The sequence below is a fragment of the Quercus robur genome, chromosome 11, assembly GCF_932294415.1.
Source record: "Quercus robur chromosome 11, dhQueRobu3.1, whole genome shotgun sequence".
Classification (NCBI taxonomy): domain Eukaryota; kingdom Viridiplantae; phylum Streptophyta; class Magnoliopsida; order Fagales; family Fagaceae; genus Quercus; species Quercus robur.
Genome location: NC_065544.1, coordinates 45,418,833 through 45,490,719, shown reverse-complemented (window position 1 = coordinate 45,490,719; position 71,887 = coordinate 45,418,833). Strand labels below are relative to the sequence as shown.

Below are 71,887 nucleotides of genomic sequence, written 5' to 3'. Positions count from 1 at the left end.
AATTTTCTAGCCCGAGTTGGGTAGGAATGGAATTTGGGACAAAATTTTTTTTCTCCCTTTCCCGACCTATCTCAGCCCAATTTGTATAGAAATATTGGCGGAATGATGTTTTTTAATTTTTTGAATTTTTTGCTTTTTTTTTTTTTTGGAATTTTCTAGCCCGGGTCGGGTAGGAACAAAATTCAGGACGAAAATAAGAATAATTCAGGAACCACCTACATTTTTTTAATCTTTTGAGACGACCTTTTAGATGTACTTAGTTTATTTCTTGCTAGTTGATACTTGGTACGACCTTTTAGATGTACTTAGTTTATTTTTTGCTAGTTGATACTTGTCACAGCTCTTGCCCAACCTCAACTCATTTCTTCTCTTCCACAAAGCCCACACCACCATAGCAAACAGCCCAACCTTAAATAAACTTATAGTACTTTATCTTTATATTAATCATGTAGACCGCAAAATTTATTTTCTACCCAAGATACAACTTATTGAACCCCTTAGAACTTCTTCTTTTTTGGGTGCAAATTGTAAGCTTAAGAAGCATGAATCATGGCACCTAAATCATGAAAAAATATAATTCAGATTTATTAGATTGACTTTTGGAATCGAAGACTACTAAAGAATAATTCAGGAACCACCTACATTTTTTAAATCTTTTGAGACGACCTTTTAGATGTACTTAGTTTATTTCTTGCTAGTTGATACTTGGTACAGCACTAGAAAAGTCTTTTTTTTTTTTCTTTTTTTTCTTTTTTGAGAGCAAAAGCACTAGAGAAGACTTAGGTGAAGAAATCAAGAAAATAAGTTTTCTTTTGCTTAATTTTACCGTATTCCACCGCAATTTACGTCTCTTACCTATACAATATACAAATCTTTCTTCCCACTTCTTGTATTTTACCTTATACTCCACAAATTACAACTTTTCAAATATTTTTTTTTTAAATGAATATTCCAAAAATACTCAAAAATATATTTTTTTTTTTAAAGATTGGGGTGTGAGAACAAACATTTTAAATGAATATTCTATACAACAAAGTTATAACTTGCAAAACTAGCTATATTTTAACATCAAATATTTCATATAAAAATATCATTATATTGTGAGCCATCATAATATACTAACACCATCATATAAACAATTTCCTAGACTTTTCTCGTGATCAACGTTTATGCCTCGTTGACAGGATTGCGTTGTTCCCTTTTTGGGACTGGAACCCCCTTTTCGGGACTGGAAACCCCTTTTCATCCCCTTTCTTAAGGATGGCTCTTGTGGAACCTAAAGATGCACTTCCTTACTAAGGAGCTCCCTTTTCGGATCCTTAATGGTATATTCCCTTGCTAAGGAGCTACCAATTGTGCACTGTCCCCCTTTTCTGAGACTGTCCCTTACTAAAAACTAGCTACAATGTGATTGCCCTTGTTAAAGACTAATACAACACTGAGCTTTTAAACACGATTTGCCATAGGATTCAAAGAAAATTTAAGATGCTCACAACAAATAACCCAGTCATAATACTCAAAAATACAAAAATTTATCCACACACATACAAGTTTAAATAAGTTTAGGTTGCCCCATAAGTTTTTCATATAACAAATAGTCAACGTTTTCATACAATGTGCACATCAAACATTTATAGGATATCAATATATTTATAGAATTCAACATATTTCTTTGTTATAAGAATAGTTTGATAATCAAAACTGTTTTGGGAAAACCCCCAAATTAGTAAATACCACTTTCCTCTTATTTGCAAAAATGAAATCAACCACCCTTGAGTCACAATAAATTAGTAGAATTAGGACCTAGCAACACAAAAAATAGGTCCATCAATACACAAATTTCCCACTAAAATCTGTTTAAATACTTAAACAATATAATCTTGGACAACACTGATATTTCCAAAATTTTCCATTTGGTTACTTAACTATCCAGTTCACTTTCAACTTCGATCCAATTGTTCTGTTTCACATATTTTCACTATCTATTAATTGGCATGATAGTACTACAACTCTATAGAACTCTAGTATTTCATTACATGTCTAGCCATCATATAGACTACTACAATTCTTAGAACTCTAGTATTTCACTATCTATTAATTGCTAAGGAGCTCCCTTTTCGGATCCTTAATAGTATACTCCCTTGCTAAGGAGCTACCAATTGTGCATTGTCCCCTTTTTTTAGGATCGTCCCTTGGTAAGGACTAGTTACAATGTGATTGTCCTTACCAAGGACTAAATACAACACAAAGCTTTTAAACACGATTTGCCATAGGATTCAAAGCAAATTCAAGATGCTCACAACAAATAATCCAGTCATAATACTCAAAAATACAAAGATTTATCCACACATACAAGTCTAAATAAGTTTAGGCTATCCCACAAGTTTTTCATATAACAAATAGTCAACGTTTCCATACAATGTGCACATCAAACATTTATAGAATATCAATATATTTATAGAATTTCAACATATTTATTTGTTATAAGAATAGTTTGATAATCAAAACTGTTTTGGTAAAACCCCCCAAATTAGTAAATACCACTTGCCTCTTATTTGCAAAAATGAAATCAATCACCCTTGAGTCACAATAAATAAGTAGAATTAAAACCTAGCAACACAAAAAATAGGTCCATCAATACACAAATTTCCCACTAAAATTTATATTCATACTTAAACAATATAATCCTAGACAACACCGATATTTCCAAAATTTTCCATTTGGTTACTTAACTGTCCAGTTCACTTTCAGCTTTGATCCAATTGTTCTGTTTCACATATTTTCACTATCTATTAATTGGCATGATAGTACTACAACTCTTTAGAACTCTAGTATTTCATTACTTGTCTAGCCATCATATAGACTACTACAATTCTTAGAAGCCACATATTATAATCTTAATTGATCAATCCAATAGCCCATTAAAAACATAATGATAAAGATGGACAAGTTTTTGAACAATGGCAGGTGCATGGATGACAAATTGTGAACTTAGATAGTATACAATTTCTTATTCCTGCAATACAGTGGCTAAAAAGATATTGTAGGGACACGTCGTGCAACCTAAGCCCAAGGTGTATGGGATCTTGGACCAGTGAGCCCAGTACAATAAATTTGTAGAGAGTGGGTCAAAGAGCTAGGCTTTAGTGCATGGATAACAGTTAATATGGTGTTCATGACAATCAAACAGAGATGAACTGAGTTTACCAAAGAAAGTTTGTTCTTGGCCCAATCCGAGGAGTTTTGTTCTAGTAAATATTGAATGAGAATGGTTCCAGGAGTTCTTGAGATTGCTACAGTGCTTTCTCTTCTCCTTTCTCCCTCTTCATCTCTAGGGTCTCTACTCTTATTTATACTACATATTTTCCTTCATCTCTACCCTACACATGGATAGATGATGGTTTCTCCCGATACTTGTCCCGTCAGCCCCCTCTAGAAGTCTTCTGGGGTGGTTGTAAGGCTGCAATAATACTGTGTAGTGGTCACTTCCTCATTAATGCGGCCAAGGAGCTAGCTGGGGTGCATTCAATGCGGTGACAGCAGCTTTTCCCAAGATATTTTGGGATTCTTCTCTGTCTTTTGTTCCTACAAGGCTTATCCATATTTCTAGAATTTCATGGATCGCACCTCTAGATGGCAGGCATCCTTTACGGACCTCGGCCTTGACTAGCCGAGGACAAATTCATCCTCGGCACAAACTCCTAGGCCATTATATTCAATATTGTCTTCCTTATCCACTAGCATGGGTTTCCTTGACTATACTTACCCATCCTCAGACGGCCCCTTATCCTCGGCTAGGACCCTTGGCCCAAAGCCCAATTGTATGATCTGGGCCCACGACCCCACAGATATTATTGGCTTGAAAAGCATTGCTGCCTACCACAATGAATTAGAGATGAATACAGATGTCACTAGAAAGATGATGAGGAAGATACATATCAACCATAAAGCAAACTTTTTCCCATTTGCATGGTGACAAACTTAAATTGAGAAAGTCCAAGCCTATTACTCTATCAGGTACTATTTTTATCCAATCAATCTTAAAGCCTATGGAGGGCCATACGGCTAAGTACCATGCCTATTTTAATATTGTAACAATCATTGGTCAGCTTTTACATTAATATGGTGATAGGTTTAGATTCATAAAACCCAACGCCAATTATTCTACTAAGTACCAAAATAATAGATGCACAGACCCATGTTTTCCTATAAGCATGGGGTTCTAATATTACAACAAAACAAAACCATACCTGAAATTCTCATGCATAGCGGTAGAGAAGAAAAGAAAAGGCTCAATTGTGTGTTGTGGTTAAAACAAAAGGAAACCTCTTATATATAAATATATATATATATATATATATATATGTATGTATGTATGTATGTATAGCTTAAGAGGTAAAAGGCTAGGGTTTTTAAAAATTATCAAACCCCATATATTTACTTATGCCATCTCACTTGGGCCTTTTATACCATAATAATTACTGATATTAATATCTTAGGCCCAAATCAATTAAATACATTTATTTGTGGGCCTCCTCTTTAATTTATATATATGAAATAAATTAGTAATAAAGTTATGGGTGTTACAAAAAGTGGGACAAAAAAATTATAAAAAGGACGCAATATGAAACATATCCATGATTAATTATATATTGATCTCTTATCCCTTCCCATGCAAAATAGAAATCTGCTATCATACTTTTTGCATATCCTTTAGTGCATTGGATTGAACATTGAAGTCTTGCCCTTTTTTTGTTAGGATGAGGGGGTTTAGGAGTTCTTTTGTCTAAGATTTTCTGTTGAACTATTGAATTATAAAAAGATCTTCTTTTTTTTTTTTTTTTTTTGATAGGAATCTTTTGTTGAATTTTAATGAAGTTAATTATATTATATTATATTATTATTTTATATATATATATATATATGTGTGTTTTAATTAACTCAATTGATAAATTAAGTTTCTAATTGTTAAATAAGAAATTTGGATTCTAATATCATCATATTACGGATGCCATACATTCAAATCCTATTATATGATTCATATCTATTGAAAATTTATATTATGTGCATATTAATGAAATTAATTTTATTATAAAAGTATATTTAAGGCACATCACCCATATTTGTTAAAAGATTATGGACTTGTTTGGTATTACAATAGAAAGTAGAATTGAGAAAGACAAAACTATGCCAAGATCTGCAACCACTTTGCAGAAAGGGAAAAAGACGGGCTTGAATTGAGAATATATATTTTAAATTTGAATTTATTAAAAAATATAGATGACAAAATGTAATAATATTATTTTTAATTGCTTAATTTAATGATTTGTAGTATTATCTTTCTTTATGCAATTTTTTTCCCCTTAGCTGATATTAGTATTTTAGTCTTTAAATGAATTGCAGAAGTTTAAGTGAACTACGAAAATAGAAAATAAAATAAGTGATACAACTAGGGAGATTGACTTAAAACAGAACCCAAGGTGGCATGCATGGACTAAAGTGTGGCAGAATATAATGTGCAAAGTTATTGATCGAATTGAAAATATGGGTTAAATTAATAAATTAAAAAAAATGTTCGAAGGTTAATTAATTGATTAAACTGAAAATTTAAGGGTGATGTTATCAAATTTTGGGCCACACATTCAGAGAAGCGAATAGATGTGCGGATGCCTTGACGAGAAGAGGGCAGGAAGATTTTGTAATTTTTGATTTTCCGCCATCTGTAGAAATTGAATCCTATGTAACTGCAGATGCTAATGGCATGTATTATGGTAGACTTACTACCGCTACTCTGGCCACTGTGGCTTCTTAGTTCTTATTAATGCATTTTCCTTTTAACCAAAAAAAAAAAAATTTTGGGCCACACTCTCAGTCTTCTAAATGCAATCGTTCTCTAACTGCGTACTCTGGGATGGGCCTACCAATGGATTATTGGGCTTACCATGATTTCTATTCTCTAATCAGGTGTCACCAAGAATGGGCTTTTGTTGGAGTCCAGACCGTCGTGAGGGTATTCTTGTAATTATGGTAGATCATCATGGCTATATGTATATACAACAGAAAGCAAACCTAATCCTAACCATCGCCTCCCTTTTCGGGTTTTTTTTTTTTTTTTTTTTTTAAATAACAATAATAATCTAGCTCTTAGCATTTTGAAACACATTTAACATAACTTTTGATAAAATTTATGTAAATAAGCTATTGAAAAAATATTTGGTTTTTATGGATTTCAGTTAGCTTAAATATATATTGAAATACTATTGTATTTGTATCTAAAATAAAAAAAAATAAAAAGAGCTACAAAGTACAGACAATAAGCAATTTGCTACAAAAAAAATAAAATAAAACGCATAGCTATATATATATCAAAAATATATATAAAAGTTTAAGCGTAATCACTTCTTTTAAGTCACATCAGTGTAGAATTTCGGTTTATTTGGTCCATTTTGGTACACTTTAGTCCATTTGGTCCAATTTGATCAATTTTGGTTCATTTCTATGTTCTATCCAATTCAATCTATTCAGTCAAATTTAGTCCTATTCAGTCCACTTTGGTCAAATTGGACCGAAAGGACTGAAGTGTACCAAAATGGACCAAATAAACCGAAAATTTGGTCCGTTTTGGTCATTTTGGTTCATTTTGGACTAATTGGATCTTAAAATTATTTTTAAAATTTTTTTGGGAAATATAATTATATGAGTAAGATATTTCCTAAAATATATCTTTTGTTTTATTATAACTAGTCGCAGACCCGCACATTGCGCGGGATAATTTTCTAGGGTAATCTCATTAAATATATTTGGGGTAATAAGAAATAACACTCTCCCCTTTTGTTTATATTAATAACATAATATTTTAAATTTGTTTGTAAATATTTAACCATGGTTAGTAAAAACATTACTCATAAATTTAGAATTAAAATATAAAATTTATAAAGTACCAAAACATTTGAAACGACAAATCTCTACATAACTCATTGGAAAAAGAAACGGGAAAAAAAAAAAAAAAGCAAAAGTCACTACTTAATATTTTGAAATACACTTTAATTTAAAATTTTAAAATAAGAGATTTTAATTCTAAAATTGAGGATAATTTTGGAAACTTACACTTAAGCACAGGTTAGTACATAATATTTTAATATTAATTTAACAAAGTTTGGTCAAACAAATGTAAATGGTGAAATTTTTATTTCCCTTTAAATTTGGGGTGAAGTGTTATTTCTTCAAATCTTAAAGAAGAGGAATGTAATTACCCCTATTATTATTATTATTATTATTTGATTTTTCATTTTATTTTAAGTTAATAAAAACCTTATATATAACTTTTTATTTATTTATAGAATATACATTTTTTTTAAACATTTACATATACATTTTTTTAATGTGAATCTTTACATAACCTTAAATAAACACTATATATTTCACTTCTTTAGATGTGTAAAATCATAGACTTCATAATGATAGTAGCTAATTAGTTTTATCACCTTTTTTTTTTTTTTTTATAATCTCATTTGTAACGTTTCTTACTATCATCATATATTTACTGGTTGATATATTGCATAACAGTAGTGTTAAATGAGATGTAGCATCATTCATTAGATTTTTAATAGTAATTGTGTATGAAGATTATATATATATATATATATATATAAGGTTAAATGAAATTTTAAAAAAGGAATTTTAAAATTTTCTAACTTTATTTTTTATGTAATGTATGAGATGTAGCATCATTCATTAGATTTTTAATAGTAATTGTGTATGAAGATTATATATATATATATATAAGGTTAAATGAAATTTTAAAAAAGGAATTTTAAAATTTTCTAACTTTATTTTTTATGTAATGTATATTATTACAGGAGAAGATCTCCTTTTAGTTATGAATGGAAATATGGTTTTCATGATTAGAGTTTGATTAGTTTTAAGTTTAAATGTATTACTAATTTACTATGATTATGTTTAATTATTGATTAGTGATTTAATATTTTAAGTGAATGTAACGGTTGATTTTATTGCACTGTAAAGTTTTTAATGTTATCTGTATGGTCATATTTATTTTATTTCTTTACTTCTCCTTACAACCTCTTTGTTTTCCAATTAACAGTTACTAATTGACATTTGATTTTTTTTTTCCATTATCTACTCTTTATTACTTTGATTATTTTTTTCTTTACCATCCATCTCTCTCTCTCTCTCCATTGGCAACCTATTGTTTTCCAAAATTTGATATTTATTTTATTGCATTAAATATGCATTGTAGATTTTTTTTTTTTTTTTTTTACATTTAATTTTGCTACCCTTAAGTTTTTTTTTTTTTTTTAAGAACCTTGCTACCCTTAAGTTAGTATACCCATAACTATTAGTTTCTTTGTGTTATATTTGGTTTGATATCCTCATTATTATTATTTTAATTTAGTGGTTCCCAATTGGCATTTGTTTTGTATTACAATTTTCCCTTGATGTATTGGATTTGAGAATGAGTGTATCCCTAGCATTAGTCCACTTTATGTGGACACTTTTATTTATTAAATTTAAGTAAAATTTTTAATTTTTAATTTTTTAAAATAAAAATGAGAGAAAATATAAATAATTTAATGATGTGGAAGATGCGGGGATATGAAGAGTGATATTAAGGTAGAAGGTAGGCGGGAGATGAAAAGATAAAAGGAATGATAAAGGTTGGACAAAGTGTAAATGTAAAAAAAAAATATATATATATATATATATATAATTTTTAAGGATAATTTTATTTATTTGAATTTAAATAAAATATTCCATGTTTAATTTTTTAAAATAAAAAAGGAGAGAAAATATAAATAATTTAATGATGTGGGAGATGTGACTAAATTTAAATATTGAATAACATAAGATGATAAGGAAAAAAAAATTTTAAAAAAAATATAACAATAACTACCAATAAAGAGAACAATTACACATAAAAGATTTTTGTTCTTTCTTATAACTCTAATAAAGGTGTATGATTTTTTTTTAATATATGTGTAGGGACACGATTCTCAAACGGCCCAACAATGACGTTGGGCTCGCACGTGAAGGATCCTCACAATAAGATTTGTAGAGAGTGGGCTTGAAAAGCTAGCGTTTGGTCACGGGGCGTTGGTCCAAACCGGACTTTAGGGAAACTCAGATAAGAAAAGGCTTCAGCCTGGATATCCAAGCCCTACAGCTTTGTGACTTGAGGAATTGGACTCCTCGGATCATGTCCGAGGAGCACTAATGTCTTTCTCCGGTTACCCGGCGGTGGGTTTTTCGTGGTGGTGTACATATATTGTCCGGGCATTCTCATCCCTGGAGTCTTTTCCAGGAAGTGAGATGGGGACCTCCACTTCGTTACCTTATGTTTCCTTTTATATTATCCTGTGTTTGCTGTCCTTCGTCCACGTGTAGGGTTAACTTTTCTAGGACTGACATTTGTCCCGTCAGTCTAATCCCAGAATTGGTGGGGATGGTAGATAAAGCCTAAGAATCCAGTTCTGTTAGGTGTATAGTTTTATCTGGGAAGGGTAATAAGGGTAACTTTCCCAAGATATTTTAGATCTTCTTACGGATTTGTTCTTATAGCTCTCTTTTACCCCTTTTGTCAAGGGAGCTTTAAGCTTACCGAGGACTAAACCGTCCTCGGCTGCATATCTGAGCCATCCTAGGCCTTATACTTTTAAGCTTGGGCCATAACTTTTTTCAGTTTGGGCCTGCGGGCTCCCCATGAGCAAGTGGGCCTGGCCCATAAACTATTGGGCCCCACAATAGCCCCTCAAAACCCTGCTGTCCAACATCTTGGTTGGAAAGGTGGGTTTTGGTGATACCGAGCCTTATTATGGTTCATTTATTTCAGCCCTTGAATGACGTTGGCGACCCTTCAACAACGTAGAGAATGTACCAGTCTATGAGCCGTTCCCCTAAATTTGCGCACGTTGCCCTTATGCCGTTTGGGTATCCGAGGCGCGTCTTTAATATCTTCCCTTTACGAAACCTCCCAGATCTAACGGCTATTGATGGCGTGGGAGAACGAAACGGCGTATTCTTAATTGTAGATTTCCCTGGGGATCCGAACGTGTTATGTACCCTTGTCTTCTTCCCCTATATAAAGAGAGAAGACAAAAACTGATTTTATCATACTTGAATCCTTCATATTCCTCCCAGAGTCCACTCCTTCCCTCTGGTTGTGCCTTATTTGATAAAAGGTTCACCACAGTAATCAGCCATGAATAAACCCTTTCATTCCCAAAAACACCATGTCCTAATAAAACTCGAGATGGCTCGGTCAGGGCAAGGATGGCGGAGACTCAAGATTTGTCTCCCCTTCCTTTTAGCCAAAATCCGAAGCAGGGACTCGTCACATCTCACTTTCGGCGTGACCAAGTCAAAGACATCCATTATCACCACCATCCGCTCTGTCATGAGCATATCTAACATGGCGCCAACGTGTTAGGAGTCAGGACTAGGGCAGGGACTAAGTGCCCCTGCTTCTTCCTCTCTTCGTTCACTGGCGCCCCCCTTTGCCTCTCTTTCTTCTTCTATCCACCACCAGATCCATCCTGGTGCTTTTCCTTCTCCCTCTTTTGCTCATTTCTCTTTCTTTTCATCTCTTCTCTCTTCTTCTCCTCCTTCCTACTCATGTCCTCCATCTTCTTCATTCATCTCCTCCATCTTCTTCTTCCTTTGCGCTCCTTGATGACAAGAGCTTGCTGAAGTGCTTCCATGTGTTCCAATTCTTCTTCCTTCTCCTTTATCTTTTTCTAAAGAAGGTTCTTCTCCTGATATGAGCAGTACTGAGGCAGAGATTGGAGAGACTTTGAAGGCGAGTTTAAAAGACATCTGACTGTTTACTTATCTGTATTGCGGATGCTATTGTCGCTTTGGCAATTCATTTTTGTATAGGCTTGTTTAAGCCCTTCTTTGTACGTTATAGTAATTTTTCATATTAATAAAAGTTATTGTTATTCTACTTCGCATGTTCTGTTTATATGTTTTAATAAATTTGCGAGCACTGCTCGGCACAATAGTATAGCATTTGAATCAATGACAACTAAGGCCAAAATACTTGCTAATAAAAAGATGCCACCATAACTTTAATAAAATTATTCGACATGGCAATGCCGACCAGTGAGGAACGAGACTCACCTTAAAATTAGCCGAGATAAGGACTGAGTGTTTGATACGGTGTAAGAAGTAACCATCCGAGGACATGTCGCCCGCAAAATGATCAGTTTCCTTAGGCTAATGAACATTGGGTCGTTTCGCCATCTTCTTAACACATTGGCCTTAACCTTTTGCAGTATTTTGAGCTAAGAACCTTCCCCATCCGAGTAGTTGGTTTCCCCAAAAGGCTTAAGTCCGAGGACTTCGCAACGCCTGGGTTCTGTCTAAAACTTGTGTTTTTTCTTTTGCGTACTTGGTTTCCCCATAGGTTTGAGTCCGAGGACCATGCAAGTCCTAGGTTCTATCCAAAACTTTTTTGAGTTCAGATTCTCCCCTTCCTCAGGTATTTCACGAGGCGCCGAGTAGGGGTTGTTCTCGGCAATGGCTATTTCTTGGCGTGGACCATAGTTCCTGGGTCCTCATGCAGAACGGGCCTGAGCCGCGAATTCACTAGGCCCACGAATTAAGAGGTATCTCTGCAGCCTTTGACCACGCGGTACTCTCTGACGTCCCAATGATTGAGGTGCGCCTTTACGAGGCTTCTTTAATCTTGGGGTTGCAGTTGACGTTGGAAGTTGAGCCAGAACTATTTTGTCTGTAGCGTCCCTTGGGATGCTGCATGAATTAACTGTCACCACCTTATTCCCTTAAATAAATGGGAGAGATAGTTACTTTCCCTACACACAACTCCTTCAGCTTTCTCCCAAATCACAGCTCCTATACTCAGTGCTGTCCTCCCTTAGCATAACATGTTTGAGGCGAGGGTTGGGGAGAAGGAACTCTCTCCGCCACAGAATCGTCGTGTTCTCCTGAGACTCAAAATAGTGAGGTACAGGCACAGGAAGCATAAGTTCAAGAGAATACTCCATTTCGACCGAGGGGAGAGGGTGTCTCTCCCCCTTTTAGTCAAAATCCGAAGCAGGTTCTGTTCATGCCAGAGTTTTGGTGTGTCAGAAGAAAGATTCTCCGCCGTCAGCGCCTCTGCCTTGTGGCGGGAAAATATTTAGAGAAAGCCCCTCAACTTCCAACTCCCTGCACCTTTCCTTCAGCGGTGTCAGGCTCAAGTTGGGTTTCTTTTGCTGCCTGAGTCATGGGCATGTAAAAGCATTGAGGAAGAACAAGGTCTTGGAGCAGTAGCCAACCTCTCCTCTGACCCACCTCATCGACTTTCTCTTATTCTCTCGTATCTTTCTTTTTGGTTATGTGGTTAGTTTTAGTAGCCAACCTCTCGTCTGTACTGCTCCTCGGCTTTGTTTTATTCTCTGCATCTTCCTACTCAATTATGTAGTGAGCTCTGACATAAGCTGATTCCAGCTTTTCATTGTACGCTGTACTATTTCTTTGTTTTAGTAAAAATAGAAATTTATTTACATGTTTTGAGTACTGATCCTTTGGGCATCATTACTTTGTGAATGGATGTGCTCCATGTGTGTGTTGCTTCAAGAATATTTAGAGCAAGATATCTTGAAACATAATCTAACTAATTCTAATTTACCAGTACTACCAGACATTATATCGATAATTCATAGTAAATCAAATTTAGGAAACTAACCGGGGTAACAGTTGAATATTCTGTGATAAACGCGCGAATACCGTCCAAGACTGATAATCCCTAAATAATCCATCTGAGCGGTCGACTGGGAAGTAGGGAGCTCCGACTGTGCTTTTGCGTACTTGGTTTCCCTCATAGGCTTGAGTCCGAGGACCATGCAAGGCCTTGGTTCTGTCCAAAACTTATGTTTTTTCTTTTGTGTACTTGGTTTCCCCATAGGCTTGAGTCCGAGGACCATGCAAGGCCTTGGTTTTGTCCAAAACTTATGTTTTTTCTTTTGTGTACTTGGTTTCCCCATAGGCTTGAGTCCGAGGACCATGCAAGGTCTTGGTTCTGTCCAAAACTTATGGTTTTTCTTTTGTGTACTTGGTTTCCCCATAGGCTTGAGTCCGAGGACCATGCAAGGCCTTGGTTCTGTCCAAAACTTATGGTTTTTTCTTTTGTGTACTTGGTTTCCCCATAGGCTTGAGTCCGAGGACCATGCAAGGCCTTGGTTCTGTCCAAAACTTATGGTTTTTCTTTTGTGTACTTGGTTTCCCCATAGGTTTGAGTCCGAGGACCATGCAAGGCCTTGGTTCTGTCCAAAACTTATGGTTTTTCTTTTGTGTACTTGGTTTGCCCATAGGCTTGAGTCCGAGGACCATGCAAGGCCTTGGTTCTGTCCAAAATTTCTGGTTTTTCTTTTGTGTACTTGGTTTCCCCATAGGCTTGAGTTCGAGGACCATGCAAGGCCTTGGTTCTGTCCAAAACTTATGGTTTTTCTTTTGTGTACTTGGTTTCCCCATAGGCTTGAGTCCGAGAACCATGCAAGGCCTTGGTTCTGTTCAAAACTTATGGTTTTTCTTTTGTGTACTTGGTTTCCCCATAGGCTTGAGTCCGAGGACCATGCAAGGCCTTGGTTCTGTCCAAAACTTCTGGTTTTTCTTTTGTGTACTTGGTTTCCCCATAGGCTTGAGTCCGAGGACCATGCAAGGCCTTGGTTCTGTCCAAAACTTATGGTTTTTTCGCAGGTCAACCCCTTGACCCTGACGGGGAGGGCTGATTTGGGGTCGGAAGCCCCTAGAGATGCCCGTGCCGTTGGCGCTACAGGATGTAAGCCCTGGTGCAAGTTTATATCAGAGCAACAACTTCAGATCACCGGAGATGGGGAAAAATTCGCGAATCTCCGCTTGCTAGAAGGTTGACTCATGCGCCACCTGCGCCAACGCGCAAGCCTTCCCACAGACTGTGCCAATTGTAGGGACACGATTCTCAAACGGCCCAACAATGACGTTGGGCTCGCATGTGAAGGATCCCTCACAATAAGATTTGTAGAGAGTGGGCTTGAAAGGCTAGCGTTTGGTCACGGGGCGTTGGTCCAAACCGGACTTTAGGGAAACTCAGATAAGAAAAGGCTTCAGCCTGGATATCCAAGCCCTACAGCTTTGTGACTTGAAGAATTGGACTCCTCGGATCATGTCCGAGGAGCACTAATGTGTCTTTCTCCGGTTACCCGGCGGTGGGTTTTTCGTGGTGGTGTACATATATTGTCCGGGCATTCTCATCCCTGGAGTCTTTTCCAGGAAGTGAGATGGGGACCTCCACTTCGTTACCTTATGTTTCCTTTTATATTATCCTGCGTTTGCTGTCCTTCGTCCACGTGTAGGGTTAACTTTTCTAGGATTGACATTTGTCCCATCAGTCTAATCCCAGAATTGGTGGAGATGGTAGATAAAGTCTAAGAATCCGATTCTGTTAGGTGTATAGTTTTATCTGGGAAGGGTAATAAGGGTAACTTTCCCAAGATATTTTAGATCTTCTTACGGATTTGTTCTTATAGCTCTCTTTTACCCCTTTTGTCAAGGGAGCTTTAGGCTTGCCGAGGACTAAACCGTCCTCGGCTGCATATCTGGGCCATCCTCGGCCTTATACTTTTAAGCTTGGGCCATAACTTTTTTCAGCTTGGGCCTGCGGGCTCCCCATGAGCAAGTGGGCCTGGCCCATAAACTATTGGGCCCCACAATATGTTTTAGTATTTTTTTTTTTTAATTTCCCATTAGAAAGTCTTCTTTTTCCCTTTTATAGTTTTGATTGAATTCTAATTTGGATTAATACTTTGTTGTTTTTGGAAATAGGAATTTGAATATGCCTACCAATTGTTTTATTAATAAATTATTATAAAATCTATTTTTTTTTCTTTAGTTTTATTTTAATTTTGGTTAAGATAACATTGTAATTTTGTAATATTTTTTTATTATTATGATAATTTCCTTATTCATTAAGAAATGAGTTGTATATTAAGCAAATGTAACACACTTCAACAAAGTTAGAAGAATATGATTCACTTTAAAAAATATTAATCAAACACATAAAAAATAATAAAATGATATATTTGTAGAGATAAAAAGATTAAAAAAATACGTGTAAATTTTTTTTTTTAAAAAGACAATACTTGAAGTAATTGTTACTTTTTATATATTACACTTCATTACATAATATTTATATTCCTACGCATCGCATGAGTCTGCGACTAGTTTCCTGTAAAAACTAAATGATTCTACAAGTCTTCTATTGTGGAATAAATTCTAATCTTATGTTGCTAAATGCAAATGTAGTAGAAACATGGTGAGAGAGAATAATGGTTTGTGCTCATGGTTAGTGTAATAAGCATGTAATGTGATTGTGGGCTTCCTATATAATAGGATCTTTTGTGACTCTTAGAGCAAACAAAATTTCGCCCTTGTCCCCGCCCAAAAAAATTTCCTTTTTAATTATTGTAGATTTAAATTAGCTCAATTGGAAAAAAACAATCATCATGAATCGGTCCTTATAAGTTGAAATTCAATAATATTTATTAAAAAAATAAAATTTTATAACTTTTCATTTAGTTGTACATATAAAGCAAACATTCAGCCACTGCAAAATGCAGATTAATACAACTCTAGAGCTTATCAGTACAAGAATCTCCTCGGAGTTGTTCCTAGAGTTCAACTGGACCCTAATGTTATCATATCCTCTCAACTTCTCCAAACATTTATTTAAAAATTAAAATTCATCTAACATTTCGATATCTACATGATAAAACTAAAAAAGTGATAAAGCCCTTTTCTCACTATTGACATTATGTTGAAAATTCACTGCCTAACTGTTTTTTTTTTTTTTTTGTGCTCTTTTTTATATGATTTTTTTTATTAATTTTTTTTTTATAGAGATTTCATTTGCTCCACCAAGTATTCATTCCCACGAAAATAATAATAATATAATTGACACAAAAACAAATACATAATTGATGATGGTGAAAGTGTAACCGGATGGAGACTTACGATGAATATCAAAGGATATGCTCCTTTAATATCTTGTCTCTAATCCAATAAACAAAGGCTCTTGTCCCCTTTTGGTACAAGTCTATACAGAATTCAATTGTTTTCAATCTTTTCTTTTCTATGTAAGAAAAAACCATCAACCTTAATTAACCCAAAAAAATAACCATCAACATTAATTAGAGTTATAAGAAAGAACAACAATAGGATAACATTTAACAATTAAAGAGAGAAAAAAAATTAAAAACAAATCTAAATGGCATTAACCAAAGTAGAGTTTTAAAGAACACAAAATTTTATCAATCTAAAGCAAAGATGCAAGATAAATAAATAAAACTCACCAAAAAATATTGAGAGAGAGAGAGAGCCTTTTTTGTGAGAGAAAACCATGCATAGATGAAAGAGATAGTTATAAATTTATAGTAAGATGGTGTGAATAAGAAAAGACAAAATAAAGGAAGATGAAGAGGAAAATGAAGAATGATATTAATGTAGAGGGTAGTGGAGAGATGAAAATGTAAGGAATGGAGAAAGGTTGAAAAAAACGTAAATATTAAAATAAAATAAAAAGTAAATGTTAAAAATAATTATAGGAAAATTGAAAAGAAAAATGATAAAAATGTGAACGCTGATGTGGCTCAATTGGAGCGTAGTAATAATAAATATTACGCTTCAGCTTTTAGATATACTAGTCGTAGACTCGCGCGTTGCGCGTGATAATATTATTGTTTTAGTTATTATTGGTTAATAGTTTTTTTTTTTTTTTTTTGAGAAAGATTATTGGTTAATAGTTGGTTTTTCATTTTCTTTCAAGTTAATATATTGGCTTTAAAAAAATATACAATCTAATATATTAATTCAACAACAATAATAATAATTGTAGGAGCTCGATTTTAGTTGACCCGATTCTTGTTAGTCAAATCTTGGCCCAAAAAGTCCCACACAATGAATTTCTGTAGAGAATGGACTAAAGAACTTGATTCCAGCTGGCTTAAGCGGTTTGTTGCATGGACTCAGGAGACACAGAAACAAGAACAAAATGAGGTAACAGTGAAAAGAGATCCTTCTCAGATGATATGGTCTCCAACTTGATTAACGGGCACAGATTCATGCAAATAAAACCTCTACCATGTTCTGTCCTCCCTCTCTCTCTGTTTTTCTCGTCTCCCTCTCTTGGGGGACTTTTACATATTATATAGACCATTTTCTATCATCTGAGCTTTACACTTGTTGATCATCCAAACCCCTACTTGAGCACATGTCCCATCAGACACCCTTATTAGTTCTTTGTGAGTTGCAGTGACCAAGGTGGCAATGTTCAGGGGTCTTCTCTTCATTAATGCGGCCAGGAGAGTAGCTGTGGTGCATTTAATGTGATGGTGGCAGCCTTTGCTGAGATATTTTAGGTTTCCTTTCTTTTTACGTGCTTGGAAGGGAGACTACAGTAGTTGGAATGCACCTTTGATCCGGACTTTGGAACGTCCGAGGAGGAATTACTCCTCGGACGTGTTCTCTTTGCCCATGTGGGCCTGGATAGGAATTCTGGGCCACGACATCTCCTCGGACAGACGGGTCCTCGGACGGGCCCAAGGCCCAGCCAATCTATTATTCTAGGCCGGTCCCCATACTAATACTGTTGAATAAATAATATGAGAATAAAAAAAGTAAAAATAAAATATATAACAATAAACACCAAATTAATTATCTCTAAATAAATACCAAATTATTTAAATCATATTATGTAATATTATAATATAACATTCTTATATACTATCTTTAATTCTTTACAATGCAATATGATAAAATTTAACAACCAAAGTTAAAAAAAAAAAAAAAAAAAAAACAACAACAACACAATTAAATTGCATCAAACTTAAAGTAGAGTTCTAAAAAACACAAAAATTTCTCAACCTAAAGGAAAGATGCAAAATATATATATCACCAAAAATTGAGAGAGAGAGATAAATTTTTTTGTGAAGAAAAATTATGCATATAATGGAAAAGAGAATGCCAAAATTATACTAAAAAGATAACAATAAGAAGAAACAAAATAAAGGGAAAAATGAAGAGTGATATTAAGAGAGAGGGTAGTGGGGAGATGAAAATGTAAAGAGAAAGAGAAAGGTTGGAGAAAGTGTAAATGTTAAAAAAAGTGAGTAGAATTTAATTTATTTAAATTTAAATAAAATATTATATGTTTAATTAAAAAAAAAAGAAAATATAAATAATTTAATTATATGGAGGATGTGATTGAGTTTAAATATTGAATAAAATAAGATGAAAAGATTAAAAAAGTAAAAATATAATATATATATATATATATATATATTTATATATAACAATAAACACCAAATTATCCAAATCATATTTTGTAATAGAATAATATATCAACTTAAATTGTACCAACCCAACGTAGAGTTGTAACAAACACAAAAATTTATCAACTTAAGCAGAGATGCAGGAAAAAGTGTAATTATTAAAAAAAAGTAAATGTTAAAAAATAATTATAGGAAAATTGGAAAGAAAAATGATAATAACGTGGATGCTGATGTGGTTCAACGTGATTACAGTAACATTAAACGCTACGCTACGCTTCAACTTTTAGCAATATATAGATATAAATATAGATATTACAACTTATAACCAAACTTATGAATAAGTCTAGTTACCGTTATAATTCAAATACAATATATCAAACGTACCTTTAATTTTATGTGTCTCTCCATATTTATCGTCTTTTCTCTTTTTATTTTTCAAATTCTACAAAAACAAATCCAATCATGCACCTCTATTCCCTAATTCCCACTAGCTACAAAAAAAGGCAATCGCTCAAAACGTACGAACATACCATTTGTTCTTAAAAATTTTCATTATATTGCTTTCTTTATCCCTTTGTCTGTCTCTCTTTCTCTAATTGCTCCACACTAGTATAATAATAAAATACTACTCTACAAATAAGCAATAAACCAATTAAACGTCCACGCGCGTGCTAGAGTATTGGTAGTTTTAGTGGCCTCAACTAGGAAATAAAATCAATTGATATTTTTAGTACTGTTGACTTCAGCTGACAGCTGAGTTTGATCTAAAAACAGTGTTTTTCTCCTTCTTCTGCTTCAAGACTTTACAGAGACAATTACAGCAACTGGAGAATGGATGAAATGGAAGAGATAGAGATTGTCATAGTTGGTGGTGGCATTTGTGGTCTTGCTACTGCTCTTGCTCTTCATAGGTACTGTCTATTCACTTCTTTTCTTGACTTCTTTCTTATACCATGTTCAGTAACTTATAACTTCTGAGACATAAAAACCAAACAAAGTGAAATATGGAAATGTGTATAGGAAGGGTATCAAAAGTGTAGTATTGGAAAAATCAGAGACACTGCGTGCAACAGGAGCAGGTATCACTATTAGGGCAAATGGTTGGTGTGCTCTTCATCAACTTGGTGTTGCCTCAAACCTCAGACTAACTTCCCTCACTGTGCAAGGGTAGGTCCTTTTTATTATTTGATAGATGTGTCATATATCAAATTCATAGCTTGACACTAAGAAAAAAGATTAGTGAAGTAGTTGTTCAAATTTAAGTCTATATGTGTGTGCTGTGTGGAATTGTATATTTTTCTTATATTAATGTATTCTACTCAACACAGGGGGAAAAATATAAGTGTTGCTAGTGGAAAGCAACAAGAAAGACCATTTGAGTAAGTTCCTCTGCTTCTAAATTAGCCATCTTTACTGTGTGTGCAGAGGCCAAATCTGAAAATTATGTGAACTTCAACTCAGTAATCTTCAAACCAAATGATATGACAATAATAATGCCTTGAGTTCCAACTAGTTGCTTCAAATTTTGTTCTTTTTTTATCTATGTCTAAGACCATATTCTTCAAATATTTTGCATAAATGAGCTACTTAAAAAAATAAAATAAAATAAAAAGCATTGTTTCTTACTCAAGACAGATAGAGAATAAATATTATGATATGTTGAATATGTTTCATCACTTGATTGCTTTCAAAATGAAAACAACTACTTTTTAAGTTACAAAGATTCGTGAAGGGTATGACAAGAGAGTTGATTGAAGACTCAAAGCCTATCCTACTTAACTATGTAATATACACAAGAAGTCCTTTAAAAGGGGGAATAAAAGTCCTTAATAAGGATTAAGGAACCCTATAACCAATTTTTCGAGATGTCTACAGGAAGGGGGAAATTCGATGCTTGAGGCGAAGTGAGCTTATTAAAGGCCTAGCAGAAAACTTGCCTCCTGGCACAATACACCTTGGATGCCAAGTACTCTCCATTACACTAGACCCACTTTCTTCCCATTCAATTATTCAACTCCAAAATGGATGTGCCATCAAGGCTACGGTATTCTTTCATTAATTTTGTTTAGACAGATGGATTTATATCATTTTGCTCAATCAAATTGGATGACATACCCTGTGTAGTTATTGTGAGCATCACTTTATAAATCTTATTATCATCAATTTTGAGGGGGCTTTGGAATCATTTTTTGGGGCCAATTGGGTCTACAACTCAACTAAAATTACTTTGGAGTTCTCATAGGTTCAATCAAAATATATGAGAAATTCTCTCAATGAAAATGCCATATTGAAATTTCCTGAATTTGTAATTTATAGAAAACAAATCTTAGCATTTCCAAAAACTAGTACTAGCTTTCTCCAGGAATGTACATAAACATTGCTGAGGCAACTCAAATCCTAAGTTGTGTTAATCAATTGCTTCAAGCAGTGGAAGACTCTTTTGAGACTGCTGATCAAATGCTGGAAAATATATTAGCAAGAATAATTTATAGCCACCACTTTTTGACATATTACTTCTGAATTCAGACACCCATCTAAAGCATTCAAGGTCAAGGTGGCTATACTGCTACAGACCTAAAGTAATAACGAATATACGATGAAAATAATACACTTAAAAATTTTAATCTCTCCTTAGTATTGCTAACAATTGAAGAGAGTTTAATCGCTTCTTTTTTTTAATAAGAAATTATTTTTAACCTTTTACCGATCATATCACAGGTTTTGATTGGATGTGATGGAGCCAACTCAGTTGTTGCAGGTTTTCTTGGGCTAAAACCAGTGAAATTTTTATCATTATCACAGGTTAGAGGTTTCACTAAATATCCAAGTGGTCATGATTTCAAAAATGAAATTGTCCAAGTCATAGGAGGCCATAGTAAGATTGGGAGGATCCCAATTGACAATAAGTTGGTCTATTGGTTTGCAACTCTCAAAATGAATCCAAAAGGTACACTCCAAGATGACAAAATTTATCTTCAACTGTTGCTTCTTTATGCATGTCACAACCTAAGGAAAGCATCATGTTGATATCTACATCAGTGCCATACCTCAAAAGAACTAGTAAGTAACAATTAGGTTTCATCAATCTAGTTCAAATCCAATATAGGACACACACTTACACTGATACAATCTAATGATTCTAATCTTGTCTATCCCTAATGTCCTTGTCAGGTTGTGCCCCCAAGCCATATGACATTAACACATCTACGCCAGACCTTAAAAAGACTAGTCAAGTTATAGTTGCAATTCCCTGTAATCGTTTATAGAGCCCAAATCAGCCTAGTATACATCTGATATTGGACCCAGTACACGTTCATGCAACACACACTCATCCAAATCAATCCACATAATCAAGGGAATTGTAATGTATGTTCGAAAAAATTATTGTTAGAGATAGTAACTTATAATTTAAATTGGAAGTAACATTGATCTATAGTGTAGGTATGTAAGGATACATTGGGAAATTTCAATATACCAGGCTAGGGTTGGAAGTACTACAAAGTATTTGGAATTGCAAGTGAAGATTTTGATTGCTCGCTCCCATGAATATAGGCATACTGTCGAACCACATAAATCTCCATGTTGATATTTTCTCTTTTAAACTAAATCTTCAACAATTTTCCATTTGAAATTTGTTTAGTTTAAAAGGGTAAAAACTACATTGCACACCCATGGAATTTCGCATGAGCTTGGTGGTGTCAACCATGCCAGTCAAAGGGCATTGGCCTATCAGTACCTAACAAGATATAAAGTGTACCTATCCTCATTTTGAAATAATTCAATAGCAAGAAAAGTTCTCTGATAAGACTATCTAAGATCAAGTAATAATTTGGCAGCAACCCCACACCCTGCTATACATCTGCAGTAGAGGAATGGAAGTAGCTTGTTGATTTGTAGTTTTGAGCCAAACCTGCAGTTTGTTCCCAAATGCTCCAGCTGTTGACAGTCCAGGACCAATTGTCAAGACGATCACAATCCAAAATAATCTGTGATTAAGGATATAAGTGTTCCCATATAATCTCAAAGTAATATGCAAATTATTAGAAATTAAATTTAATGATATTTCCCCTGCAGTGCCAATATGTTACTTGCTTTCCAGTAATTGTGTTGTTACTGTGGCAGCAGGCTCAAATTTTCACGGAAGTGTTTATTTATTATATGAACAGATGTGGTTGCGAAGGATCCAGAGCTCCTTCAACAAATGACTCTTGAATCAATTAAAGGCTTCCCTACAAAAATGTTAGACATGGTAAAACACAGTGACCGAGACTCTCTCTCTATCTCACGCATGAAATATCAAGCACCATGGGACATACTACTAGGAAGTTTTAGAAAAGGAACAGTGACAGTGGCTGGAGATGCCATGCATGTCATGGGTCCGTTCTTGGGACAGGGTGGCTCAGTAGCTTTAGAAGACGCAATCATCTTAGCAAGGTGCTTGGCACAAAAGAGGCATGAAATTGATATTAAGACCAATGGAAACCAGGTGATAGCGTACAAAGTTGGAGAAGCATTGGATCAATATGTGAAAGAACGGAGGATGAGATTGGTGCGGTTGTCAACACAAACTTATCTCACTGGTATACTAATAAAAAATCCACCATTGCTAGTGAGATTTGTATGTAACATCCTAATGAAGGTTCTCTTCAGTGACTCCGCTGCTCATTCTCAATATGACTGTGGCCGCCTCTAAGATATGGCGTTTTAAGTTGAATTGTAGAATCTATAGGGAATTTTAACTTTGTTTAATTAGGATAAAAAAAATTGCTGTTTAAAACAGATACTCGTTGGGTGTGAACCCTTGTGCAGTGGTCTCAATAATGCTTAAAAATAATTTTATTGCCATTGTTTTATAAATTTTATTCTGTTCATCTTGTATTATAATCTATTTGAGTCATCTTTCTATGTTTTACTAGGACTGAACCATTGCTGCATCTCCAGATGTGTAGGATTTGGTTTGTCTGATCTTTGAAGAGGCAGTTTTCTGTTCCTCTAAAACAGCACATAAGGGAGGCCTGCTATCAAGAGTGGCATTTTTAAATTTTAAGTAACTATATGCAAATTGATCTTCAGTTAACAAGGATTGTTGTGCATCATTGCAGAGAGAAGATTTACCAGTCCAATTTCAAGTATTTTAACTCCCATGAGATGATAATTTCTTGTTACTATAGTTTCACATTGTGTATGTCTAAATGCTAGTAAAGTGTGAGAACATGGTCCCCAATTGGACAGCTTTAATGAATACTCCTACATTAATAGCCTTTATAAGATGGTAGGAGGGTGATTTCAAAATCAAATGACAATGATATTATATAACTTTATAGAGTGCAATGGCGGAACTTTGGTTCAAATTCTGGCAAAAGATTAAAAAGATGGAAAACAAAAGCCCTACGGAAAGTCCATTATATCTACCCAAAACCGTGTACCTCATGAAGATCTTTATTAAGGTGCCAAAGGTCATTCATTTCTAGGCAGCAAGAGTGCAAAACTCTCTCTCTCTCTCATGTTCACCCCACACAATATGTCAATGGTGAATGGTACTAACACAAGAAAAACTACTAATGGAAGTTCTCTATGGCAATTTGGTACTGAATTCCAATTCCATCAAGTAGTAGCCACTGCAGATGATTACCACAGATGGATCTCAGCTGCATCAAGGCTTGCATTTGACAATGAATTGAGAATGACAGAAAGATATGAAAACATAGATGGTGATGGTCACTGTAGAAAGAGTAATATTTTAGATCTATCACTGAAGCCTGATAAGTGGTATAAGACTCTGCCCTCCGATGAAATGCTGCTAGGAATGAGGTCTTGGGAAGCTTCATTTTTGTATGTAACAATGTGACAATGCAAGAGGATCTCTGCCGCCAACTTTTCAGTAATTTCTCTAATCTTCTTGTCATTGTTCTGTTAGATATTTCAGAGTTAGAATGAGTCATCAAATCCTTAAACTTCATGAGATGTTTCTCACATCACTTATGGGTTTGGTTCAAAGTTCAACCAAAATATATATATATAGGTATATATTTAGTTACCATGTCGTCCAAAAGTTACTATCTCAATTGAACTCAACCTACACAAATTTGTCCAATTAAAATTTGAAACTTATTAGTAGTATTGCTTCGTATTAAGCTATGAAAATATAGCAAATTAGAATTAATGTGTCATTACTTTCTTTCCAATTACTAATCCAATTCTGTTTGCCGGCTTACCTCAGAGATATAAGGACTCTGTTAGGGCAATAACCCCTGGCATACCCCTTTTTCTTTATAACTACAATTCTCACCAGCTGCATGGAGTATTCCAGGTATGAATGGTAAAAACCTTCCTTAAGGGGGCCTCTACTCTCAACAATTTGACTCAGCCTAGAAAATATTTAAAAAGCTAAATTAAGTCACAATTATATACACTTTTTCTTTCTACTTTTGAGTTACTTTTATTTACTTTGAAATGAAAAAAGGCAGTGAATTTTGGAGGAACATAGACCCAACAGCATGGGAAGACAAGAAGTTCAAAGGAGAATCAAGATTTCCAGCACAGGTAAAAAAGACTGGTGATGTGATCAATACATTCTCTTTTAACTTCTCTTTGTGAATTAGAACTTCAAAGGATTGACATTGTTAATACCTGACTTCATTTCAGGTTAGAATTCAAGTCAAGAAGAAATGCAAACCACTAGAAGAAGATGAATTTAGGCCAATATTGCACCACAATGATGGCCCAAATTTTTGATTGAAGCTCTCTGTGCCTGAGGTAAGCCTCTATGTCTTGCCTATATACTTGGTGTCAAAATTGTTACATGCCTGAATTAGTACATTCTTTAAAAAATAAAAATAAAAAAATAATAATAATAAATATTTAAATAAAAGGAGATTGATACATGCCTTAATCATTTCCACTAGGCACATATTGAGTTTCAAATTGAATTTATGGCAGACACTTGCATTGTTAGACTTCTTTAAAGAGAAGGATACCATGGCAACCACTTTTCTGAGTCCTGCTGCTTCTCTAATATCATACTGCATTATAAGGAAGCTGCAAACGAAAAGAGAGACTACACACAGAAGCGCACGCACATAATGCAATGGGATTTAATCAGATGAAATACCTATAACTTTCAAGTTTCAAAAAAAAAATTCTTCTTTTAAAATCAAAAGGCATCCTTTCTTGTCTTCAGTATAATGGATTCCAGCCTCATTATATGGAAACAGAAAATGGGGTTCTAGGATTTTAGCAACAAGGCCAGTTTCCTTGGAGAGTGATTGTATTAGCATTTTTATGAACTCCTACTTGAGAGGCTTTCAAACCCTGCACACCACATTTGATCAGAAAACCAGAAGAGGACAAACACAACGGTATTTTTTGGTGCAAAAAGAGAAGCAGCACACCACATTCATTGCTATGAAAAAAAAAAAAGAGGCTGTGCTGACTTCTGATAGGGTACATTTTTTTTACACCTAATTTTATTTAAGTACCACCTATTTATTTTCAAACACCACTAATAAGTTATTAAGCTTTCCCAAATATTTTTTACCCTATTATTGTGTTAACCACAAATATTTCATATCTTATTATCTAAATTAGGTCATGATATAAAATATCACAAAAAATCCAAAAAATTCATATCTTATCTAATTTTATTATCATTATTTAGCGGAGCTCAAAACTGGCCCTACGAGCCCAATTCACACACCACATTCTTTTTTAAAGCCTAAGACTACTTATACTTTGCAATATTTCAAAAGCCCAATTTTCATTAGTAATATCAAAAGGCTAATTTACGTTAGCATTATTAAAAGCCCAAGCTAGTAAAAAGCCCAAAATTATCAATACTTGACAAAATGCTATATCATAAGTATTTCACTTAAAATCCAATAATTAACAATGTTTTAAGTTTTTAAACCTATTACTATAATACTAAAAGCCTATGAAATCTATTTTATAAAACCCATGGTAACCATTTATGTTATGTGATACTATTCATTTTTCCAAAACCCATGGCAAACATATATCAAGCCTATGGAGAATTATGAATTTGTGTTACTAATATAAAAGCCCATGGAAAGTTATGATTTATCTTAAACCCATAATATTTATTTATTTCATATCATATTATAAACCCATGGTAACTATTTATATTACATAACACTATTCATTTTTCCAAAACTCATGACAAACATATATCAAACCCATGGAGAATTATGAATTTGTGTTACTAGTATAAAAGCCCATGAAATTTTTTTTTTTTTTTTGAGAGTTAGCCCATGGAAAGTTATAATTATTTATTTTAGACTTATGACATTTATTTATTTCAACCATATTATAAATCCATGGAATTTATATAATAAGAACCCATGGTCACTATTTATATCACAACATTCATAATATTTATTTACAAAACTCATGGTGATTATTCACCTTACAAGCCCATTATGATTATCTATAGAAAAACCTATGAGAATGTCACATTATTCCACTATAGTGGCTGTTACTATATTTTATTTGAAACCCATGGATATTGCCTCTGTTTAAAACCCATGGTAAATATTATTCTCAAGAAATATTAGAGGTTATTATTTAAAAGCCCCAAAGAAAATATCATTTACAAAATAATCTATGGCAAAAATTATGAGAAACTATTCAAACTGTTATTTAAAGCTCATGGAAAATAATACCCAAAACCTATCATAAATATTTATTAAATCTTATAAATACATTTCATTTTTACAAACAACTAAAGCCCATGTGGAATAAAGTCCATGGCAACATATGGTAGCTTTGTCCATTTTGTATGGCTCACAATGGGAAAGCAAAAGGATAGGCCCAAGTGGAAAGGACCACCAAGTCAAAGGCCCATCAAAATACTCAGTCCTCATGGCCAAGCCCAACATGAAGTCTCAACTAAAACAGCACATGTGTGCAAACTGAGCCAACTGGAGAACTCCATTCAATTCTGCCTTCTACTAGAGGTCACCTCAAGAAGCAACCAAGCTCCCAAACCAAATTAGGAGCTGGTCACTTGTCCCACTACCAACTCTGACGTGAACAATACCAGAGGCTGACACCTCAAGGCTAATGGGCAATAAATACCCTTCTTCTCCAAGTTTTGGTCACAACTCAAGGAAGTCATAATCAAGACCTCCAAACTCATGAAATTTTCAACTAAATAGTGTATTTTATTACTAAAAATGTATGTAATTAATTCATGAACCAAACTCATGAATCCTAAAGGAGAAAATTTGGGAACATGTGGTTTGGAGGGCATAAAGGGATCTCCAGCATGGGATTTAATAAGATGAAATACCTATAGCTTTCAAGTTTCAAAAAAAAAAAAAAATATATATATATATATATATTCTTTTAAAATCAAAAGGCATCCTTTCTTGTCTTCAGTATAATGGATTCCAGCCTCATTATGTGGAAACAGAAAAATGGGGTTCTAGGATTTTAGCAACAAGGCCAATTTCCCCGCAAAGTGATTGTATTAGCATTTTTATGAACTCCTTGAGAGGCTTTCAAACCCTGCACACCACATTTGATCAGAAAACCAGAAGAGGACAAACACAACGGTATTTTTTGGTGCAAAAAAAGAAGTAGCACACCACATTCATTGCTATGAAAAAAAAAGAGGCTGTGCTGACTTCATACCTAGATTCATACACCAAAGCTAAACTTAAATGCAGTCCAAGTAACATTATCATAAATTAAGGCTTTGCTGACTTCCTATAAAAAAAAAAGGTTTTGCTGACTTCATTTGAGTGTCGAATCAAATGGACTGAAGTGAACCGAATAGACTGAGATGGACTGAACTAAACTGAAGTGGACCAAGTATAACAAAGTAGATTCTGATAGACAGATTAAATAAATTGAAACTTTTATCAGAAATAGCCAAAAGAAAACCCTACCAAACCTAAAAAATAACACGTACCCAGCAACAAGAATTGAAAACCCAGATCAAAATTAACCAAAACAATAATAACAGAGACCCATTAACCAAAATTGACACCCAAATTAGAATCAACAAAGAAAAAACTCAAACAACTGTCATTTAACAAACACTTAAAAACCCCAAAGAAATTGTAAGGACACGATTCTCAAGCGGTCCAACGATGACGATGGGCTCGCACGTGATGGATCCCTCACAATAAATTTTGTAGAGAGTGGGCTTGAAAGGCTGGAGTTGGGTCACGGGACGTTAGTACAGGCCGGACATTAGATAAACCTAGACTGAAAAAGGCTTTAGTCCGGTTATCTAAGCCCATTAACTTTATGAATTGAGGGATTGGACTCCTCGGATCATGTCCGAGGAGCACTAATGTATCCTCCGGTTACCCGTCGATGGGTTATCCTTGGTGGAGCGTATATACTTTCCGGGCATTCTCATTCCTGGAGTCTTTCTTAGGCAGTGAGATGGATTCCCCTCTCTTTTTGTTACCTTGTGTTTTCTTTTATACTAGCCTACGTTCATTATCCCCCGTCCACGTGTAGGGTCGACTTTTCCAGGACAGAGATTTGTCCCATCAGTCTCATCCCGAAATTGTGGGAGATGGTCCATAAAGCCTAAGAATCCGGCTCTGTTAGGTGTGGTGTCATGTCAATGAAGGGTATTAAGGACTATTTTCCTGAGATATTTTCTGATCTTTTAAGTTTGCTTATACTCCACTTTCGTCAATGGGATTCTGGGTCTTCCGAGGACTGAGCGGTCCTCGGACGTATCTTTGAGCCATATCGGGCTCACTATTTTTGGGCTTGGGCCCTGGCCTCCTTTAGTTTGGGGCCTATGAACTCCCTATAAGCGAGCGAGCCGGGCCCATAAACTATTGGGCCCCACAATAGCCCCTCAAAACCCTGCTGTCCAACGTCTTGGTTGGAAATGTGGGTTTTGGTAATACCGAGCCTTAACTGCGGCTCATTTAATTCGGCCCTTGATCAACGTTGGCGACTCTTCACCTCCACGAGGAATGCGTCGGTCTACAAGATATTCCCTTCGATTTACGCGTGATGCGCTTATTCCGTTCGGTTATCCGTAGCACGCCTTTAATATCTTCCTTTTACGAGACCTCCCCAACCTAACGGTTACTGATAACGTGAGGGAATGAAACGGATGCACATTTATTCGCAGATTTCCTTGGGGATCAGAACGTGTTACGCACCCTCGTCTTACTCCCCTATATAAAGAGAGGACAAAAGGTGATTCTCCATATCTGAATCCCTCAAGCCCTTCTCATAGTTCATTTCTTCCGTCTGGTTATTCCTTATCCAATAATACATCCTCCATAATAGTCAACCATGAATAAATCCTTCCTTTCTCAGAAACGCCCTATCCTAACAAAACTTGAGATGGCTCGGTCAGGGCAAGGATGGCGGAGACTCAAGATTTGCCTCCCCATTCTTTTAGCCAAAATCCGAAGCAGGGACCCGTCACACCTCACTTCCGGTGTGACTGAGTCGAAAGCCTCCCTTGTCATCTCCATCCGCTCTCTCATGAGCATACCTAATATGGCTCCCCTTCTCCCTCTTTTGCTCCTTTTACTTTCTTTTCATTACTTCCCTCTTCTTCTCCTCCTTCCTACTCATGTCCTCCATCTTCTTTTTCCCTTGCTTTCTTCAGCGACAAGAGTCTGCTGAAGTGCTTCCATGTGTTCCAATTCTTCTTCCTTCTCCTTCTCCTCGGTAAAAGGTTCTTATCCTGATATGAGCAGTACTGAGGCAAAGATTTCAGAGAGACTTTGAAGGCGCTTTCAGAAGACTCATGGCGGTTTACTTATCTGTATTACAGATGTTATTACTGCTTCGGCAGTTCATTTTTGTATAGGCTTGTGTAAGCCCTTCCTTGTACGTTGTAATAATAATTTTTCATATTAATAAAAGTTACTGTTATTCTATTTCGCATGTTCTGTTTATATGTTTTAATAATTTTGCAAGTTCTGCTCGGCACAGTAGTATAGCATTTGAACCAATGATAACTAAGGCCAAAATACTTGCTAATAAAAAGACGCCACAATAACTTTAACAAAATTATTATTTGACATAACAGTCCGACCAGTGAGGAACGAGACTTACCTTAACATTAGTCGCGATGGGGACTAAGTGCTTGATAAGGTGCAAGAAGTAATTATCCGAGGACATGTCACCCTTTCAATGAGCAATTTCCTTAGGCTAACGATCATCGGTTCGCTACGCCATATTCTTAGCACGCTGGCCTTAACCTTTTCCAGTATTTAAGCCGAGAAACTTCTCCATCCGAGTAGTTGATTTCTCAAATGGCCCGAGTCCGAGGACTTCGCACAGCCAGGGTTTTGTTTAGAACGTATACTTTTTCCTTTAGGTGCTCGGTTTCCCCATAGGCTTGAGTCCGAGGGCTATGCAAGTCCTAGGTTCTGTCCAAGACTTATAAGATATCTTTTTTATGTTCTTGGTTTCCCTCTAGGCTTGAGTCCGAGGACCATGCAAGTCCTAGGTTCTGTCCAAGACTTATAAGATATCTTTTTCGTACTTGGTTTTCCCATAGGCTTGAGTCCGAGGACCATGCAAGTCCTAGGTTCTGTCCAAGACTCTATGAGTTCAGATTCTCCCTTTCATAAGGCATTTCCCAAGGAGCCGAACAGGGGTTGTCCTCGGTCACGGCCATTGCTCGGCGTGGGCCACAGTACCTGGGCCCTCACGCAAAGCGGGCCCGGGGCCACGAATCCACTTGGCCCATGAATTAAGAGATATTTCTGCAACTTCTGGCCACGTGGTACTCTCTGATGTCACAGTGACCGATGTGCGCCTTTACGAGGCTCTTTAATCTTGTGGTTGCAGTTGATGTTGGAAGTTGAGCCAGGACTGTTTTGTCTGTAGCGTTCCTTGGGACGCCGCGTGAGTTGACTGCTATCACCTTGTCTTTTCAAATAAATGGGAGGGAGAGAAAGTTGCTTTATATACGCACAAATCCTTCAGATTTTCTCCCACATCACAGCTTCCATATCCGGAGCTCTCCTCCCTTAACATAACATGTTTAAGGCGAGGGTTGGGAAGAAAGAACTTTCTCCGCCGCAGATGCACCCTGCCTTCATGAGACTCAGAATAGTACGGTATGGGCACAGGAAGCTTAAGTTCAGGAGAACACTTCATTTCGACCGAGGGGGAAGGGAATCTTTCCCTCTTTTAGTCAAAATCCGAAGCAGGTTCTGTCCATGCCAGAATTTTGGTGTGGCAAAAGAAAGATTTTCCGCCATCAGCGCCTCTGCTTTGCGGCAGGTGTATATTTAGAGAAAGGGCCTCAACCTCCAACTCCCTGCACCTTTCCTTCAACGGTGTCAGGTTCAAGTTGGGTCTCTTTTGCTGTTTGAGTTGTGGGCATGTGAAAGCATTGAGGAAGAACAAGGTCTTGGAGCTGTAGCCAACCTCTCCTCTGATCTACCTCCTCAGCTTCAGTTTTTTCTCTTGTATTTTCCTTCCTTCTTGGTTATGTAGTGAGCTTCGACACAAACTGATTCCTGCTTTTTCATTGTACGTTGTACTATTTCTTTGTTTTAGTAAGAATGGAAATTTCTTTACTTGTTTTGAACACTGTTTCTTTGACAACACTGTTTCTTGAATGGGTGTGCCCTATGTGTGCGTTTCTTCAAGAATATTTAGAGCAAAATGGCTTGAAGCATAATTTAACTAACTCCGATTTACCAACACTACCAGGCATTATATCGATAATTCATAATAAATCAAACTTAGGGAACTAACCAGGATAACAGTTGAATATTCTATGATAAGCGCGCGAACACCGTCTAAGGCTGACAATCTCCAAATAATCCATCCGAGCAATCGACTGGGAAGTAAGGAGCTCCGATAGTGCTTTTGTGTACTTGGTTTCCCCATAGGCTTGGGTCCGAGGACCATGCAAGTCCTTGGTTCTGTCCAAAACTTGTTTGTATTTGGTTTCCCCACAGGCTTGGGTCCGAGGACCATGCAAGGCCTTGGTTCTGTCCAAAACTTGTTTGTATTTGGTTTCCCCACAGGCTTGGGTCCGAGGACCATGCAAGGCCTTGGTTCTGTCCAAAACTTGTTTGTATTTGGTTTCCCCACAGGCTTGGGTCCGAGGACCATGCAAGGCCTTGATTCTGTCCAAAACTTGTTTGTATTTGGTTTCCCCATAGGCTTGGGTCCGAGGACCATGCAAGGCCTTGGTTCTGTCCAAAACTTGTTTGTATTTGGTTTCCCCACAGGCTTGGGTCCGAGGACCATGCAAGGCCTCGGTTCTGTCCAAAACTTGTTTGTATTTGGTTTCCCCACAGGCTTGGGTCCGAGGACCACGCAAGGCCTTGGTTCTGTCCAAAACTTGTTTGTATTTGGTTTCCCCATAGGCTTGGGTCCGAGGACCATGCAAGACCTTGGTTCTGTCCAAAACTTGTTTGTATTTGGTTTCCCCACAGGCTTGGGTCCGAGGACCATGCAAGGCCTCAGTTCTGTCCAAAACTTGTTTGTATTTGGTTTCCCCATAGGCTTGGGTCCGAGGACCATGCAAGGCCTTGGTTCTGTCCAAAACTTATAAGATTTTTTTTTTTTTTTTTTTTTTTGGAGGTCAGCCCCTTGGCCATGACGGGGGGAGCAGACTTGGGGTCGGAAGCCCCTAGAGAAACCCGCGCTGTTAGCGGTGCAAGGCGTAACCCCTAGCAGAAGCTTATGGCGGAGCAACAACTGCACGTCGCCGGAAATGAGAAAAACTCGTGAATCTCCGCTTGCTAGAGAGCTGACTTATGCGCCACTCGCGCCAACGCGTAAGCCTTCCCACAGACGGCGCCAATTGTAAGGACACGATTCTCAAGCGGTCCAACGATGACGCTGGGCTCGCACGTGATGGATCCCTCACAATAAATTTTGTAGAGAGTGGGCTTGAAAGGCTGGAGTTGGGTCACGGGACGTTAGTACAGGCCGGACATTAGATAAACCTAGACTGAAAAAGGCTTTAGTCCGGTTATCTAAGCCCATTAACTTTATGAATTGAGGGATTGGACTCCTCGGATCATGTCCGAGGAGCACTAATGTATCCTCCGGTTACCCGTCGATGGGTTATCCTTGGTGGAGCGTATATACTTTCCGGGCATTCTCATTCCTGGAGTCTTTCTTAGGCAGTGAGATGGATTCCCCTCTCTTTTTGTTACCTTGTGTTTTCTTTTATACTAGCCTACGTTCATTATCCCTCGTCCACGTGTAGGGTCGACTTTTCCAGGACAGAGATTTGTCCCATCAGTCTCATCCCGAAATTGTGGGAGATGGTCCATAAAGCCTAAGAATCCGGCTCTGTTAGGTGTGGTGTCATGTCAATGAAGGGTATTAAGGACTATTTCCCTGAGATATTTTCTGATCTTTTAAGTTTGCTTATACTCCACTTTCGTCAATGGGATTCTGGGTCTTCCGAGGACTGAGCGGTCCTCGGACGTATCTTTGAGCCATATCGGGCTCACTATTTTTGGGCTTGGGCCCTGGCCTCCTTTAGTTTGGGGCCTGTGGACTCCCTATAAGCGAGCGAGCCGGGCCCATAAACTATTGGGCCCCACAGAGATGTTAAAAAAAAAAAAAAAGGAAATAAAAAAAGAACCTGTAAAGAGATCCACATAGTCTAATCACTAAAATGGGGCATCCTTATAGGTGAACCGCAAAAAAAGAAAAGAAAATAAGTGATGCAATTAAGGAGATTGACTTAAAACACTAAAAACAGTACCGATGGACTAAAGTGTGGCAAAATATAATGTACAATTGATCAAATTGAAAATATATAGGTTAAATAAATAAATAAAAATGTCCAAAGGTTAATTGATTAAACTGAAATTTTAAGGCTGATGTTATCAAATTTAGGGCCACACTCTCATTCTTCTAAATCCATTGTTCACTAGCCGCGCACTCTGAGATGGGCCTACCAATAGATTATTGGGCTTACCATGATTTCTATTCTCTAATCAGGTGTCACCAAGAATGGGCTTTTGCTAGAATCCAGGGCCTCCAGGCCATCGCGAGGGTATTCTTGTAATTATGGATTATCATTACGGCTATATATAACAGAAATTACAACCATCATCTCCTTTTTTTCGCTTTATTTATTTATTATTATTTTTTTTTTAAATCTAGCTAAAAAAAAAGCTAGATTTAAAAAAATAAATAATAAATAAATAAAGCTTTCGTTTTTTCTTGTAAGGCGTAAACACATCTATATTTATATATTCTATATAATATTTAAAAGTTAAAGCGTAACATTTAATGTTGCAATACTCTTGTTGAATCACATTATTGGTCATATCACATTTTTTATTATTTATTCTTCTAATATTTTTATAATATTTTTTTTTAAGAATCTTTTATAATATTAAATATATTAAACTTTCCAAGATATTATTCAGTCTAGTTTAGTCCATTCATTCAATTTCGGTTCATTATGTCCATTTTGCCCATTTTGGTTCACGTTGGTCCAGTTCGGACAATTTCACTTCACTTTGATTCATTTTGGTGCACTTATTTAAGATTGAAAAAGACAGATTTAAGTTAAGAGTATCTATTTTAAATTTGAATTTATTAAAAAATATAGATGAGTAAAAGTAATATTATTATTTTTAATTATTTAATTTAATGATTTGTAGTATTATCTTTGTTTATGCAATTTTTTCCCCTCAGTTGATGTTAGCAATTTAGTTTTTGAGTGAATTACATAATTTTAGTATTTTGATATGATGTAATTTGAATTTAAAGACTAATTTCTAAGTTATATAGAAATTAGAAGCTTGCTATAACTATGGTTCTCTTATATTTTTAATGATTCATTTGAGCACATTAATTTTTTTTTTTTTTTCTATTAGCATGTGAAGCTCATCTTGCAATGTATAAGTTATTCAACATACCATGATAGAAATTTATTTATAAATAAATAGGTACTTTTAGATATACATCACTATCAGTTTCTTTAAGATCTTTTCCCCTCTCTTCATGTGTGTGTATTAAAATAATTAGTATTCTTAAAAATGCTACATAAAGCAAACTCTTTATGTTGATGACACTGTTGTGTGGTTGGAAAAAGTACCAAACTTTTTACTTAATAAAAAATAAATAAATAAATAATCAACACAATAAATTGTAACTATCCCACACATTGTGTGAACCTGCGATTAGTTTAATAGAAAAGTTACAAAAAATTATATATATATTTTTTTTATAAAAACTATATAAACAAGGTACATAAAAATATAATTTTGTGAGTTGTAGTTAGCTGAGATATAGATTGTGTTGTAGCATTTTAATATTATTTAATTAAAATGAATAAATATAACAACATAAATATAAAGATATGAGAGTTAATATGGAAGATAAGAGAACCAGTATTGGTGGTTGTAAAATAGCTTTTTAGCTATTTTACCACCTCAAACACCAAAAAGAGCTCAACATCAATGGTGCCAAAACCAAATTTTTATGGTAACTTGCTACAGTGAATTGCCAAGACTATCACTTTAGTGTAGCAAGAAGAGATAATATATATATATTATGCATTTTGTTGGGTTTTGTGGCAGAGAGGAAGCGAAAAAGAAATTAATAAAAAAAATGCATAGTGTTTGGCTAATGGAAAAAGAGAGAGAGAGAGAATTGATGCGGGGTGTGTTGTGAAATTGTGTACTCAAATAGATAAATTAACTTTTTAAGGTGTTAAATGCTTAAATTTTTAGCTCCACCGAGGTGGATGCTCTACAAAATTAGTGAAATATTTAATTCCACATTGAAAATGAGAGAGAATATTTTATTATTATTTTTTAAAAATTAATAATGGACCTAATTAATTAGATTAATTTGGGTAATCAATTTCGTGAAACCCATTGAACCTATAAATAGACTCACTCTGACCTAATCCAAATTATAGCAATTACAAGTATTCTTATACGCTAAAAAATAGAGAGATCAAGGAAGGGGGTTCCTTCTGGTGGAGTTTTGGGCTTAAACAACTTGTGCAAAGGTTGTTCTAACTATACAACATTTTGTTTGGTGGCTGTATCCTAAAGGAGACAAGTCAGTGAAGGTATGCATTGATTACAAAGTTTAGCCAATGTTGTGAAATTTTAAAGTGCTTACAAGTGTATGAACTATATCGAAGTATAGTTTGACAAGAACGAGGTTGAATCCACAGAGACTTGTATAAACGTAGGAAAATTAATTAAAACTTAACCAAATTAATCCTAATTTAGTTTAATAAAAATTGGGTTTTTTCAAATTAAATAAACTAAATAAGAAATTGACCTAAGCAAAGATATAAAATAAAGCAGTAAAGAGATTAAACAATCTAGAGAAAGGAATTAAGGTTTTGGAATCCGCCTTGTTAATTTATATCAGCATATATTCATGATCATTAATTTTTCCCAACTACTACATGATAATCTAGAAATCAATCTTGCTATCATGGAAAATATTATCATTAAAATTTATGTTTAAAAATTTAAAATATGCTCTTCTTCACTTCCGAGGTATAAAATAAAATTATCAATTGTATCCATTGACAAATAAATCACAAGAGATATCCAATTTTAAAATCAAAAAATAATAAACAAAGCACTCAATTAATTAAGATAAGTCCTAAATCATGAGAAAAACATTATTAAACTCATATCTGGAATCTTATCTTAGTCAATTGTGATGAAGTACGAACAATTTAAATCATTAAAGAACAACTATTGTGGGAAAAATTAAATCACATAAATAATACTGATAATCCTTAACAAGGTTTCATCTTCAACTTTAATTAAAAATTTAGCTATTCATAATAAGTAAAATACTAAGTATTAAACTAGACAAAAAAAAAAATAAAATAAAACTAACTGTCATGGATGAAAACCAAAGAGGTAGTTGTGAGTGGCTCTATACGTTTAGCCTTAGCTGTTCATTGTGTTTTTTGTTTTGCTCTCTATTTATATTCTCATCAAGTGTGCGTTTGATATTAGAGTTTTACTGAGTTAATTTTTGTTATTATTTATAAGTCTCATTGCACTTTTTGATACATTTATGAGTCTCACTATACTATTTTAACTAACTTTTATCTTTATCAATAGTATCTAAAAATTTTTCGGTTTCAATTAAATAAACGGTTCAAACAAACTAAGGTCACACCATCCTAAAACTTTTCTTTTTACAAAACAAAGACCGAAGTGGCCCAATAGAAACTCCTTATTTTCGGTGGAGTAAAAAGAAAGCCCATATATGCAATTATGACCACAAGCCCATCTGTACATCCCTTGTCCACTTCACGCCCAATGTATTATTATTGAGTGTTGACTTCAGTTGACAGTTGACTTTGATCTAAAAACAGGGTTTTTCTCTATCTTCTGCATCAAGACTTTACAGAGACAATTACAGCAACTGGAGAATGGATGAAATGGAGGAGATAGAGATTGTCATAGTTGGTGGTGGCATTTGTGGTCTTGCTACTGCTCTTGCTCTTCATAGGTACTAATTCTATTCATTTCTTTTCTTGACTTCTTTCTTATGCCATGTTCAGTAACTTATACCTTCTGAGACAAAAAAAAATACAAGAAAAGTGAAATATGGAAATGTGTATACTGTTACTGTATAGGAAGGGTATAAAAAGTGTAGTATTAGAAAAATCGGAGACACTGCGTTCAACAGGAGCAGGTATCACTATCAGGACAAATGGTTGGTGTGCTCTTCATCAGCTTGGTGTTGCTTCAAACCTCAGACTAACTGCCCTCCCTATACAAGGGTATGTCCTATTTATTATTTGATAAATGTGTCATATATCAAATTCATAGTTTAACAAAAGAAAAAGGATTAATGAAATAGTAGTTCAAATCCAAGTCTATGTATGTATATGTTGTATGGATTTGTATATTTTCTTATATTAATGTATACTACTTAACACAGGGGGAAAGATATATGTCTTGCTAATGGGCAGCAACAAGAAATATCCATTGAGTAAGTTCCTATGCTTCTAATTTAGCTGTCTTTAGTGTGTGTGCAGAGGCCAAATCTGAAAATTGTCTGAACTTCAGCTCAGTAATTTTCAAACCAAATGATATGACAATGATAATGCCTTGAGTTCCAACTAGTTACTCCAAGTACACCATTCCATTTTTTTTTTTCTTCTTTATATGTGTCTAAGACCATATTCTTCAGATGCAGAATAAATATTATGATATGTTGAATATATTTCATCACTTGATTGCATTCAAAATGAAAATGACTACTTTTTTAAGTTACAAAAATTCATGAATGGTGTGACGAGAGAGTTGATTGAAGACTCAAAGCCTATCGTACTCAACTATGAAATATACACAAGAACTCATTTAAAAGGGGGAATAAAAATCATTACCAATTTTTCAAGATGTCTACAGGATGGGGGAAATTCGATGCTTGAGGCGAAGTGAGCTTATTACAAGCCTAGCAGAAAGCTTGCCTTCTGGCACAATACACCTAGGATGCCAAGTACTCTCAATTACAGCAGACCCACTTTCTTCCTATTCAATTATTCAACTCCAAAATGGACGTACCATCAAGGCTAAGGTATTCTTTCATTAATTTTGTTTAGACAGATGGATTTATATCATTTTGTTCAATCAAATTAAAGGACATACCCTGTGTAGTTCCCCCAACTCAATTGGGTCGACAACTCAACTAAAATTACTTTGCAGTTCTCATAGGTTCAATCACAATATATGAGAAATTTTCTCAGTGAGAATTTCAAAATGAAATTTCCTGAATTTGTAAATTCTAGAAACAATTCTTAGCATTTCCAAAAACTTGTGCTAGCTTTCTCCAGAATGTACGTAAACATTGCTGAGGCAACTCGAATCCTAAGTTGTGTTAATCAATTGCTTTAAACAATGGAAGACTCTTTTGAGGCTGATGGTCAAATTCTGGAAAATATTATAGCAAGAATAATTTATAGCCATCACTTTTTGGCATATTACTTCTGAATTCAGACACCCATCGAAAGCATTCTCGGTCAACGTGGCTATACTGCTACGACCTAAAGTAATAACAAATATATGATGAAAACAATATACTTAAAATCTCTCCTTGCCTACAATTGGAGAGAAAGTTTAATCGCTTTTCTTAAATAAGAAAATTATTTTTAACCTTTTACCAATCATATCGCAGGTTTTGATTGGATGTGATGGAGCCAACTCAGTAGTGGCAGATTTTCTTGGGCTAAAACCACTAAAGTTTTTCTCATTATCAGAAGTTAGAGGTTACACTGAATATCCAAGTGGTCATGATTTCAAAAATGAATATACCCAGGTCAGAGGAGATCATAGTATGATTGGGAGGATCCCAATTGACAATAAGTTGGTCTATTGGTTTGTGACTCATAAAGCTAATCCAAAAGGTACACTCTAAGATGACTAGACACAACTTATCTTCAACTGTTGCTTCTTTATGCATGTCACAACCTAAGGAAAGCATTATTTCGATATCTACATTGGTGGTATACCTCAAAAGGACTAATGAGTAACAAGTAGGTCTCATTGATCTAGTTCAAGTCCAATATAGGATTCAACACAGCTCACACAGATACAATCTAATCCATTCTATCCTTGACATCCTCGTCAGGTAGTGCCCCCAAGCCATATGGCATTACCTGGTAGGCTCTAATATCGTTTCTTTTTGCAATTTCCTGTAATCGTTTATATAGTCCAAATCAACCTAGTATACCTCCAATGTTGGACCTACTACATGTTCACACAACACACACTCATCCAATTCAATCCACATAATCAAGGGTTACAATGTATGTTCAAAAAAATTATTGTTAGAGATAGTAACTCATATTTTAAATTGGAAGTAATATTGGTCTCTAGTCTAAGTATGTTAAGGATATATTGGGAAATTTCAATATACTGGGCTGGGGTTACTTTGGAAGTACTATAAAGTCTTTGGAAACCCTTTATTGAAAGTGAAGATTTTTGTTGCTCGTGGATGTAGGCATACTGTCAAACCACATAAATCTTTGTGCTAATATTTCTCTTTTCTTTGTATTTTTCACTAATATTGCTAAGATCCTAAATCTTCAGCAATTTTCCATTTGAAAGTTGTTTAGTTAAAAAAGGTAAAAACTACATTGCACCACCCTGGAATTTCGCATGAGCTAGGTGGTGACAACCATGCCAGTCTGTACATTTAATTTTGTATTTTGATAGTTTCTAGCGAGCCAGTAAGTTTAAGAATTTGAGAGTTGTAGTGTTGATAGGCACAGCAAATAAACTTCAATAGGCATCACCCTGTCAGTGCCTAACAAGATATAAAGTGTACATAATCTTCATTTTTTCACATCCTCATTTTGAACTAATTTAATAACAAGAAAAGTCCTTTGATATGAATATCTAAGATCAAGTAATAATTAGGCAGCAACCCCACAGTCCGCTATACATTCTGCAGTAGAGGAATGGAAGCAGCTTTGTTGATTTGTATTTTTGAGCCAAACCTGCAGTTCGTTCCCAAATGCTCCAGCTGTTGACAGTCCAGGTCCAATTGTCAAGACAATCACAATCCAAAAAAATCTGTGATTAAGGTTATAAGTGTTCCTATATAATCTCAATGTAATATGCATATTATTAGGAATTAAATTTAATGATATTTCCCCTGCAGTGTTAATATGTTACTTGCTTTCCAGTAATAGTGTTGTTACTATGGCAGCAGGCTTGAATTTTCACAGCAGCGTTTATTTATTATATGAACATATATATATATATTTTTTCTGAGAGAAATTATATGAACAGATGTGGTTGCAAAGGATCCAGAGCTCCTTCAACAACTGACTCTTGAAACAATTAAAGGCTTCCCGACAGAAATGTTAGACATGGTAAAACACAGTGACCGAGACTCTCTCTCTCTTGCACGCTTGAGATATCATGCACCATGGGACATACTACAAGAAAGTTTTAGAAAAGGAGCAGTGACAGTGGCTGGAGATGCCATGCATGTCATGGGTCCATTCTTGGCACAGGGTGGCTCAGCAGCTTTAGAAGATGCAATCATCTTAGCAAGATGCTTGGCACAAAAGAGGCATGAAATTGATATTAAGACCAATGGAAGCCAGGTGATAGCGCACAAAATTGGAGAAGCATTGGATCAGTATGTGAAAGAGCGGAGGATGAGATTGGTGCGATTGTCAACACAAACTTATCTAACTGGTTTACTAATAAAAAAACCACCATTGCTAGTGAGATTTGTATGTAACATCCTAATGACGGTTCTCTTTAGTGACCCCACTGCTCATTCTCACTATGACTGTGGCCGCCTCTAAGATATGGTGTTTTAAAAGTTGAATTGTAGAATCTATAACTTCGTTTAATTAGGATAAAAAAAATAAATAAATAAAAATTGTTGTTTAAAACTGGTACTTGCGGGTGTGTAGCCTTGTGCAGTGGTCTCAATAATGCTTACAAATAATCTCATTGCCATTATTGTACAAATTTTGTTCTGTTCATTTAGTATTATAATCTATTTCAGTCATCTTTCTATGTTTTACTAGGACTGAACCATTGCTACGTCTCCGGATACATGTAGGATTTGTTATGACTGACCTTTGAAGAGGCAGTTTTCTGTTCCTCTAAAACAGCACATAAGGGAGGCTTGCTATCATCAGTGGCATTTTTAAATTTTAAGTAACTATATGAAAATTGATCTTCGGTTGATGAGCACTGTTGTGCATCATTGTAGAGAGATGTTAACTTCTTGTTACTGTAGTTTCAAATTGTCTTTGTCTATAATTAAAGTGTGAGAACGTGGACCCCGGACCGCTTTAATGAACACTCCTACATTAATAGCCTTTATAAGATGGTAGGAGGGAGATTTCAAAATCAAATGACAATGATATTATATGACTTTATAGAGTGCAGTGGCGGGCTCTTGGTTCAAACTCTGGCTAAAGATTAAAAAGATGGGAAAAATGCCCTACCAAAAGTCTGTTATGTCCATCCAAATAAAGTGTACCTCATGAAGATCTTTATAAGGTGCCAAAGGTCATTCATTTCTAGACAGCAGGAGTACAAAACTCTCTCTCTCTCTCTCTCTCTCTCTCTCTCACACGCACATACCCCACACAATATGTCAATTGTGAATAGTACTAACACAAGCAAAACTACTAATGGAAGCTCTCTATGGCAATTTGGTACTGAATTCCAATTCCATCAAGTAGTAGCCACTACAGATGATTACCACAGATGGAGCTCAGCTGCATCAAGACTAGCATTTGACAACGAAGTGAGAATGGCAGAAAGATATGCAAACATAGATGGTGATGATCACTGTAGAAAGAATAATTTTTTAGATCTGTCACTGAAGTACTCTCAGATGAAAATTCATCATCCTTTTCATGGGCAGCAGCCTGATAAGTGGTATAAGACTCTGCCCTCTGCTGAGATGCTGCCTAGGAATGAGGTCTTGGGAGGCTTCATTTTTGTATGTAACAATGAGACAATGCAAGAGGATCTCCGCCGCCAACTCTTTGGTAATTTCTCTAATCTTCTTGTCATTGTTCTGTTAGATATTTCATTGACTTAGAATGAGTCATCAAATCTTTAAACTTCATGAGATGTTTCTAAACATCGCTTATGGATTTGGTTCAAAGTTAGAAAAATGATACTTATTAGTATTATTATTTTGTATTAAGCTATGACAATACAGAAAAATAGAATTAATGTGTCCTTACTTTCTTTCTAATTACTAAAGCAATTCTGTTTGCAGGCTTACCTCAGAAATATAAGGATTCTGTTAGGGCAATAACCCCTGGCATACCCCTTTTTCTTTATAACTACACTTCACACCAGCTGCATGGAGTATTCCAGGTATGAACTATGAATGCTACAAACCTTCATTACAAGGGCCTCTGCTCTCAACCATTTGACTGAGCCTAGAAAATATTTAAAAAGCTAAATTAAGTCACAATTATTTACACTTTTTCTTCTTCTTTTGAGTTACTTTTATTTTATTTGAAATGAAAAAAGGCAATGAGTTTTGGAGGGTCTAACATAGACCCAACAGCATGGGAAGACAAGAAGTTCAAAGGAGAATCAAGATTTCCGGCACAGGTAAAAAAGACTGGTGATGTGATCAATACATTCTCTTTTTACCTTCTCTTTGTGGATTAGAACTTCAAAGGAATGACATTGTTAATATCTGGCTTCATTTCAGGTTAGAATTCAAATCAAGAAGAAATGCAAACCATTAGAAGAAGATGCATTTAGGCCAATATTGCACCACTATGATGGCCCAAAGTTCCGATTGCAGCTCTCTGTGCCTGAGGTGAGCTTCTATGCCTTACCTGCATCCTTAGTATCAAAAACTGTTACATGCCCACATTAGTACATTCTTATAAAAAAATTATAAAAAGAAAAAAGAAAAAAAAGAGAGATTGATACATGCCAATAACTTTTTGTTACATGCCTTAATCATTTCCACTTGGCACAATACTATTATGTTTCAATTTGAATCTATGGCAGACACTTGCATTGTTAGACTTGTTTAAAGAGGAGGACCTCTCACCAATGGTAGCAGTAGCAGGATTGCAGGAAGCTCAAGCCTACTAAAGGGGGCATATGACATTATATATATAGGAATAGAGAATGCTCCTCAAAAAATGATAGTGGTAAAGGACTGCAGCATTCACTAATGGTTGCTTGAAAAACATTTGACTCATGATGGTGACAGATGAAGATCCAAACAAAAAGCGTGTTTATCATTCAGATTTTATTTCAGACATGTAGCATGGAATAGAATATATTTGATGTGGACACTTTAAAAACACTTCCTTTTCTATTTATTTCATTATATATGTTATTATAGGAAGGAACCAAATAATGTCTTGACTGAAGTAGTGTTGGAAAATATAGCAATGAAAAAACAAATTTTGATTCAACAATAAGGAAATTAGCAAAAACAGAAATTTAAAAAGAAAGTTTTGAACGATCTCACAAAGCTATAAAATCGTGTGATAACATTGTCCTTAAAGGTTGATTCATGCAACTTGAAGTATAACTCGGTATGATTGGCTCTCTTGGCTAAACAACCCCCCAAGATTGGGCTATAGTAACGATCTTTGAGATTGACGCATTTCCAGTCATGAAGATTTAGGAACAACCCTTTAGTGTGCCTTTCCTTACTTGCAATTACAGATCACCCAAACCAAAGAGTGCAGATAGCACAAAAGAAAAATGTGGGAGAAGAAGAGGACTAGAACCAAGGGGAGTAGAGAGAAAAAAAAAAAAAAAACAGATCATTACAACCCATGAAAATTTAACTTGATCATCTTTGATGTGGTGATTTATTCTCTTTTTTCAGCTTGTTTTACCTCTCTTTCTTTATTAATTTCTTTTGCTTTTTCTTTCTCACATGCCTAACTCTTACTCTCCTTTTTTCTTACTTTTCTGAAAAAGTATTGTTGCTGTCTCCCACTTACTTTCTTCTTCACTGAATCTTGCTCTCTCTTTTCTTTCCTTTTGTTTTCTTCTCCAACAACTTTGAGAATTGAATAATATATAGAAGAGTTTGGAATACACACCAACAAGAAGAAAGTAGTTTCGTTGAAATATGGTAGGAGATTAGTGTGATTAGATGACTTAAGAAAAAAAATTCTTATCATAATATTGTGAATGGAAAAAAGAGTTCTCAAGTCCTTCGACAAGGATTTTAGAATTTAAAGATGAAAAAATGAAAAATTATCAGAAAAAATTATATTGTCAGCTCTAAAAAACTGATATCATACTTAGAATGATTTGTTTTGCACCTAGTATGACTAATGCAGTAATGCCAATTTGACCCAAGAATTAATGATTGTTCCCTTCTTGCATACTACACAATCATCACCGGAGGCCAAAGACATACAAATACTTGACTCAATAATGTTAATGCCTAAATATTTTTAAGCATATCTCTCATACTGCTATTAATTTGAAATCAAAGTTCACAGAACTTATTATTGGATGAAATATTAGCAATGCAAATGGAAGGTGTGCTCAAAGAAAGGAGACAATTAAAACCATCCCAAAACCAGCATAACAGGTTACATTATTCCATTCAAATGAATAAGGTAAGAATAGTTTCTTAATCAAAATGCCCACACAAGGACATGCTATATGGAGACTTGGAATAGAATACAAATATAACTAGAAGCATGTCTAATGAAATGTGTGTGTGCACGTGCGCATAGTGCATCTAGTTATAATAGTACAATCCAGTACATAAAAACTATTCAATATCATAAAAGAATATAACCACACTTTGAATCCTATACAAAACATAATTCTTAGTAATGAAAAAGAGAAGAAGGAAAATTATGAAAATTATGCATAGAATTCACAAAAGCCTCTAATGAGGGTTTCATTAAGGTCCACTTCAATGGGACAAGATTGAATGCCATGCCCCTCCACCAATTCAACTTTTTCTTGTTTAGTAACTAGCACTTGATCAGCATGATGCTCCAACTCCATGCTTTCTTCTATAGGTTTGTAAAGTTGTGATTTCCAATTAGTCTTTATTGGCTTTAATTCCGTGCCAAATTTGATTGTAATTTTTTCAATCATTTCCTTGTATTTATGTGGGTTTAATTGTAAGGGATGAGTGTGAGAGATTGGTGAAGAATCAAGCTTCAAAGAAGATTTAGTGCAGTTCACGACTAGCTCGCGAGAAGAGTAGCTCGTAAAAAGCCACGTGTGAAGCACATGACTAGAAGCTGAAGCGTCATGCTAGGCTATCAAATTTGCGAGTACTTCGTGAGAAAAGCCATCTCGTGAGGTACCCGCAAAACTCTCTGTTTAACAAAAAGAAAAAGTGTTTTACCAAATTCTTTACCCACACTATAAATAATCTCATTACTCACGAAATGTAAGGAGTGCTTTTCAGAGAGAAAACCCTAGCAAAAACACTTGAGAGTTAGAGATTGTTATACCCACAATTATCTACACATTTTTTCTTGATTTTTCTCTACTCCTACCTCTTCCTCTCTACATCCTTGAGAGGTTCTTAGCCCAAACACTTACCACACCCAATCTGAGTGTTGAGTCAAGTTTTGGTGCCTTTGGGAAGTATTGGAATGAGCCATCTAGTGGCATATGCAATTGGGTTGAATTGCGGGATTTGGAAAGCTAGTGAAGACAAGACTCCGAGAAGTCTGTTAGTAGCAGGAGCTTGAAGGGCTCAAGTACATGGAGTAAACTAGGCTTGGAGGGTCTTTTGTTATTCGTATACTTTAACTTTATTTACTAGTGGATTGATTTTAACTTGGAGGATCATGGAGAGGTTTTTCGTCGAGTTCTTCGGTTTCCTCTTCGATAACACGTCCTGATGTTATCTCATGTTTGCATCTCTCTTCCTTACTCTTTAAGCTTGTTATTTATTGTTCGTTGTGGTTGGATATGGCTTAGAGTAGTGTTACTGGTTTATTACGCATATTTATTCTTGTTCCGCACTTTGTTAAGTTAGAGTAAAAACAATATAGCCGTAACTTTAAATTGTGGTCTAAACAAACTCTAGTGTTTTCACAGTAATTTGAGCTTTCAAGGTTGATTGAGGTCTAGCTCTATCTGATCTCATGAGACTGGCTGCCATGTCCTGACCATACTTCAAAAGGCACGTGATTGATCAACATCTGGCTGCTATCTATGAGTTTTACAAATTTGTAACCATTCAATCTATACAACAGTTGATAAATTGGTTTAGAGCACAATTTTGTTGAGTTAATATTAATTTATGAAATAAAACATTTTTTAGTCGTAATGTTTTTTTTTTTTTCCTTAATTTTCTTTTTATATTTAGTTTGGCCCCTAGAAAAAATTCATAGCTCCACCACTGGATAAGATGATACCATTGCAACCTCTTTTCTGAGTCCTGCTGCATCTCTAAAATCATACTGCATTAGAAGGCATCCACAAAAAATGTGTTTCAATCACTTTCAAGTTTCAAGAAATCCACAAACCAACAATAGGTTAATCCAAACGTAGAAAAAAAAAAAACTTAAAAAGGATCAAATCTTAAGAAGGAAGTTGCAAGACAAGTTAAAATTAAGATTTAAACCAATTCAAAGAATTATAAGGTTGCAATTTTATACTTATAGGTTTACTTCAAGTTGGGTACAACCTCCAACTCGTAAGGGAGTTAATGCTTCAGTTCATAGCTTGAAAGCTTTGACCCTTAATATCAAAACTTCAGGGACATAAATGTTAGAAGGTAGTCAACCCTTAGCTTTAATTTAAAGGATCTATCATCCATTACAAGTGTATAAAAACAAATTTAAATGTTCATACATTAGCAAAAAGCCCAAAGGATAAAACACTTTTAATTCAGAGTAGTACTGGTAAATAGTAATGCAAAATCAAGTACCCAAGTCAATAATTTGGAAAGACTTAGCCTTACCAACATAATGGATTTTAGATAACGCAAAGTGAATCCAATAATGGAATATGGCAGGGGTTTATGACTTTTTCCCCTGATTAAATGAGCTGAAATTGCAAACAACGACTTAAATTGTACAATAAGAGGGTTTTCTTAGCTCCAAGAAGCTAAAACAACCAATCCTTATGGACAAATGAATTTAGTGTATACAAGTGAGGTTTTAAGTTAAAACTAGAAAAGAGTCTGATACAAATTTTAATTTCATCTCTCAACACAAGAAATTGTCACCACCTAATTTTCCCTTTAGTATTCTCAGGAGTTTCAATCAGCTAACAAGGAGGAAGGTCCTTAGGTGGAGGCAGAACAGATTGATCAGGACCTTTTCCATTCTCCACCACAAATGCTGTCTTTAAACCCCAGCTAATGTGAAGCTCCAGATGACAGTGCATGAACCACACACCTACTCAATGGCCAAACACCATAAGAAAGATTATTTACAAGTTTTTGATTTTAAGGAAAAAAAAGCACATTCTGATTGAAAATTATTGTTGCTTATTTAATGAACTTTCAATGCAGTATGCTATTTGGTTATGTTGTTGGACATACCTGGATTTTCAGCCCTGAACCTTACGGCAGTCCAACCACCCGTCGGAACCCCAACTGTGTTTCTTTCAGGGGGATCTACCAAGTTAAATTTGGCTGGATCTTTTGAAGGGTTAAAGTTCCCAACTCCAGTCCCAACAACAAAAAAATTGTAACCATGAAGATGGAATGGATGGGACTCAACACTGAGAAGATTTGTGTCTTGCAAGACCAACTCCACTGTTGAATTAAAAGCAACCTTGCTAAGCCGGGTGCCAAGCTTAGTGCCAAGGTTGGCAGTGAGTGGTGCACCAGTATAATTGAAAGGAGTTGGAGGGCGGTCTGGGAAATCTGTTCTAAACACCCCCTTGATGTTGAAATAGTGAGCTTGAAGAAGGCCTATTTGGGGCATTACAAAGGTGATGTTGTTTAAGGAAGCAGTGAGATGTGTTCCATTTAGACAAGTTGGACAAGGATTTATTCCCAGACCAATTGTGTAAAAGAGATGTCGGTCAACTTTGAGTGGAACATTTGCTGGGAACTGAGGAGAATTGAGGCTTCGAAGTTTGGCATTGTAGGTTAGTGCAAAAGCTGTGTCATTGGGTGCTGGCAATTGGGGAAGGATTGGGAGTACAGTGTTTGGAATGCCTTTGTATTGTAGTATTGCTGTGGCAGTTTTGTTGTCAATGGAAAGTGGTGCATCCATGAAAGGCCTAGCAGCCATAAAATATCTGCTTGGAACTTGGGAGGCTTGAACAAGAACATTTGTGGTCTGTCCTGGTGCTATCAGTATTGCTTGAGTTGTGAAGGGTTTGGTATACACTGCATCAACCTCTACAACTGTCAGGTTATGACCAGCAATGGCAAAGAAAAGTTCATCATTAAGTGCAGCATTGATTATTCTCAAGAGGTATGACTTTCCTTGTTCAACCTCCATTGCAAAGGTATCTGAAAAAGAAAGAAAAATCATCTAAAAAAAAAATAGAAAAAGATTAAAAAAAAGAAGAATAAGAAAACATAAATGGGAAAGTGCATTTAAAGGCACATTGAAATAGTGGCACCCAAAACTTCCTGAAAAGTGAATCTAGTGATGTAAAGATATAATTTTGATAGACTTCAAGCCTTCAAACTGATTTGGCTTACGTTTATCAGAACATGGAAAGAGTGGCCCTGGCTTTCCATTAATGGTATGTGCATCGGACATGTTTGGTGGCAATCCTAACTTGTTCCCTTGTTTAACAAGTGCTTCTACATCTTTGTTCCACCATTCGCCTACAAAATTTACAAAAGTTATAGCAATGCACCCTTTTTTTTTTTTTTTTTACATTAGAAATAAAAGGACATAATTGCAGACTTATTAGTCTAACTCACCTAGGAGGATATTTTCTTCTCTCTCAGGCTGAGGGAAAGGAAACGGAGTCCCTTGTTTTGGCATGATGACAATTGCACCATAGACAGTGGCCCTTAGCCAAAAGATATGTGCATGCCACCAGAGTGTTCCTCTTTGTCCCGTCACATTAAAATCATATACGTAACTGTTCCCTGTCATGATTGGACATTGTGTTATATATGCTGGTCCATCTGCCCAGCCATTTCGATATTGCTTTAAACCATGCCTGCAAATAATGCCATATGTTTCATTAACAAAACCATATTGAAATTTTTCATGAAATGAAAGTTTTTCCAATAGAGCATGTTATGCGTGTCTTACCAATGAATGGACATGTTATATTGGGCAGAGTTGGTCACATTTACTAGAACTCTGTCACCTTCTCTAACATATATTGTAGGCCCTGGGAACATCCCATTAACTGTGACAATTGGCTTGGCATGGCACAACCTTCTGACATTCCTCACTTGGATCTGAAAAACCAGAAAAGAAAACCATCATATATAGAGGATACACCAAAGTTTACATAAACTTGCTATTGTCAAATACTTACATCAAACTGGTACTTCTTTACAGCAGCTTCGGCTTGAATAAAAACAAACCCAAGTAAGCAAAAGAAGTAAAAGAAAGGAACGAAGGGGAAATTTTGGCGGTTCTCCATAAATGTTGCCTAAATATTTGAATGCTGTGAAGTATGTTTGGATGAAATATGAGGGTCAAGGTCTAAAATATTTATGAGGATGAATAAAGGGTAATAGTCCAATTATCAGTTTGCTGAAGGAGGAGAGGAAGGTGTTGTTGTTGAATTAGGTAGAGACTGCAGAGGTTGCACATTGAGAGCTTGTAAGCAAAATACTGATAGGAAACAGTAGGAGTTGAAAGACCCCATGTCTTTATTTAAAATAATACAGAATGAGCATGAGAGCTACATAGGGCCAAACGTGACCATCCGAGCTTAACCGTTAAGGAAAAGTGTTCACACTTTAACTATTTAATCTACTTCATGAATGTACTTTTGTTTCTGTACTTTTTGCCTTGATTGTCCGGGAGGGACTTGTTTGGTAAGCTTAGTAAATGGTTCAACTTTTAGACGTGAACGTGTTGCATTGGATAGATGACTGTATCATGTGAACACATATTGAGTAATTGGCCTTTTACTAGGTTGATTTAGGCTACATAAACAATTACGAGGACCCTTAATTGTAACTTGATTAATCCTAACATAAGGCACACTAATTAGCCAACTTGTAATAAGTGAGATAAAAATGTAACTCAGTAAATAGTCATTATATACAGAACTTTTATCTTCCTTATTGATCACAAAAGAAGGGGAAGAAGAACAAGATAAAAAGAATAAAGAAAGAATTGTACTTTTGATTTATAATTGAAAACGTAGCTGTACATTCATGCTGTCTCCTATAAAGAGCAGTGTTTATAAAGGAATTTAGAATCAAATTAAATATAAATGTAAATTACAAAGAATAAATAATAAAGATCTTGAATGTTCTTGAAGAATCAGCCAAATAATTTATGAGATGTATTGTGGTATGCTAGTTATTTCAAGGAACATTCGCTTTGACAATGGTAGAGCCTCTCTTAAAGTGAGTTGGTGAAGGTCTAAGCCAACCTTGCCCTCCAATCATGTCCTTTGTCAAGAAGGGTGTAGCCTCTTGGTTTGATAGACTCTTTGACCATCCAACCCTCTTCGTTCTATTGGCTCCTGGACCATAACACTGGTACTCACCATAGTACACAGTGCTGTCGTACCCAAAAAAAAAAAAAAAACGTACAACGTGTTAGAAATAGAATACTGGCTAGCAACAAGATTGTTACATAAATGTTTGAATAATGGTAAAAAAAAAAACATCATTTCTTAATAACTAAATCTTTTAGTACAAGCAGTAGTTTATTATGGTATCAAAGCAAGCGATAATGGGTTTAAACCCTATCTTGAATTTGAATTATATTTTTACTTCATAATTTTTATTCCATCTCTCATTTAAAATGTTAAAATCGCATGTATTTGGATTTTACCTGCATTTGTTAAATGGTAGTCTCAGCTCACATGGTTAAGAAGTGTTACAATATTTAAATGATTAAATTTAATATTTTTTATTGGACTTAACTTACACTTGTTAAGGTGAGAGGAAAAGTGTTAAAATAAGGGCAATGATTATTTCACACTCATAATGTCCACACTTCATATACACTAGACAATCATTTATAGAATGTGGACACTTGGTATATATCTATATTTTTCAAACTGATGGCCGGTGTGTATGGACTATGGAGTTTGGACATTGAGAGTTTGAAACAATAATTTGCCTTAAAATGATTAAATTTATCATTTTTTTTAATAGCTTTAAGATTTGAAAGAAGAAGATGAATTATATTGTGTTATATAAGCTCAACTATGAATGGGAGTTAATCCCACTATGTACATTGATCATATACCTTTGCTTGCTTTGATCTCCCCAGTCATCCCAGCCCTGTGGCAAAACCACACTGGACATGTAAGTTAGTGCAAAGACCACCCTAGAGTAAGGACCCCATGGTCTTCCAAGGAGAGCAGCTCCTACACCAGTGATCTTACAACCCAAGAAGGTAAAGCCAGTGTCCTCTGATGGTGAGTTCCTATGTTGAGCAGTTATAGCTCCATCTACAGTTGAGAGAGAATGAACATGGCACCTCTGCATGCATGGACACAAAGTCTACATCAAGTTCTCCATGGACGTAGCAAATTCAAAATATTATATGAGTTATATGTCATGGGGTTTAATTTCTTTGTGAGTTAAAGGGAAGTACTCACTTCAAAGAGGGAAGCAGCGTTTCCACATATGAAATCAGTGGCTCCTTCTATATAGCAGTTGCTGTAATAGTGTCTACCAGCATCATCCAGGAGAGTATCTTGATACGAAAGAATCTTGCAACCATAGAATGCAACTCTGTCTCCCTCTACCCTAAGAGCAACAGCTTTTCCTGATGTCCCAAACGTATTCTGTATAGAAAAAAAAAAATACAAACAAAAATTAAAAACTGCTTATTAGTATGCAAAAAATATACAAAGTTCCATAGAATTGGCTGTTCATTTGGATGGAGTTGTTTGAAAACAAGAATTTGGATCAAGTTTTTAGTTTAAATGAAATGAATAATGTACTAAAAAGTACAATGATTTTTTATTTATTTATTTTTTTTCTGGTATTGATGAAATTCATGAATAGATGGTATTAATATAGAGATTTACCATGGTTAAGGGTAAGATGTTATTTCAAATTCATATATATTTTTGTTGGAGTAAATTTTCAAAGCAGAAATCTATCATATGTTGTTGAAATTCATATCAAGCTATCATATGTTGTTAGATTTTAAATCCTTAAATCCAAATATAAATAATCATAAATTAGAATAGTTCAGTTAAATAATGGTTAAATAATTATATTTATCATTTTTTAATAATCCGTTTGGATTAAGAGAGAGCGAAAAGAAGTAGAGTAGAATTGGTCGGAAATTAGGCTTTGCTCCCCCTTTCTCTCCCCTCAATCCAAACGAGCCCTAAAGTTTTAAATTTTTTGAACAACCAATAATTTATCATGGTATCATAGTTGATAGTCCTAAGCTTAAACTCTATATTTGCTTTATCTCCCATTTAAAGAGTTAAAAATCTCTAAGTGTTAAGCCTCATAAAGGGAAGTCAAAACCACATATGAAGTTGGTATTAGAATAGTGGTTAAATGATTAAATTCATTATTTTTTCTGAATGCTTTAAGTTTTTAGGACAACTGGAAATTTCTCAAGTTTACTTAGGAGCAGGCCTTAAAATGAATATCAATTTTCTACCACTAATTAAGCCTTTCAAATTAGAGATACACACCTACAAATTACAAAGTAATATATGCAGGAGACTTATTTCAAATCCAATATATATATTATTCAATCGAGTGATTAATCTGAATGAGATATACAGTGCAAGTATATGACTTGAACTTTTTTGATGTTGTAATTTATAACTGCGGATAATAATCAAGTGCTTTTTTTTTTGGCTAAGATATATAATAGTTAAGTGCTTTTAATGATAATCTTCCATGATCATGTATGAAATCTATATTTCTTGGGCTGGTTCCAAAGAACCTACATGGAATGGGACTCACTTACCAAATTGATCATTTAGATTTTCCCTATAAAAATAAGAAAGTCATATAAAAAATTTATTGTATGCCTATAATAATGAATGAGGTATGCGCTCTCATGCATCTAACGTATACAATATCTCTCTCATGGTATATAGATTTACACAAATATGAGACTAACATATTGTGAAAAGGATGTTGTATATATCAGATGCATAAGATATCTAATTATTGCATCAAAGACATTGTAGACATAAGACCAAACACATACCTGAATAGTGAGAGATTTTGCAACAAAGTCAGAAGCAAATACAGAGAGTGTTGCAGATTGAATAATCTCCCCAGTGTCACCCCATGTTATGATGGTGTTAGAGGCCAGTGTGCCACTCAATGTTATGAAGGGTTTATCTGCAGGAACTTGAAGTTTTTCCCTGCTTAACCATACATGCATAAGATAATAAGAGTCCAGTTAAACATAGATAAACCAATGAACCATCATTTATATAGTACAGCCTACACACACTGACACACACAGACCTGTATGTCCCTGGCTTAACCCAAATGAAATACAATTCTGAGTTATTAGATGGAACTGCATCAATGGCATCTTGTATCTTCTTAAAATCTCCATTGCCTGATTGATCCACCCTTAAGAGAATGGCTGTAGACATGTCCATGGTGCCTGTGGTTGCTGAATTAGCCATGAAAGAACCAAAAACAACTATTGCAAACAAGACTGCAAAAGCATAACCATTATAAATCTTCATTGCCATAGCACCCATGTGCGCATGTGATTACTTTTTTTCGTCTCGATGGGGGTGCAAAGTATAAAAAAGTTGTATTAAACTACGGTTTTAGTGAGGATATGAAGCAATGCTATTCTCGGGACACACATGACGATTATGGTTGTGGCCTTATTATATGGCCATCCCAAAGTGAAGGTCAACACATTGGTGGCCAGCCATGGCCGATTTCTTATAATTGAAGTTCAAAGATCACGATCTTCACGTAAGAATTAGTGTGTTTATCCAACCTGACTTGCAGATATTACGCTTCAAATGCACTAATCAAGCGTCAGTCTTAGTTATTCAACAAAAAAAAAAGGTGTGTCTGAGAAAGCACTCTACGTGTTACATTTCATGGTGACCTAAACAAACAAGTTTCTACCTCAAACTAATACATTTCATTTACATGATTGAGCGTTATAGCATTTAAATATTAAATGATTTTCTTACCAGAAAAAAATATTAAATGATTCATTTAAATTAAAAGTTGGCAAAGTAATTGTAACTCCATTAATATATTTAACTCCAACCCATCAAATTTAATATCCAATAATGAATATTGAAACTCCCACTAAATCATATTAATGTACCTAATTAATTATCAAATTAATTTGACTAACAAAATTCTTGGGAATTTTTGAGCCGCAACACCTTGAACAGAGCTTCGTGGACTTGAACTAGTCTCCTTAAAAAGAGCAACTTGGATTTGTCAGCCACCTCTGAAATTCCCAAACTACGTTAATAGTTTTATTGCTGCGCCATGTCGTTTCAGGTACACGCATTACATGCACAATTTCTGATACATTGCACACTAGAAGACAACCAAGTGTATAACGCAAAAAAGGCTTTTATTTGACTCATGGTTATGGTGCTCCTCAATGATCTAAATCGAAAAAAGAAGTTTCATCCAAGAAAAAGAAGAATAAACGTAACTTAAAACCAACCAGTGATGTCTGGCACAGGTACTTTGAGAAGGAAAACAATCACTGTGGATTTGTAATGATTAAATATAAGGACAAAATTTAGGTACAAAATTAATTGTAGTCTAAAATTACAACATTACTTAGTATCTTTCTATTAAAGGTGAATTTTGACAAATCCACCATTAGATTATATATTCTTCTTATATCCTCCATGCTTGTAAAATTTCTAGAAAATTAAAAATTGATAGCTATGTCATCAACAAATTATTTAAATTGCAAGTTTTTGTAGTGTAAAATTATGTATAAAATATAAGCTTATAGATCATATAGTAAATAATATTCAATTGACACAAAATTTGATATGCGTATTAAGAGCGTGAACAACATAAAAATTTCAATGGTTAGATTTTTAAAATATGTAATAATATTTATTTTATTAAGTAAGGGTTACAACCTTACTTAATATTTGATGGTAAAATACAAAGTCCAATTCGTCCATAAGGATTGTCTAAACCTACCAACGTCCAAGATGAACCATAAAGGAGAAATTAGAGAGACTAAAAAGGGTAGGCACTTGACAATCTAATATACTTGTCCATACCAGCCGGAGGTGTAGAAGAGTATAAACACTTAGAAAAATACGAAACATTCTGATTGCTCAATATGAGTAACTAAATTTCAGTTTCCTAAACATTGGATGAACCACTACAAAAAAACTGGACTATTGCAGCAGGCCAAAACCGCCGCTTAAGTTCCATTTAGCCTATTGTGGCAGGGGCTATTGCGGTGGTTCTACCCGCTAGCATTGCACTGCCACAATAGAGCTATTGTGGCGGTAACAAAAAACGCTGCAATAAATCGACCATTTAGCGGCACTTTTGGTTTATTATGGTGGGCTGAAAACCGCAACCATATAAGGTTACCATTTGGGTCAAGTGACCTTTTAGCGACGGGATAGGCCCGTCACTATAGGCAACAACCTTTAGCTGCGAGCAATAAGCGCTGCTATAGTGCTTATTAAACAACTAACTCTACACACCTTTTAGCGGCGGTTACGCCCACCGTTATATGTGTGAGGCTTTGGCTATAAACGCCATTATAGGTCTTCAATTATATCATAATTTTAGTCCTTCAGCGACGGTTTTTTCCCGCCACTATAGGTTTTTTTTTCCCCCCTCCTGGGTTCTAAAACCACATTTCTATTACAAATAACCTATAATAATTTATGCTCCACTAAGGCTACGTTTGGTTCAACGGAAATACTTTTCCAAGCGTAAAATCATTTCAGGGGAAATTGTTTTCCCGTAAAGGAAAATGTATTCAGGCTGTTTGGCTACCTCAGAATTCATTTTATGGAAAATCAATTCCGGTGTTTGGTTCGTTCAAACATTTTACGACAAATGATTTCCGTTTTATGGAAAATCAATTCCCATGTTTGGTTCGTTCAAACATTTTACGGAAAATGGAATTCATTTTACGAAAAATCAATTCCCGTGTTTAGTTTGTGGATCATTTTATGGAAAATATGAAATGCCTTACAAATTCAGCACCTGCATTGTCTAGACAAACCTATAACAGTACAAAAATAATCATCCACTTCAACATCAAAAATAATCATTCACTTTAACATAAAAAATAATCATCTGAATATACCCATAATATTTATATCAAAACAGCCACATCAATCTTTCACCATTGGCATTACACCTCCATGGTGTACAAAAATGATACCTACATATGGTATCTGAACAGTACAAATACATAATTTGGGCAATTGTATCGTCCCAATAATACAAAAGACTGCATATATAATACAATAGTAGGTGAATACTAGTACTACAACAAAAGTTAATCCCTAAAGCTACCGTCACAGTCAACATGAAACAAACAAGTCAGAGGTGTGTGAACAAAAAACTATCAATCCACAGCTTTCTCAGCTTAGCATTCTTGGCTAGAAATCCCCGTGTCGCCTTCTTATTTTCACAGAGATGGTCAGAGGCAGTTGCGAGCATGTCTTCGCTATACCCATCCGCCACCATAGCCATGACCTTAGAGTAAAGAGATGTGTAATCAACAGGCCCCTGGTTGATTTCTTTCAAAATCACAGCAATTTCCTTCAGTTGATCAAACAGATCAGTCAGCACACTATCATCAGAGGGAGGTGCACGCCCTCTTTTGTGGGACTTGGAAATTCTCGACCCAGTTGTGGATGACTCTACCGCATTCTTCCCTTTGTCCACCACACCTTCCTCCCCATTGTCCACCACAATCTCAGTATTGTCCCCATTGTTTGGCTCATTCTCAATATCCACATACAACTTAGAAAAGCTACCCGTGGCTGTATCCTTCCCCACTACAATAGCCAATTCATCGTACATCTCAATCTTTTTGTTCAAATACTCTGCACGCTTACGATGTGCCTATAAGGGAGAAATGAACGTATAATAACAATGCAATAATCACTTCACTCATAAATTCAATATTCAATTCAATATAGATGCCATTAGATGATTTAGGTCAATGATAAACAAAAAAATCTGTTAGGGAACAGGAGACATAACCCATGATTTTGAAGATAAGTACAACAGAAAATACAATGTACAAATGCTAAGACCAAATTTTACAATAGATCCACACATGAAAGTTATATTTGAAAATTTGTAAAAGCAATGGAATCCTAAAAAGAATGACATTATAAATTTCATATAAAGAGGGTATTTAAGCAGCCTTGTCTTGTTTTCAATTCATAGATTATAAAAGCCAAAAACATATATTATCATTCATATTAAGAAAATATAGTTGGAAGCCATACCATGACTTTTTCTTGATATGTCTTCACATCGCATGTTATCATTTTTAAGTTATCATCCTAGCCGAAACCACTCTTCTTCCTAATAGTTTGAAACATACTAACACTGGAAATAACAATGTAATGCTGGAAATAACAATGTAATGCTGAAAATACTTTTTCCTTACACCACCAGAAGTCTATTGTAAATACATTAACCTTATAGAAAAAAAAAAAAAAAATACAGCACATATTACAATCATAGAAATCTAAATAAAGTACTACTTTCCACTCCTGGTATAATTAGACCACATAGCTTGGCATATTTGATCTCTCTTAGCATTCCACACTCTACTATTTTCAATGGAGTCCCGACGTGACTATGTTTCTTGTTGGGGGCCACTAGACTCTACTTGGTTCATTGCAGCTTCCATAATATGGTCATTTGGTTCAACCCCCATAATGTGATTATGAATCACACAACATGCTAACACTACTTTCACTTGGGTTTCAAAAGATCAAAATGGTTCTACATCCAACACTCGAAAACGTTTTTCCAACACTCCAAACCCTCGCTCAATGGTAGTTCTCAATGAAGAGTGTCGGAGATTGAACAATTCTTGCTCATTCTCAGGAGGACGATCACTAAACTCTTTCAAGTGATATCGCACACTCCGATAAGGTGACAAAATTCCATTTTTATTACCATACCCAGCATCACCAAGATAATATTTACCTACATATATTCAAAAATAAAACCAAACCACTACTATGCTTAGGAAAACGCACAATATTTATTAAACTAATAAACCAAAAAGGTGAAGTAATCCTATAATACCTTCGGGAATTGAAAATCCCCCTGGCCTAGCAAATGATTCATTTAACACACATGAATTATGTGCATTGCCTTCCCATCCAGCCAATACATAAGTGAACTTTAAGTCAAAACTAATGGTAGCTAACACATTTTGCATGGTTCCATCTTTGCGACCACGAAACCTTCCTTGTATTTCAAGTAGCACAGATGCACGAACATGTGTACCATTGATTGCTCCAACACAATCCTAATTTTCGACAGACATAATGGTTTAAAATTACACAAATCTTCACAATTACAAAAATACACATGTCGCAATATTTACCTTAAAATATGGATAGAACCTTCTGCTATTCCTTACCTCTGAGGGGGTGTATCTTCGCTAGGCGGTCTTATTAGAGCTCTATATAATTTTAGGACCCCCCTAAAGACGACCTTGAAGTATCTATGAATAGTCTCAGTCGATTTATGGAACTGACCATCAATTACACGGAACCTCACATTATGACCAATAATGTGACAGAAAATTAGCACTTACTCCGTAACAGACATGTGAATAGTCGGGCGTACGTGCTCCCCCTCAGTGAGGATTTGACATAAGTGGTGGAAAGCTATAGACTTCATCCTAATTTGACTCACACAATGCCTCTCACTTCCATGCAGAATACTATTTATGTAATGCTCTCTCTCAGTTGCATGATTAACATAAGGTGCCCTAGGCAGTCGTCTACGCTGCAATTTCCTTAACAATGCAACTCCCACAAGGAGGACAAATGCAACTGAGGCAAGAATTGCGGCTTTGGTTTTTTTTTTTTCATCTAAAAAATCACAAACACTATGGTCTAAGAGGTATGTAAACAAGCATGCAATTGATTACACAGTATATAAAAATAGCCACAAACAAAAACATTCAAACCATATTGATAACGAGTACCAAAATATTTATGCACATATATTTCTGTATAATTGTAACATCAACAACATACACAACATAATACCATCACAATCAATATTTACACCAACAAATCACATTGCATTCTATTTCTGTATAACTGTAACATCAACAACGTACACAACATAATACCATCACAATCAATATTTACACCAACAAATCACATTGCATTCTATTTCTGTATAATTATAACACTAACAAAAGTTAAATTCTTAAATCCATAATTAAATAAAAAATGGATAATTAAAAAAAGTAAATAAATAAATAAATAATTATATAAAGTAAATAATTATATAAGTAAATAAACAAATAAATAAATAAATATATATATATAGATTGGATCCGAGAAGGTGGATTAGAGGATGGGTTGTTTATGGGTTTGAGGGTGGATTTTGGCTAGATGGGTTTGAGGGGATGTGGATCGGCTTTTGTAGAAGGTGGGTTGGAGGTGAGGTGAGGTGAGGTCATCGGACTCAAATAGAGCATGGATCGGAGCTGAGGTGAGGTTGTTGGACTGAGAAATGAACTCAACTGGAAAAGGAAACTCACCGTGGGTGGATCTTTGGCGCTCGTTGGACTGTGGGTGAAGCTCAGACTAGCGTGAGGGAGAGGGTGGAGCTCGGTGTGAGTGAGCTTGGAGAGTACCAGTGATATGTGAGGAGTGCGTGTGAGAGAAGCTCAGAGAGAGTGTTATGTGAGGAGTGTAATTCGTTTGAAGTGAAAATAAAACCTGAAAACATTTTATGCCCGTGAGCCCTTATTTTACAGTCAACACAAAAAACATTTTCAGTTTGACCCAATTTTCGGTAACTACCAAACACACACGTTTACGGAAAAGCATTTTCGGAAGTGGTTTGAAGCCAAAACAAACACACCCTAAGACAATACCACAAATGTAACTAGATAACACCACAAATGTCTCCAAACTAACATTATATTAACATAGAAATATATTATCCAATACATAACATTGTCTATAACCATCATCATAAAATTAACAAAAGAAAGATGTGGTCATCTGTACACAGAAAGTCCTTCAACACTTAAATTAAGCTAATACCATAATCAAAGTTCCAAAGTGTTTCAAAATATTTTTCAACACTTGCAAAAAATGTGTTTGTTCAAATGTAGTTCTTTGTACACAAAATGTTTTCAAACACCAACATAAAACTTATAAGCTGCTTGGTTGATGAGATGCAGCTGATGATTTTTGAAAAGCTGAAGATTGTTGGACCGGAGGAACGTCCTACATACAAACCAAGATTACTCAATAAGTGCATATAAATGGATCGAATAGAATGATAAGAAAATCTTAGAGATTTAGGACTTTTCATCTTGCTCATTCAATAAGTGCATACAAACCAAGATTACTCAATAAGTGCATATAAATATTAGCTCATCAAGCCTGTTAGGACTTTTCCATGATTTTGTTTGGGACTTGATATGGTTCTATGTATTTAGTTGGGCTTCTTTATTTAATTTTATTAGCTATTTCTCCACTACAACACCATTAGCATGTAGCATAACATAGGCTCTTCATGTCCCAAAAAGTGTCTTGGTTCTAAAGACACAATTATTAATGAAAAGTAAAAAAATTCAAGTCTTCATAAAATTCCATTCATCCTATATTAGAGATTAGATAATTTGTGAACAACTCAGGTTAGGTGATGAAATGAACCTAGGAGCACAACAATGAACAAAATACAGCAAAACAAACCCATAAAGCTATAGAGTATATTAACAAAAGCCAAATGTGCAGACCTAAACTTTGAGACAAATAGTTACACAGTTTTTAAAGAAGAAGCTTGTATTAATAGCAAAATAGTAGTACTAGAGCTTGTATTGTATCTTTTTTTTCTTTTTTCTTTTTTAAAGTTTGGATTGCTTAAATCAGATTTTCATAAATAGGATGACTAATTTAGCAAAAACCCATTTCCTAGAAAACATGTACAAGTTGTTAAAAAAACTCTAAAACCCATTTTTAATTTCTCATGCAAAATGATCACCAAACAATTCAATTTATGTCATATTAAGATTAGAAACCTAGTCCCAACAAAAGGCATGAACAACCCAATATATATAACTTCATTGAAGAGTGAACAAACCTAGTATATATAAATAGGTTTGGGCTGCCACTCCTATGTCCTAACTCTAATGTTGCTACTATTCTTTTTTAGTTGAATGAATTCCTTTATAACCCCCCCTCCCCCCCCCCCCCCCCCCCCCAAAAAAAAAAAGATAGAAAGAGAGAGGTCTTTAATGGAGGTTTTGGTCTACATAAGAAATATTTATCAACAGGCTATATCCATCAAAACTTAATTTACATGAAGACTAATTTTCCAAAAGCAATAAGTCCAAATTTCAAAAAAATACAACCAAACACCACCTTAAGGTCCTTAACAGTAAAACATAATTTAGTATCCATCACAAAGTTTTAGCCAATATGTAACTATATGCAGACATTTTATGTGAAATACTTAAAAAATTATCTCCATAAACTAGCTACTATCTCTGGCCATTAGACAAACAATTTGTTCAAAGTCTATACGATGAAAGAGATATCTACATGAAAAACTACACTTGCACTTGCAAGCTATACTAAGGCCTCCTTGCTCATTTAAAAGGGGCGTTGAGTTAGTCATCCAATGTGGTGGTTCATTAGGTGGAGAAAACATTGTAGTGTAGCATGTAATGGATGTGGTTATATGTTAATAAGTAGTGTAGTCTTTACAACAATAAAAAAAAGTAGTGTAGCATGTAATGGAACCTAATTGTCAAATGTTTAGGGAAACTAACCTATATATGCACAAGCTCGCTGAACCATTAACCCATTAGCAATGACAACCTGCAAAATACATAACTATAAAACCAAAGATTTGGAACATAATACAGGAGGTAACATCAAGAGGGTAATCCAAGTAAAGAAAGAATTCTTTTAAGCTAGGAACATAACTTGCCTCTAGGGTAGCAACTTAAAGCTCAAGTGCACTTCCATTTAAAGGGTATTTTGAGCCATAAGAATTTTTTGGCAGCTCTCTTTTTAGTTGGCCAGGTTGTAGAAGTTACTTGAAATCTTTACTGTAATTAGCTCCAACTAATAATGTCATGCAAGAGCGTCAAAGGGCCAACAAATTTATAAAGCAGGACAACATAACACACATCTTTACCTTCAAACCTCAACAATGGTTGGTCAACCAATTGTTTTTCAACTTGCAAGAGTATAGCAGGCCAAAGTAGATTATTCAAGAGGATCTTCAAGGCAAGGCCCTTCCCATATAATACAAACATGTCGTAATTAGTGTAGCACATGATACTTTGGTATGTGAAAGTATTAAAAAGTCAAATTTTATAATTAAAAACTTTTAATAAAATGATGATTTACAACATAAAATTGTTAAACCAAATATATCCAGATAAATCCCAACACAAAAACGTTTTTTCTTTTTCTTTGGGTTGGCCAGGCTATAAAAGTTATTTGATAATTTTACTGCAATGAGCACCAACGCAGCTCTCTTTTTAGTTGGTCAGGCTGTAGAAGTTACTTGAAATCTTTACTGTAATTAGCCCCAACTAATAAAGTCATGCAAGAGTGTCAAAGGGTCAACAAATTTATAAAGCAGGACAACATAACACACATCTCTACCTTCAAATCTCAACAATGGTTGGTCAACCAATTTTTTTTCAACTTGCAAGAGTATAGCAGGCCAAAGTAGATTATTCAAGAGGATCTTCAAGGCAAAGGCCCTTCCCATATGATACAAACATGTCGTAATTAGTGTAGCACATGATACTTTGGTATGTGAAAGTATTAAAAAGTCAAATTTTATAATTAAAAACTTTTAATAAAATGATGATTTATAACATAAAATTGTTAAACCAAATATATCCAGATAAATCCCAACACAAAAACGTTTTTTTTTTTGGGTTGGCCAGGCTATAAAAGTTATTTGATAATTTTACTACAATGAGCACCAACTGATAACATTATGCAAGAGCCTCAAATGGATAAAGCAGGACACCATAATAAACAGCTAGATACCACAACAATCAACTCTGCCTCTTCATTTTAGTCCCTAGTCCTAGATAAATTAGAACTTATTTTGTCTCTTTGATCCAAATTAATTTGTCCATTGTCTACTATGCAAGTAACACTTTGTAATGGCAATAGCAAAATATAATTCCATATAAACACATGTAAGAGTTAGCACATATGACTACCATTGATTGCAATGCAAGAGTAGCACTAAATAACAAAAGTTTACATTAGTTCAAAACTAAATAACACCTGTATCAAGTGCAATTGCTACTATATTTGATCAAATACCGTTCAAAAAAGCAACAAAGCATCAAAGTTGAAGATCAAAAGATCACAAAACATTAACATTCCCTCCATGGTGCAATCCCCATATACTTTTAGATAGTTTATACAAATTTTTCTCGTGGAGATTGGAAAAAGAAAAAGTTTTTCCTTTCTTTTCAAGATTATCCTTAAACTTTTTCTTCAGTTTTCTCACTTTATCAGCCACTTGAAGTCTCGTAACTTTGCAGTGAAAAGTTTTATTGAATGAGTTATAAAAACTATTCATTTTGTTCATCATAGCACATGGTTCAAACAAATTTCAACGGTTGTTCAAAAATTACCCACAAACAATTGAAAACAAATCAAATCCCACAAAACCCATTAAAACTGTGACAGATTTCAAACAAAAATTTGCAGTAAAAATCCAAACAAAAAATCAAAGAAAAATCTTACAGTGTAGATGTCGAAATTGGGGGAGGGAAGAGGAAGGTGGCAGAGGAGAGAGGGGGAAGGTAGTGAGGGAGAAAGGGAGGGGTGGCAATGGCAGCGGCAACTGGGATTGTGAGGGGAGGGGGAGAGAGAGGAGATCGTGGTGAGGAGAGGGGTGAGAGGAGGGGCGAAGGAGGATGGGGTTGGCGGCGGCAAGTTTTGGCTGTGGCGGCGATGGGTTCTGTGCAGCAGCGGTAGTGGGTAGTAGAGAGAGAGACCCATATATTTGGTTTTTTTTTTTTTTTTTTTTTTTAGGGGGACCATATATTTGTTTTAAGTTTTAACAAAAACAAAAAAGAAGAAGGGTATTATATTTTGCTGAAGTGTTTGGTGGGAAGTGAAAAAAAAGTGTGGGAATTGAAAATTAAAATGTGTGGGAAGTGAAAATTTATGCTGAAATTTATTTAAAATTTTTATTTTTAAATATATTTTTTTAAGTTTTAGATGGTCCCAATACTACTAAACTTGGTGAAATTCATATTCAAATCTTGATCATTAGGATTGAAGAGTTTGGTGAAATATTGGTGTTGGTAAAATTTGAGACCAATTGGATGGTCAGATTGAGAGAACATAGTCATATAGGTATACAACACAAGTCCATCACGCGCCATACTTAGTTTTGAAATCTAACCATTGGATTTGAATTTAGACAATTTATTGATGATATGCCTATTAATCTTTAATCACTTTGAAATTTTGTAAGAATAAAAAATATATGAAGATAATGTAATCTAACGGTAAATTTATCAAAATTCACATCGAATTAAGAAATATAGGGTTGGATTCAAGTTATACCTGATATAACTCTAAAAAATGTTACACCATCCAATAACTTATTATTGAATTCATATTTTGAAAATCCAACCGTTGGATTACATTTTCTATATGTTCTTAACATGCATGCCAATTTTCATGTTAATCGGATGTAATTTACAATTTGATCTTTAAACTCATCTTTTATGCATTATTTTAAACTACGAAAACTTGAATTTAAACAATTGATTGATGACATGGCTATTAATCTTTAATCACCTTGAAATTTTGTAAGCATGAAAAATATATGAAAATAATGTAATTTAACAGTATATTTGTCAAAATTCACATTGAATTAAGAAATATAGGGTTGGGTTCAAGTTACACCTGATGTAACTCTAAAAAATGTTATACCACCCAATAATTTATTATTGAATTCATATTTTGAAAATCCAACGATTGGATTACATGTTCTATATGTTCTTAACATGTATGCTAATTTTCATGTCAATCGGGTGTAATTTACCATTTGATCTTTAAGTGGGAAGGCAAAAAAAAAGAGGGAAATTTTGGGGTTGGGAAATTCAAAGGTCTATAACAGCAGTCCAACCCGCCGCTATAACTCAGAAAAGGCGCCGCAAAAAGGATACCTATTGCAACAGTCATACAAAACGCCGCTACATCTCGCATACAGCATTTGCTCAAAATGATATATTTATTGCGGCGGGTTTTTGGAGCGCCGCTATATCTCCATTACCGTTGCTAAAACATATATATTGCGGCGGCTTTAGGTCTCACCACTATAGGATGCTGCAAAAAACCATACCTATAGCGACGGTCCTAAAAACCGCCGCAATAGACCCTATGTATAGTGGCAGTCCCAAAAAACGCCGCAATATGCGACATATAGTGGCGTTTTATGCACCCACTGCAATAGTACAAATTTCTTGTAGTGAACCCCTCAAAGTTCTCTCCAACATTTTGCTAAGCCCACTTGTCTCTCATGCAATACTCCACAAAATCCATGCAATCCCCATGATGTTAGTGGAACCAAATAAGTAGACCCACTTCAAATTCTCTATAAAAGGGATCCAACTTCAACAAACACAGGTATGTTAATCCAATTATACGCTCTCCATATTTATCCCTTAGGAGATAAAAAAAAAACTAACTTAGCCATTAGAGGGTCTTTGACTTGTTCACCCCAATCCCCTTTGATCATTCTTTTCTTTTCAGGTTACAAAGTTGTTGTCAAAGCTCGGCCCATTCGGTCTACTAATTTTTCAACATTATTAATATCTTTTTATTGGATAGATGTTTTTGTTAGAACAAAAATTTCAAAGTTTCTTTCTATCATATATGTAAAATTCATATTTATAATAGAATTTTCCTTTCCAAATCCCGTAATTTTCAATTTTCTAACCCAAATATGTAGTCTTGGCCTGCTTAAAATTAAGAAAAGCTTGGTTTTATTTTTTCTGATAAGAAAAAAAGCTTGGTTTTAATTACCAATTGATTATTCTGTTTTTATAAGAAAAACCATTATTAGATAATGTGGTAAATTGACTTTTGGAATTGAAGGACTACTAAAGAATTCAAGAACCATCTACATTTTTTAATCTTTTGAGGCGGCCTTTTAGATGTTCTTACTCTATTCCTTGCTTGTTGGCACATCACTAGGGAAGAATTAGGTGAAGAAAGCAGATTTTCTTTCGCTTAATTTGACTGTATACCACTGCAATTTCTGTAACTTTTTTTTTTGTTGGTTTAGCCCGTGTCCAAGGCATTAGAACAATGGACGCAACATATATTGTGTCCATAATATATGTTGATCTTTTTTTCTTTTTTTCTTTTTTTGAGAAATATATATGTTGATCTTTGTGTCCATAATATGTGTTGAACTCTTAACCCATCTAGCATAAAATAGGAATTTTCTATCATATTTTTTGTGTTTAGTGCATTGGATGGAGGTCTTGCCTTCTATTTTATTTTATTTTTTTGTTAAGATAAGAGGGCTCTGAGAGTTATTTTGTCTTTCGGTTTTACAAATTTCTAGGGGTGTACAACCAGATCTGCCAACCAACCCATTCGCCCAAAACTGTCTAGGTGGACTCGAAAACCAGCCTGCTTGACACCAATGCAGTCGATGGTGGGTCTTCGCCTCCAAAAACCAATATCAGCGAGTCATCGCATGAAAACCCATAACCAATATCTTCTATTGAACTATCTAATTATAATTCCCTAAAAAATAAAAATAAAAAAGATCTTTTGTTGAATTTCTGAGTTTTAATTAACTCAATTGATAAATTTTATAGTCATCAAACAAGAAATTTGAGTTCTAAGAGCATTAGCAGTCAGTGTGTTAAAAAAAGAAAAAAAGAAGAAGAAGCTTTTTGGCACTCCAAAATGCTACAGTGTGGTAGAATATAATGTGTAAAGGGTTAATTCATCAAATTGAACATATATGGATTAAATTGATAATCAAAAAAGAAATATATATATATATATATATATATAGGTCCAAAGGTTTTTATTTTTATTTTATTTTCTAGAATCGTCCAAAGGTTAATTGATTAAACTGATAATCTTAAAAAGAAAAATTATTAAACTAATACTCATTACTCACATAAAAATTTTAAGGGTGATACTCATTATTTTTATTTGCTTCTCTTTTTTTTTTTTCTTTTTTTCTTTTTTTCTTTTTTCCTTCAATTGGAAACCTAATCAAATTTTGGGCCACACTCGCATTCTTCTAAACCCAATTGTTGGGCCTACCAATGGATTATTGGGTCTTATTACTCTTTATCATGATTTCTAATAAAGTGGGTCTTCAGGAATGGGCTTCTGTTGTCGTCTGGGTCCAGACCTTCGCGAGGCTATTTCTGTAATTCTGTACGATCATATTGGCTATAAAATAGAAAGCAAACCCTAATCCTTAAAACCCCGTCTTCTTGTTTAACGATTGTAGATCTCTCTGTGTTTCTCTCTATGTCTCTCACGTTCACACACAGACACAGCTGCTTTTGTTGATTGGTCTTTTAATGTCTCTTTTTTTTGTTTGTACTATGAAGGAGAAGGTGCGATGATGATGAGTTTATATATAAAATCTCGTTAATCTGATATATTAACATGAGGATATTTCACTCATCCATTCATAATATTCTGAGCACCTTCTCTTTTTCTTGTTTTATTTTTTATTATTTATTTTTAAAATTAATTATGTTTGAAAATTGTGAGTTGGGGCTTTTGTGGATTTGTCTGTGTGTTGTTATGAAAAAAAAAAACCCACTTGAGAAATGTGTTCGCTTTTTAATTTTAGCTTATGGGTTAAATAGGTTATGGATGAAGCTCAAGAAATAAGCACAATCTTTAAGCTAAGAAATTATCTAAGGGTGGCATTTAAACTGGATCTATGGTTGGTTTAAGCTATAGGATTAACCTTGGCCTTATATTTTCTTCGAATTTTTCAAGTTTTGGATTCAGAGTAAATGAGTAATCTATTGATCTCCGAATGGATTCTCACATTATAACCGGACCCAGAGACCAGAGTCTTAAACAAGAATCATGACCCATCAACAAATCCAGAAAAAGAAAAAAGAAAAAAGGGAGACCAATACCCAAAATCAAATTTTTCTTGAGGGTCCATATATTTGAACTCCAATTTAACAACTTAAAAGTTAAAATACTCAGGTTTTAGTTTTACAATTTATCTTCTAGGATTTTGCTTTCTTTTTTGAACAAAAATTTAAATACGTACGATGTGTTGTGTTATAAAAAATTAAAACCCACTTGAGAAATGTGTTCACTTTGTCATTTTCGCTTTGGGTTAATTGGTTATGGATGAAGCTTAAAAAATAAACACAATGTTTAAGCTAAGAAATTACTTAATGTGGCATTTCAATAGGATTTGGTTTATGCTATAGGATTTACCTTGGCTTTAATTTTCTTTGAATTTTTCAGCTTTTGGATTTAGATTAATATATGGATCTCCGAATGGATTTGTACAAGAATCATGACCCATTCCCAAATTTAGCTAAAAAAATAAAGACCCATTCCTACAATCAATTTTTACTTGCACTTCCATATATTAGAACTAAAATTCAAAAACTTAAAAGTTAATATGCTCATGTTTTACAATATATTTTTAATTGGGTTAATTACAACTTACCCACCTGTAATTTGGTCGAAATTTAAGTTGTCAACTCGTGATTTGAAATTTGGCACTTTACTCATCTGAGGTTAACTCAGTTAGGGTTCCATTACCCACCTCTATTAAAAATGAGGCTAAATATTTATTTTTACTCTCTTTTATGTCCCTCCTATCTCAAAACATAAAAGAATAAGAGAAAACAAGATCAAAAAGTGAGGGTTTTGTAAAAATTATGAACAAACATTACCACCACCATAGAAGCTTCTGTCAAGAATCATCTCCAACAAAAACAAATTCCTTCATCCATTTCTAAGCAATCAACAAAGCCATAGCATCTAAAGCTTAAATCAAACCAAAAGATTGAGACACAGAGATAGCATCTTCATCAGACATTAAAGATATGATTTGGTAATGATGGGCACTGCTTAAGCAAGCTTGGTTACGTATAAAATCATTCCAAGTTGAATCTATGTGAGTTGAATAATTGAAGAAGGTGTAGATATACATGTTGTACTCAAAAGGACATGAAGTTAAATCGGGGATTCGAAGCTGTCTTGGATCAATGCAACCATCCAATGGCGGTTCTAGGAATTTTTTCCAAGATGTTCCTTAACAAACATAAATTACACAATTTAATAAAAAGAAAATTTTATATATTGACAACAACAACAACAATAAAAATAAATAATAATAATAATTAAAAAAAAAAAAGCAAATACATAAAGTTTTACAACATAAAACTTATGGAGTTCAGTTGTGGTTGTTATTAGTGTTGCTGAATAGAGATGGACGGCGATGGCTGGAGAGAGTAAGTGACTTTCTTATTTCCTTTTAGCCTTTAAGTTTGATTTAGTTTTAGTTTAAATTGTTTAATAACTTGTGAATCTGCGAGACACTGAGGAAGTGAGGATTTTTTTTTTTTTTTTCAATATTTGTTGAGTTAAAAATGTAATCGTGTTGGTATTGGGATAATGATAGTCTTAGTTTGAGATGAGATTGATCTTGTATTGGGCTTTTCTATTGCCATTTGGTTTGGGCCTTTTTAGTGGTTTTATACTTTTATTATAATTTTTTTTTCCCAGATTTTCATTCAAGGTTTTTTTTTTTTTTTTTTTGGGGGGGGGGGGGGGGGGGGGGTGGGGGGGGGGGGGGGGTTTCCATGGTTTTATAAAACCAGTATGGTGAAAGAATCGAAAAAGGGACTGGTTATTGGTTTTTTGGTCGGATCAAGATTCAATCGATGGTTGAACCGGTGACATTATAAATAATATAAATTGTGGGGGCCGGTTAATTAATAATTATTAAAACCGTGTTAACTGGGCCTGTGGCCCATTCGAGGACGTTATACCATTCGAGGAGGCTCATATAAGGTTATAAGGGGAACCAAATGAAAAGAGGAGTAGATATCACATGAGATGGGTCCAATATTCATCCGAGGACAAAATCCTTCTCAGCAATATGTGTCCGAGGACGACCTGAACGCCATATTGTTACAAACACACTTCAGAGCGACATTACCACTAAAGGTGGGACATGGGACCAATGGTAAGAAAGAAAAGATAAACAAATATTTTTAACAACTGCTGCCTCCGCATTAATTGCCTCTCAACCAACTCTTTAGCCGCATTAATGTGGAGGTGGTGCCTGAACAGTGATGAAGCAGCCTTACAGTTGCTGGTTGAAGGTTCTAGGAAGTGTGTTGGATGGGACAGGAAGGGATCCCCCAAATCCAACCTACACGTGTGTGGTGAAGATGACACCAAGAGGGCAGTATATAACATGGAAGAATGCATTAAGAGAAGAGATCGGAACTTCTGAACAATTGATGCTTAGAAGAAAATCTTACGAAAAAAGAACTTAGCTTGTCTCAAGGATAAATTGATTGTAATATCTGTATTAATCCATCTAAAAACGTTAAGTTTAATCGTTTTTCTTTTGAAATTAATCTAGTTCTTTTATATTCACGCTCTACAAATTTATTGTTTGGGCCTTTAGCGTTAGAACCCAATATGAGTTTGGGATCATTACAAATTGAGTCCCTACATAAATAATAAAATTTTAAATTATATAAATAAAAATATAATAAGTTTATTACTAATAATATGATAGCAAAATGTAAAAACATAATATTTAGTGACATTTTTCGTGTAAAT

The 71,887-nt window shown here is 34.8% G+C and overlaps 5 protein-coding genes, 1 non-coding gene and 1 pseudogene across 7 annotated transcripts; 5 read left to right on the top strand and 2 right to left on the bottom strand.

The window, feature by feature from the left end:
* The first annotated feature begins 18,971 nt into the window (after nt 1-18,971).
* Nucleotides 18,972-23,214, top strand: LOC126705522 (monooxygenase 1-like). The gene is made up of 6 exons (XM_050404577.1): nt 18,972-19,237; nt 19,347-19,493; nt 19,655-19,705; nt 20,202-20,370; nt 21,045-21,273; nt 22,493-23,214. Exons 1-6 carry the CDS (start codon nt 19,158-19,160, stop codon nt 23,017-23,019), a joined length of 1,203 nt encoding a protein of 400 aa, XP_050260534.1. The 5' UTR covers nt 18,972-19,157; the 3' UTR covers nt 23,020-23,214.
* Nucleotides 23,215-23,260: 46 nt separating this feature from the next.
* Nucleotides 23,261-25,459, top strand: LOC126705526 (B2 protein-like; annotated as a pseudogene).
* Nucleotides 25,460-37,615: 12,156 nt separating this feature from the next.
* LOC126705523 (monooxygenase 1-like) lies at nt 37,616-41,691 on the top strand. 2 transcript variants are annotated; one of them, XM_050404578.1, is made up of 6 exons: nt 37,616-37,778; nt 37,906-38,052; nt 38,214-38,264; nt 38,684-38,852; nt 39,450-39,678; nt 41,069-41,691. In XM_050404578.1, exons 1-6 carry the CDS (start codon nt 37,699-37,701, stop codon nt 41,593-41,595), a joined length of 1,203 nt encoding a protein of 400 aa, XP_050260535.1. In that variant the 5' UTR covers nt 37,616-37,698; the 3' UTR covers nt 41,596-41,691. The 2 variants fall into 2 exon arrangements, with proteins under 2 accessions (XP_050260535.1, XP_050260536.1); XM_050404579.1 differs by having other exon boundaries at nt 37,634-37,778; nt 37,910-38,052; nt 38,674-38,852.
* A 258-nt stretch (nt 41,692-41,949) lies between these two features.
* Nucleotides 41,950-44,096, top strand: LOC126705525 (B2 protein-like). Its single transcript, XM_050404580.1, has 5 exons — nt 41,950-42,801; nt 43,038-43,138; nt 43,298-43,381; nt 43,485-43,595; nt 43,793-44,096. The coding sequence occupies exons 1-5, from the start codon at nt 42,288-42,290 to the stop codon at nt 43,877-43,879; spliced, it is 897 nt and encodes a 298-aa protein (XP_050260537.1). The 5' UTR covers nt 41,950-42,287; the 3' UTR covers nt 43,880-44,096.
* Nucleotides 44,097-47,695: 3,599 nt separating this feature from the next.
* Nucleotides 47,696-50,500, bottom strand: LOC126706876 (laccase-11-like). Its single transcript, XM_050406448.1, has 6 exons — nt 50,204-50,500; nt 49,972-50,123; nt 49,632-49,876; nt 49,404-49,532; nt 48,285-49,208; nt 47,696-48,138 (listed from the first exon to the last, which is right to left on the bottom strand). The coding sequence occupies exons 1-6, from the start codon at nt 50,309-50,311 to the stop codon at nt 48,008-48,010; spliced, it is 1,689 nt and encodes a 562-aa protein (XP_050262405.1). The 5' UTR covers nt 50,312-50,500; the 3' UTR covers nt 47,696-48,007.
* Nucleotides 50,501-51,004: 504 nt separating this feature from the next.
* Nucleotides 51,005-54,656, bottom strand: LOC126706877 (putative pectinesterase 11). Its single transcript, XM_050406449.1, has 5 exons — nt 54,315-54,656; nt 54,049-54,208; nt 52,460-52,648; nt 52,105-52,340; nt 51,005-51,408 (listed from the first exon to the last, which is right to left on the bottom strand). The coding sequence occupies exons 1-5, from the start codon at nt 54,557-54,559 to the stop codon at nt 51,210-51,212; spliced, it is 1,029 nt and encodes a 342-aa protein (XP_050262406.1). The 5' UTR covers nt 54,560-54,656; the 3' UTR covers nt 51,005-51,209.
* Nucleotides 54,657-68,662: 14,006 nt separating this feature from the next.
* On the top strand, nt 68,663-68,752 carry LOC126707768 (small nucleolar RNA U30). Its single transcript, XR_007649074.1, has one exon. It is a non-coding gene; the product is annotated as a small nucleolar RNA U30 (small nucleolar RNA).
* Nucleotides 68,753-71,887: the final 3,135 nt, after the last annotated feature.

Excerpts from the sequence above, each read along its gene's own strand:
- LOC126706877 (XM_050406449.1), bottom strand. The coding sequence starts at position 54,559 with ATGGGTGCTATGGCAATGAAGATTTATAATGGTTATGCTTTTGCAGTC. Across the intron at positions 52,341-52,459 it reads ACGCTGCTTCCCTCTTTGAA|AGGTGCCATGTTCATTCTCT; the intron begins GTGAGTACTTCC and ends CCATGCATGCAG. Across the intron at positions 51,409-52,104 it reads GGAGATCAAAGCAAGCAAAG|CACTGTGTACTATGGTGAGT; the intron begins GTATATGATCAA and ends TGGGTACGACAG.
- LOC126705522 (XM_050404577.1), top strand. The coding sequence starts at position 19,158 with ATGGATGAAATGGAAGAGATAGAGATTGTCATAGTTGGTGGTGGCATT. Across the intron at positions 19,238-19,346 it reads ACTGCTCTTGCTCTTCATAG|GAAGGGTATCAAAAGTGTAG; the intron begins GTACTGTCTATT and ends AAATGTGTATAG. Across the intron at positions 21,274-22,492 it reads TCTCAAAATGAATCCAAAAG|ATGTGGTTGCGAAGGATCCA; the intron begins GTACACTCCAAG and ends TTATATGAACAG.
- LOC126705525 (XM_050404580.1), top strand. The coding sequence starts at position 42,288 with ATGAAGATCTTTATAAGGTGCCAAAGGTCATTCATTTCTAGACAGCAG. Across the intron at positions 43,139-43,297 it reads AGCTGCATGGAGTATTCCAG|GCAATGAGTTTTGGAGGGTC; the intron begins GTATGAACTATG and ends AAATGAAAAAAG. Across the intron at positions 43,382-43,484 it reads AATCAAGATTTCCGGCACAG|GTTAGAATTCAAATCAAGAA; the intron begins GTAAAAAAGACT and ends GCTTCATTTCAG.
- LOC126705523 (XM_050404578.1), top strand. The coding sequence starts at position 37,699 with ATGGATGAAATGGAGGAGATAGAGATTGTCATAGTTGGTGGTGGCATT. Across the intron at positions 38,053-38,213 it reads ACTGCCCTCCCTATACAAGG|GGGGAAAGATATATGTCTTG; the intron begins GTATGTCCTATT and ends TACTTAACACAG. Across the intron at positions 39,679-41,068 it reads TCATAAAGCTAATCCAAAAG|ATGTGGTTGCAAAGGATCCA; the intron begins GTACACTCTAAG and ends TTATATGAACAG.
- LOC126706876 (XM_050406448.1), bottom strand. The coding sequence starts at position 50,311 with ATGGAGAACCGCCAAAATTTCCCCTTCGTTCCTTTCTTTTACTTCTTT. Across the intron at positions 49,877-49,971 it reads TATAACATGTCCATTCATTG|GCATGGTTTAAAGCAATATC; the intron begins GTAAGACACGCA and ends CATTATTTGCAG. Across the intron at positions 49,533-49,631 it reads AGAAGAAAATATCCTCCTAG|GCGAATGGTGGAACAAAGAT; the intron begins GTGAGTTAGACT and ends TAAATTTTGTAG.